Genomic DNA, 72089 nt, shown 5'->3' on the forward strand with positions numbered 1-72089 from the left:
ATACTATTAGACAAAACATGCTATGAGCACACATTTTCAGAGAAAATTTTGATTGTTCACACCTAAGGATAGGTAGAAGGCGAGGTCATTAAAATCCATTCCTTGCAGTCCATGAAATTACATGGGTTGGTAAGGCTAAAATTATATCGAAACTACACACATTTTTTCCCCTTGCACATCATACTCCATTTGGCTCTTTGTAACTTTGTATGAAAAGAAAATGGGAATTGAATTACTCCTCTTTTTGCAGATCGTTTCATTTAGATGGGTTGGTGAGGCTGCAAATATATAGAAACTTCCCATGATAGTCTGCAATCTGGCCACATTTGTGTGACTGATGGAATCTGATTATTGTTATGGTCTGGATGTTATTTTCAGGGTCCTGTTTCTGACAAGAGGGAGGACCCAGATAGCTCTTCTAGTGGCTCTTATTACAAACATGAGCTTGGACCCAGATAGTTCTTCTAGATGCCTGGACTGAAGGAATGTGTGAACTTTCCGATTCAATAGCTATACATAGTGTTTGAATAGCGTGTTTTTTATATGCAATGACTACTATTCAACTATGTTTAATGAAAGTGATTCCCTATAATGTGCAAAACTACACAAGCACAGTGAGTACAACCGAATATAGCATAATAAAAAAAAAATGTGCATTGTTCAGAAAATAGTTAAAATATCATGAATTATGCACAAGATCCACAAAAGAAGCACACTGCTTCCAAGTGATGGGTCTCACAATGCCTGCCCTAAGTGTGGGCACTTTATGTCGATGCCTCCAAGGCCTTCTAATATGAACCACTTATAAAATATTATTACAAAGCCATAAGGAGTCCAGTTAGCCTTTAAAAGAGGTCTGCAAAGGGTAAATTAAGTGAGAAAAATACATGGAAAATGCCTTGATTGAAACACATCTCTTAATGGGTTTTACGTTGTGTAAGAAACGTGTGGATTTTTCCTACAAGGATCGCATGTCATGTGCGAACAGAATATTGCAGAAAGAATTAGTATTAGGAATGGCTGGCAAATGTTCCTATTTCATAGATGTTTTGAAGGTACTATAAGACTATAAGGATCTTTGAGTTGCTTGAGGTACTTCCAAATTTGCACAATATGTACCTTGTCACCGAATCTTATTAACAGGCTTAATGTGGTCTACCTTGGGTGGTTAATATGAGAGGTTGTTCTCCTCCCCATCTAGGTTGTGCCCTTATTATTGTCTCACAATCAAAAGTTAGCTTTGTTAGATTAGATTCCGCATTCACATCACATCTTCTTTGACTAGAATTTTGTGTTGTGGTGAAATTGATGAATTGCAGGTACTACTATCACAAGAAAAAGAAACCTCCTGTTAATATTATGGAGACAACCTTGACAACGAATGCCATTCCTCTTTTGCTGAATGGTTGCACCGAGATTCAACCACTACTTCAGATAATCGATGTTGGTTCCATTACCTCATTAAAAACAACATCCTCACACTTCCACATTACTCTATTTGATGGAACCCATCAACATAAGACTTTGCTACCATCCGCATATAGCCCACAGGTTGTATCTAGAGACATCCAAATTGGCTTGATAATTCTGCTTAAAAAGGTAGCTTGCACAGTGCTCCAAAACTCCTCATAAGGCCGACCATTTGAAGTTACCCTCTTTTAATTTTTCCCTTCTAAATGCTTCTTGCATTACAAGAAGGAAAATGGAATCTTCATTAATTCATTTCTCATTTGTTTACATAAGGTCCATCCGAGTGGTTGAGCTTGAAGTTGTGATGCGCTCAGCAGCATTAACGAAGGACTCATCGATGCTACTACATGCACAGGCGGGTACATCCCAATTTAGCTCTTCATCAGCTGAAGATACCTTTCCCTATGTAGTTACTCCACCAATTACGACAACAACTACAACAATTTCATTCACGACACTCAGCCCTTACCGAAAATATTGGTCAATCCAAGGTAGGGCATATGCAAAAACATCATTGAAGGCTTACAACAATGTGCAAGGCTCGGGAAAAGTTTTTGGATTTGACCTTATCAATCGTGATAAGGAAGAGATCCACCTTTCTGCATTTGCCGAACTGGCCAAATCTCTTTACAATCTAATTCAAATTGGGCAGCTCATCATTGTTTCAAATGGCACAGTGAAAGAAGCAAATCCAAACTACAACCACCTCAAGAAAAAATGGGAAATTTACCTGTTTGTTGCTTCCACTATCAATCCATGTCCCACAGATGATCCAATGTTTCCTTACCAAAGCTTTCACTTAAAGACTATTGCTGAAATAAAAAGTGCAAGTCCAAATACGAATGTGGATGTCATTGGTGTTGTTACCTCCACTTCATCTGCATCAACAATTCGACGAAAAGATGGAAGTGAAACATTAAGGAAAACACTCATATTAAAAGACAAGTCTGGTTTTAGCATTGATGTAACATTATGGGGAGACCATTGTGACTATATAGGACATAACCGTTTTGAATTCTACTCTTTCGACAACCCACCAATCCTTGAAATCAAAGGAGGTCGCGTATCTGAATTTAATGGCACCACAATAGGGACAATACCAACAAGCACTCTCACCATAAATCCACAAGTTGAAGAAACTCATCAACTACATGCATGGTTCCGTGAAACAAGTTATAGCTCTTCTTCTCCATCTTTGAGTAGAAACTATGGTGTTGCTCTTCTTCTCCATCTGGGTTTCAGTTCGAGCAACAATTACTGCTCTTCATATGGACGACTTCTACTTTCTAGCATGTCCATTAGATTTCAATGGAAAACAATGCATGAAGAAGGTTGTGGAGCATTCTAACAATCTTTGGCATTGTACAAAATGTAACAGTGACTTCCCAGAATGTGACTACCATTACAAACTTAAAATTGAGCTACATGACCACACCGGGAATCTACAGAACGTCATAGTTTTCAATGATGCAAGGAATGAGCTCATGGGAATCACGGCAAAAGACATGTTCCTTCTTTTTATCGAACCAATTGAACTGCAGGAAATTTGTGGCCGAATTTCAGGATGCCGCTTCCAACTAACACTTTCCATTAAAGCAGATTACTTCAACAGTGTTAAACACTTGCAACCAATACTAATCAATTCAGAAGAAATTCAATATGCCTCTGCATACAAGGAAGCACTCACTGACATTCAAGCAATGTCCACTTCAAAACGACCTATTGTTCGCTGCCTTTGAACTATTTTTTAGGGTCTCTTCTAACACGACTATTTGTACATAAACAAGCATTTCTGCACAACTCATTGTCTCGTATTGTTTTAAATTACACACCCATGTTATTATGATGCAAACTGTAGTTTTCACTGCAAATACTCTCTTCTAGTCATTCCAAAATATGTATGTTTGCCATTTACATTTTACAGAATATAGATATCAACATTTGTAAAGAGTTACTACATATGTTTCTCATTCGTTGTCTACATGCTATACATTGATCTCTTGCTTGCTAATATATTCATGTTATCGTTCAAACATGTCAAACAAAAAAAAATTGAAGAAGAAGGGAGAAAAATATTTTTTATCTTGCTTCACTCCTAATTGCATGTTTTTCCTTCTACCTAATCTACCTACCTTCACCGATGTTGAAATAAAAAAATTAATTTTATGTTCTAATAAAAAAATTTAAATATAAAACTTGTAATACATTCTCCAAACATGCACTACTCGTTTATGAAAAATAACAATACTTATTTGTACTTGTTTAGATATTCCAACAAACAATCAAATTGTAGCCAAAAACGGGTGGCGGCGTCTTCTTTATGCACAACAGAAGGATAGAATAAATGCACGACGTCGACTACTTTATGAAAACCACAACAACCCTACTACTTCCTCTACATCCCTTCCCACCTCAAATGCCCTCCCAACTATACAAACCAACCCATCTCACATTCATCAAATCCAATATAACCCTCCCCTTAATGAAGAACACCGTCGCTTTCGAGAAAGGATTGATGGACTTTCTACCTTGCATGTTTGCACAATATGCAAGGAATCATACCCAGGAATGAAAACAAAGCTTTTCCATGGTAAACTCTCTTGTTTTCGCTGTGCATCATCTAAATATACTAATCGTTTTTCTGAACTGAACAACATGGACCCTGGAGAACAACCCTATGTCCTTCACCAGTTAACACAGGTTGAAGAAATGCTCATTGCACATTTCAACCCCATTCTACAAGTCACTCATTCCCATGGTCGCCAATACAAATATAGTGTCCCTACAATTAGCTTCCCTCAAGACATCACCACTATTGCCAAATACTTACCCCAAATGCTCTCTGACTTAGACATCCTCATTGTGAAAAGGAAAAATCCATCTGAAAAGGCTTACGAATTCTTCATTTGAAAATCACGTGTCCTTGCAACCCTTGAATACAAACTAAAAAATGACCCTTACTACCGTGATGTTCAATTCAATTCATCTGCAATTCCTGCGCTGCCAGATCACCCTACAAACATTTCTTCTCTTCTCCATAATGTAACCACCTCCTCTTTTGAACCCCATCAAACCAAAACTGATTCTACTTATGATACTAATGTCATGCTACCTCCATTAGAAATCCAACCCTCTTCTTTCGTTCCAGTACTCCCAAATTCATGTACTGAGCTTGAGCACATTTGTAACTATTTGCACTTGACCCATTCAAATTCAACAAGCTCTATCAATTGGCCTCCAATATCTTTAACTGCTACAAATGAATACAACACCATCGACCTCTTTGCCATGGCATTCCCCACACTCTTCCCTACAGGCATTGCAATGATCATGCAACCAAGACTTACAAAATTTGAGATGCATGAATATGCTTTACACTTGTTGCACTACCATGATAACCACTTTGGCCAACACCCAAGATTCCGCTACTATCTTTATAACATTCAAATGCGCCACCGAAGCCAAGCAACTGCTAGTGTTTTCGTTAAGAAGTACATTGAGAACAACTTGCCAACAATGGTTTCAGACCTACACCAGTGTCTTCATGACTCTCCAGATTCAAGATTTCCAGAGCAAATAATGTGGTTCGGTTCAGCCCTACGAGGAATGCGGTCTTTCTGGAACAAACGACGATCTGAACAGACTGACATGATCACTCAAATAGGAAACCTGACATTCTTTTTCACTCTCAGTGTAGTTGACACTAAATGGCATGACTTGCACACAATCATGCCCACTAGTGTTCCTTCCAATTTAGTCAACCACTTCCAATGGAAAATTCAAAACATAATTAAAAACCCACATCTAACAACCCAATATATGAATTGCAGATTTATAATTTTCCTTGAAGAAATCCTGCAAAAAGGCCTCCATGCAGTCGAATACTAGTAGGTATTATTTAATATCCATTTCCCTCTACATTACTTTTATACATTGCATATATATGTATTAACCAAATGTAACCTTCATATTATATTCATATACGAATGGCAACATAGAGGATCCGCACACATTCATGGCTTCCTTTGGCTACAAAATGCACCAAACATGGACACACTTGACTGGGACAATGCATTAGAAGTTGCTAATGCACAGAAATATTTCGACCACTACATAACTGCCTGGAATCCATGTCAGGAAAAACATCGAAATATTCCTCTTCACCAATCAACAATTCATAACCCATGTCTTCTTGACACAACATCAACATTTGCGTCCAGTCAGTCTGAAGATTATACAGAGCTCGTCAACTGCGTTCAACGTCATACAAAGTGTCATGAATCTTCTTGTCTTCGCAAGAAAGACAATGTAATTAGTTGCTGATATGGAGTACCGTGGGAGTTGAAGTCCACTTCTTCACTTTTCATTGATGATAAAGGTCATAAAACCTACATCCCTGCTTGCAATGATGAAAGATTGAATATTCACAATGTTGATCTACTCTTTATTTGGAGAGCAAATGTTGATAGCCAGCCAGTCCTTTCTCACCATGCTGTGTTGAACTATATTTCAAAGTATGCAGCAAAAGCAGAAACAAGATCTGAGAGCTACCGTCAAATGATATCAAGGCTATCACAAAGTACCATTCCAGAAGAACCTATTTTTGCTGTCATCCGAAAACTCCTTACAAAAACCATTACAGATAGAGACATTGGTGCACAAGAAATATGCCATATGTTACAAAAGCTACCTCTCTCTCTCTACAGCCATACATTTTGTTCTTTGAATGTCAACAGGGCTGTTTTCAAACGTGTTTCACAAGATACTGAGAATCCTGGTTCGACAACAAACTTTATCGTTGCATATATGAACAAGCTTGCCTCATTAGAATCACTGCCCCTCCTTGAAGCTACTCGCTCATGGTCATATTCTGCCCAGCGGAGAAGAAGCCAATGGAAACACATATTCCCCCCAATGATTGTACATGTCTTGCCCCGTTACAATGTCATTCCTTCCTCTGATGATCCTTCTTATGCCACCTTTTGCTGGAGTGAATTACTATTGTATTTCCCCTTCCGAACCCTCCCCGATGATATTGGTTCAATTGATGCAGAAATCATTGCACACTGGGAACAAAAAAAAGGTACATATACACCATGGCATGTCCATCGAGAAACTTAAAACCCACAAACCCCACCTACTGAAGATCAAACTATCCTGCACACCCCTCCTGATTCCATGTAGATGAATGAATGGAAAATCCTCTCTCAGCTGCAGCTAGGTTACAATATTGCAATTGATGACCTCGACATGATTGGCTACCATGACTTCGATGTCAACCACAATTGGTCACAAAATACTATCCCTCCCCCCTGTAATAAATTGCCATAAATTTCATTGAATTCAACTGCTCAACCATTCAAAACCAACATCATTCTTTTTCCAACCTTCCCATGATCACACATTATCTCCTACCCAAAACATAGCTTTTACCACAATTTTTTCACACTTCAAAACCCCTTCGCCAAAACCCCCACGCAAAATCATCATAAAAGGAATAGCTGGCACAGGGAAATCCAATTTGATTAAATTCCTGCACCAAGCATTTGTGGAAAACTCATCAGCAAAAAAAAACCCTTTGTTGTTACTTGCACCAACTGGCATTGGAGCTTTCAACATAAATTCCCTCACAATTCACTCTGCCCTTCGTATCCCTATCCAAACAATGCATCCTCTCGAAGGCCAACCACTCCTACAACTGCAAGAGAAACTCCATCATGTAGAGTACATTCTCATTGATGAAATGAGCTTCATTGGTCCAAAAATTCTTTCTCGCATTGAAGATCGTCTAAGAGAGGCATTCCCTCTTCACCAGAATGCACCATTTGGTAATCGCTCAATTATCCTTGTCGGAGATTTAGGCCAGCTACCACCTGTAAAATACATTCCCTTATATGTTGGGACATCATGTGGCGCTACACTTTGCCACAGCTTTGACATATTCATAACACTATCAACTGTTTTCTGTCAACAAGGAGCTAGCCCGTCCTAGGTTGCTTTCCAACAAATACTTACAAATCTCAGGAATGGAATAGCTACACTTTAGGATTGGCAACACCTAATGTCAAGAACAAGTTCGTCTCTTACACATGAAGAGAAATGCACATTTGACGAATCCATGCACCTATATGCAACAAACAACTCAATTGTCTTGCATAATAAGAAAATGCTTAAAAAATTGAACATCCCAGTCATGCTTTGCTCTGTAGAACAACAAAGGCAGAAAACTCCTGCTACAACAGAAGATGATCATCTGCCTGCAAAAGTGCTCCTATGTAATGAACAAAAATTTATTCTCACCAGCAACTTATGGGTACATTCAGGCCTCGTCAATGGCGCACTTGGGAAGGTCATCTCAATATTTTATTCAATTGGCTCAAAGCCCCCAGAATTACCATCCTTCATGGTTGTCGACTTTAGACAATACAAAGGAACACCATGGGACATTTCACACCCAACATATGTACCCATTTCTCCCATCACAAGGTGTACACGCCGTCAGATACCACTTCAAATGGCATGGGCTTTAACGATACACAAGTCACAAGGAATGACATTAGACAAAGCAACAGTAGACATCGGCACCAAAGAATGCCAAGGGCTAACGTTCACTGCAATTTCAAGAGTGCGGTCATTGGTAGACATACACATCAATCCAGCATTCCCATTCTCACGCATTGCACAAATGCACAAGAATCCATATCTTAAGCGTAGACAGCAAGAGGAATCATTGCTCGAATCAAAATCTATTCAGGATAATACACTTTAGCCAATCCTACAACCCGTCTTCCAGAATTACCCACATGGTAAACACCACTCACTACATAACCAAATTTCACAAACATTTTCTTGCTATTACATTTACTTTCATATGATTTTATACTCGTTTGGAAACGTTTATTTTATTTTAAATATTCGACAAATTGTCAAACATATCCATTGTCACTTACAATGTTTCCTTTTTGGATGGCAATAGGTATGGATACAGGCTACCTACGAATGTTGTATGAGTTTTGCCAAGAAATTTAGTAACAAGAACTTACATTACAAGATATGCAGACAAGGATCTTGCCCCAACAATCATTGCCGCTTTACCGTTTGCGCCCAACCATTGAGTTGTTAAAGAAAATAAGAAAAATTCTTAAGATAACAATTCACATCCATGAAAGGGATGCACACAGGAAAATGTGGCATCAATTGCAGGAACAACTTGCACGGTTTGGCACCACAATAAACACTAATTGGTGTTGCCGATGCCATGGCCCATCATGCATATATGATTAGCTGTTCATTTTCAATTACATCTACAAGTGATAGAATGCTTTTATTGTACATATGTTTAGGAGCCAACGAATAATTTCATTGTATATATGTTTATTTATAACCTACCAAACACAACTCTATGTGTATACCATATGTTAAAGTGGAATGCAATGGTCATGCTCCTAATGTTCAGTTCTCTCATCAATGGTAAAAGTTTCACTTGCTTTAATACAACTTTTATGCCTTAAAAGACATGTTCTTGGTGCTCTATTGAAGGTTTTATATGGTATTGGTACCCTTCTGCTTATTGTCATGCTTTCCTGTAAAATGTCTTCTTGATCTTTTTTATGTTCTGCAGACTTACCTAATAATTTCTTCCATTTACTACTAGAACAATGGTACTATATAAAGCTAAAGCTAAGCTACTCTATTTCCAAGTCAAAAAAAACATTATTAGCATATAAACATTATATGTAGACCAATTTCCTGGCTGCCTGCTTAGTCTGAAAATCCCAATTCAGTGGGGATGCAGATCTTAGTCGAAAAAAACAAAATGTAAATCAGGTCCTAGGACAGAACCTTGATGCATCCTGGGGCACTATGTACATTATCTGTATCTTCATATAGGTACAAAGGATTGCATTTGCACCATTTTCAAATTGCTTTATATTTTAGACCCGGTGCCATCTGAGAAATGGACCAAGCTGAGTATCATGATGTATATTTTGTATAACTACCATACATTTGGGGTGGGACTAGCTCTCTTTCCCAAGGGTAATAATCAAATTGTAAATCTCTCCTTCTAGAAAGTTTAAAGACCTGGTTGCCCTTGTGTTGCACACAAATAGGGCGCTCCTCGGATAATTTAATTACCTGAACCAACAGAATTCACAGAAATGCCAGTGTGAATCAATTATATATGTTCTTTCGAAAATATATTGATTTAATAATGCAAATGAGTGCTTGGTTTATCTCATCTTTGGCATACATTTCAAACAAAATAAGTGGCTACACGCTAATGCTTCGGCTCCACAACGGCGCCTACACATAGATTTATGGGTAGAAGTTTCAGATTTTGTTGTCTGTTGTTAGAATTCAGATAAATCATTGAAATAACAATGTAAAAAAGTGAATATTCTTAGTACCCAGGCATATAGAACAAGTAAGTTCCTTATCGATAACAGATGTTGATGATGCTTGTGTTAAAGATTTGGAGATAGTGGGCATGTTCCCCACTGTTTTCTTTGAAGTATATAATACCATTTTAATACCATTGAATCCATTAAGATTTGAAAATAGCAAGGAAAAAAAATCACTAATCATTACCTTTTTATAATAATCACCAAAACAAAACAAACTAGCTTTTATTCAACTACTTCCAGGGACCCATTATTGACAGCTTGTTTTCTAAGTAAAATCTTTGTCATGTTCTTTATTTTATGGAACTGCAGACTGTGGATGATTGTCTCTACCTTTCTTCATCATCATTGTCCTTCTTAGGCTCATCTTCGTTATTCACCAGTACCTCAAGCAGGCACCCAAAATTGTTGAACCATTTTAGTTTATATTTGTATTAATCATAATACCTCTGGCGTAGCTTGTGTCAAACCGTTACTCTTGTTTCCAATGATCCATAACGAATTACAAATTAGAGATCCTAAACAAAGATATTCAATTGGTACAAATGATGTGCAGGCATTGCAAAGTTCCATCTTCCAAATGGTTGTTTGATTATTTTTCCAAACAAAAGTATCTTATTCACTGCAGTGCCACCTTCATAAGAGCATATAAATAATTCCAATTTGCAATCACAAAGGATGATCCAATTTTATGTTGCCTTCCCATGTCATGACTGGCTACTTCATCATCCCCAAGAATATTTAGCTGATGGCAATGCATGTCAATGTGCTCTAGAAATCTTTTCTGTGGAACAAATATGCATACATAGTTTTTAGAATAGATCAAGAACCTACTATAGAACAATACCCTACTTTTACGTTTAATCATTTTAGTTTACACACGCATTAATCATAATAACTATGGTGTAGCTTGTGTCAACCTCTTATACTTGTTTCCATCTTGCAAATTGCTATTTGATTATTTAATCCAAACAGAAGTATCTTATGAACTGCAATGTACATCTTCACAAAAGCACATACAACAAATCATAGCTTTAGGTATGACATCTTTACTGTGTGCATATGGATGCCTAAGTATTTTCAGTTGAAAAGAAAAGCTACATACTGATTCTCCATGGCTTAACAAAGATGTTTCTTCAAATGTATCTAGCTTAGGGAAACCTAATATTTGAAAACTACTTAACTAAAATCTTTCCCTCACCTCTGGTGTATTTGAAAACTACTTAACTAAAATCTTTCCCTCCCTCGCCTCTGGTGAAACTGTCATTGAAATTTGTTGTTCAATATTGGAAAACTAAGAGGCATTGCTTGGTTATTTAAACCACAAGGAGAACTGACACATATGGTGGAAATGCGGATCAAAGTGGAAGAATGATACACTGCCTTGCAAATTCTTTCAGCATTAACTACTTGTGTGCTGATTAATTCTTTAAAGTTTCTTTAGTTTTTCAGCTCAGAGTTCATGTTTGCTCTGTTTTACCAATTTTTTTAGCTTTGGGCTTTTGAAAAGTTGCACCTCAGGATCTATGTTTGCTCATCACCTGTTACAACCGATATCTACCTCTAAGCCACAGGCCAAAGTGGCCCATCATTTCCTTTGCTACGTTAATATAAGCTGGGGTTCTGATGATTGTAATAACTTTTGTTTCTCTTCTGTGGGAAATTTTGTGCAGGAGTTCAAACGGTGTATATAAATAGAAAGATGCATAAAGTGACAGTCACGGGATATATGAAGCCAAAAAAGGTACTGAAGAAAGTGAAACGCATTGGGAAGCGTGCAAAACTGTGGCCATACGTGCCATACAGCTCGATTACCCAGCCTTTCTCTACTTAGAATTATGACAAGAAAGCCCCTGCTGGGTTTGTGAGGAAAGAGAGCTTCAACACTAGTTCTGTATCCAACCACCAAGATGATCACTACGCTACTAACATGTTTAGTGACAAATTTCTACTATTCTCTTGTAATATATAGGCCCCCACAGCTCCTCATAGATGAGAATATTTGCAGGATGTTAATATTGTTGTAAGTTTGTAGTAGATGTGGAATGACTAACTTTTGTGCTGCTTCTCATCTTCAACAAAAAGAGTTTCTGTGGTGAATGAAGGGTGTACATCCTGTAAGAAAAATCCATGTCCTACCTTGTGAAGTAGCTCTCCACTGTGATAGTGATCTTTGTAATGTCTTTGGTAAATCCTTTAGAGTGCTATTTCATTCTGTAATATGATGGGATTTACTCTACAAGATTAGGGGATTCCAGATTCCATGTCATGCCTTGTGCATCAACTCTCCACTTATGTTTATTTTCTCTGTAATGACCCTAGTAAATCCTATAGAATGAGATTTCATTTTGTAATATGATGGGATTTCACTCTACAAGATTAGTTTCAGTTTTACTTGTATTGTGGTAAATGAAATTTCTCAGTTTTACTTGTAATAGGATGAGATTTCATTCTGTAATATAATGGGATTTCCCTTTGCAATATTAGCTACTAAATTTTACTTGTATGGAAAGATTACTACTTTCTTTTTTCAATATTTTATTTTAATTTTATTCATTCCAGTCTATTATATTATATTTTATTACAATTTTGTTCATTTCAGTCTATGATATTTTATTCAATTCTATCACATTGTTTTTCGAAATTATAAAAGTAAAGGCAGCTTCCTGTTTTTTGAAGTTAGAAATTATAAAAGCGAGGCAGCTTCCCTTCTCTGCCATTAAAGGTATCTTTTGATGCAGAGTAAATATACCATTTTTAAATATTAAAAATTCAAAAATATTATTTAAATGCTCGATCCACAAGTGTCATCTAGCATGGATCCACATTAATAAAGTGGATATAGTTAAGACAGGTATATGGTATATGATTTCATATTGATAGAGTATTTCCAATTAATAGAGGAGTACAATTTGAATTTAAACTGGGTTTTTTTCCATTTTCAAATAGGTATGTAGATACAGAACAATATGCATAGAGATACAACATTCTTTTATAATAAAGTAAATTTAATTGGAACAACTTTTACTTGGGGATTTTATATTTTTTAATCTTTTATCACATAATATCATAATTATAATCATGAAAAATTAATTCAATTTCAACCTTTACTTTCTCACCCACCACATACGGCCCATAATGATTATATATTTTCAATCTCAACCTCTCCTCAGCAACTTTTTACATATGTCCAAAACTGTTCGTCAACTTTTTGCATAGGTAAAAACAAGGTTTGACATGATCAAATCAACTTCAACTTTCTTTCAATGTTATGCTTATTCTTAAAATGCCTTTACTATTAAGATGTCCAATTTTCAATTTGCAAATTGGGTTGTTTTGGTCATTCCTATGAATCTTATATTTTATCATTTCAATTATATTATTATTAATTATTATTTAGTAAACAAGGAGGGCCAATAAAATCCAGCCCTTAGGATTTTATCAACTGTTGATTTCCAATATAGATGTCCTCCATAGTCCCCTGCATGGAATTCTTTCATGACATTGTTAGTTTCATTCATGGTTAAACAATTAAGCAATACGCCTTCATGATTTTTCCAAAATAATGCACCATCTACAACACAAAACTTTGAAGCCTTCATTTTTAAAAATCTTTTTTGGTCCTGGACAATCCTAGGGGAGCAAACAGGTTTAACAATACAAAGCATATATCAGCATACCATGGGGATTGCAAAAAGGTTTCACTGATCTGTGGAGTCGCCAGCTCCTGTTCATTGTCCAGCTGGTTAATGTCTAAGGCTTGAAAGTTTGTTTCGGACATCAGTTTGGCTAAACCTTGTCCCTTTATGAGCTTGGTTGGTTTTATTTCTATGTCATACTCAAGGATGTTAGCAATCCACTTGCCTCTTTTGCCTTCTAATCCCTCTTGAGTTAATATGTCTTTTACAACAACATTTGGCACATAAGCAATCACATGTGAATATAAAATATAAACTCTGAAGTCTTTGATTGCTTTAACAAGGGCATAGGCCTGCTTCTCCATGATTTGGTACTTCAAAGGGGCATCTCTTAAGGCTCAGCTGAAAAATGCAATTGGCTTTTCATTTCCTTGATCATCCTTTTGCAAAATGACAGTAGCTATGGTGTGTTCAGATGCAAATGAAAATATGATAAAATCCTTATCAAATTGAGGACTTGTGAGGACTGGGGCTTGGGTTAAGGCAGCTTTGATATTCTCAAAGGCTTGCTTGGTTTCAAGAGACCATTTTACCTTAGCATCCTTTTTTAACATGTTGCTTAACAGTATTATCAGCTCGGCTAGATTTGGGATAAATCTCCTTAGGAAATTGATCTTTCCAAGGAATGCTTGCAACTCTTTTATGTTTCTTGGATATGGGATTTGAAGGATGGCTTGAATTCTTTCCAGATCAATCCTAATGCCATCTTTTGAAATGATATGGCCTAGTAATTTTCCTTCTTCAAGGCCAAATAAAGACTTCTTGGGGTTCAAGGAAATTCCATATTTCCTACATGTTAAGAACACTTGTCTCAAATGTTTTAGGTGCTCTTGATCAGATTTGGAGAAAGGAGTAAGGTCATCAAGATAGACAACCAGGAAATCATGGATTTCTTTGGTGAAGGCAATGTCCATTGCCCTTTGAAAGGTAGCACCAGCGTTTTTAAGTTCAAAAGGCATCTTCACATATTTAAATGTTCCCCACGATGTTGTAAAGGTTGTCTTGTCTTGGTCATCCGGGTGAACAAGTATTTGATTGAAACCTAAAAATCCATCTAGCAAAGAGATCTTAGATGACCCCACTACTCTTTGTAGGATGTGGTCCATTTTTGGTAAGGGGTAATGGTCTTTAAGGGAGACTTGGTTTAAATTTCTCAAATCTACACAAAGTCTAATCTCACCTGTTTTATTTCTTGTGGGAATAAGATTTGATAGCCACTCAGAAAATCTGATGGGTGCTATTATGCCAGCCTCAAACATTCTTTTCACTTCCTTTTTAATCAAAGGGAGAAGCGCAGGTTTGATTCTCCTTAGTTTCTGCTTGAAGGGCTTTTGATTTGGTTTTATAGGGATGGTATGTTGAATAACTGAGGTGTCATAGGACTTCAAGTCCTCATAACTCCATGCAAATACATCTTGGAACTCTTTGAACAGGTCCACATACTTTGGTTTTTGATCAGGTGGAAAATTTGGAAAATTTAATCATTTTGGGCTTCTCTGCTGTCCCAATGTTGTATTCTTCTATGGCAGCATTTAAGGGCTGCATTTTAGGCTTTTGGGGGACATCATTAGCATCAAACATGTCTTCTAATGGAGTGAGGCCAGCGGGCAGAAAGTTGTCCTTTAAATCAATGATCTCGGCCTCTGCTTTGGCTATTTCCTCCAAATGCATCTGTTTCAGCTCTTCCATGTTTGCTTTGTCAAAAAAAGTTGGGTTTAGCAATTGTTTGGTTGTTACAGCTGTTACAACCTACTGATTTTCGTCTGTTTGCTGTAAGGAATCATCCATGGCATCCATGTCAATGTTTAGGCCTGAAAATTCATGCTGTAAGGTAAGAAAATTGTTGATTTGAGCATCATCCTCAAACACTTGCCAATCTTTGATATTGTTAGGGACAGCAGGCCTGTGCTTTATCTCAGTAGTAAAGTGGTGATTAGGCTCAATGGGCAACTTGCAAGTGCTAGTAAAAGTAGCTAGACTATGAGCATGTATGTTATGGCTTCTAGAAATTTTGGCAAGCTTGGTTTTAGTGAAGGAGTTGAGTATTTCTGTAGCAGCAAACCTATAGGCTCTCAGCCTATTGTCATTTGTGACAAAGTTGCCTTTTATTTGTTGGATGATGAGGTCGGAGTCACCTAGAATGGAAACTTTTGCAGCTCCTAGAATTTTGAGCAGTTTAAGGCCTAAAAGGAGAGCCTCGTATTATGCCATGTTGTTGGTACATTTGAAGTTTAGTCTGTAAGCATGACCCTCTGCGTGGTTGTTATGTGTATTGTGAATCCATACACCTGCCCCTGCTCCTAACTTGTTAACAGAGCCATCAAACTCTAAATACCATGTGATTTCTTGCTTATGGTTAGTATTAAGAGTTTCAGCCATTTTAGGTTTGGGCAGATTTGAAATTTCTGTTTGGGGAGGTTCTTCTAGTATGGTGGTTGCATTGGTCAGTTTGACAGTTTCATAAGTATGGGCAACTGATTCTTCATTGATGCACGTTTCTTGTTCCGAAAGCAAAGGCTTCTCATCAGTGGGTGGGCAGCTATCATCATTGATCAATATGAAGGAATCCATATCAGAATGGATTGCATAGATTGGGAAGTTTTGTGGCTTATCCTCACTACTTACCATATATTTCATGAGTGTTTCTCTATATAGTCTCTTTGGTTGTCCAAAGACAGCTATAGTGGCATAAGAGAGGTCTAATTGGAGAGATCCTTGGAGTTTTTCTCCCCAAGATCTTGATAATAGCATGCCATACTTTGGTGGAATGTCAGCAACCACCACATCCATGAGGATTGTCTTGTTTGGGTATTGGACTAAGGAGACACATAAGTCCTTGATTAAGCCTAAACACTTGACCTGACTTGAGTCAAAGGAGAATAGATCTTTGTAGGGTCTTGTGACATCAAGGTTTGGATTCTCCATAAATTCTTTGGGCATAAGATTGTGTGATGCTCCTGAATCGAACATAGCATTGTGCAAGACTTTATCATGTATGTGCAAGCTTACATAAAAGGACATAACAGTTCCATATGTTGATTTTCCATTAACTTCTGGACCGAAAAGCAGCTCAGGTGTATCATCTAAAACATTGACATCATCCTTGGTCTCTGGCATTTGAAGTGATCTTTGGATTTGTTGCCTATATACATCATGCTTAGCAATTTTAGATAGAGGGATGGATATTTTAAGTTTACCTATTTCTGCCTCTAAATCAAATGTTTTCTCTGATTGGGTTTTAGTGTTGTGATAGGCAGGCTTTCCATGGGAGTATCAGCGATTCGCTCTTGTTCTTCATCGATTTCTTGAACTATTTCTGATTTGGAAAGGCTTTTAAGAGTGCTGTTTATGTTTTTCTTTCGGGGAAAAGATACAAAAGGCTGATTCTCAGAGGGCTGAACATCTGTGATATCCTCTATGGTCACTACTTTTGGATTTGGGACTGTTTTATCGGCATTTTCTATGAGGGCAACCTTTTCTTTGATCTTCGTAGGCTGCTTTGATTCCTTCTGTTCGATGTCCTCGGGCACATCAATTGTTCTAGTTCTTAGTTTATACTGTTTGTGGACCTCATACACAGCTGAATCATAACCTTATTTAAAGTTAAAAGAATCACCAGACTGAGTCTGAAATTGATTAAAGTGATGCTCATCTTGGTCTTATTGGGTTAGAAAAATTTGTTGCTCACCCTTCAAATCCATCAAGTTCATATGAGTTTCTTCTGTCTGCTCGCTAGATGTGGATGATTCTGTATAGTTTTCTTGGAAAGGAGGCCTTATATCCTGGTCTGGGCTAGACCTACCAACGTTTGTGTTCTGAGTTTTCCTAAAATTTGGGTTCCTTATGGTATTGGGCTGTTGTCCTTCCCATGTAGATTTCCTTTCAACGCGTTCCACTCTATCTCCCAGCCTGTGGATGCCACTGATAATAGCATCCAGCTTCTGGTCTAAGGCTAAGGGTTCTTCCTTAAAGGTGGTTCTTCTCTCAGTTCTAGCTCTGTTTCTTTTAGAAATTAAATTTGCCTCCACACTAACAGCAACATTTTGCATGTCTGCAAGGCTTTGAGGGGCTCTTTCCCTTAATTGATAAGCCATATCAGTATCAAAACCATCGGGGAATTTATACAAAGCAAGATCAGGTGGAGGCCTGAGGTTCTGTGGTATTGCATTATAAATATTGTTAAATCTTGCACAATAGTCTAAGACAACCTCTTGAGGGCCTCTTTTGATGGTGTCATATTCAGATAATATGTGCAAGGGATCTTTCTTTTTCTCCCATCTGTTAAGAAATGTTTGGTAAAGGGCCTCTGGGTTAGCTATGGAATTTGCAGCAAGGCTTCTAAACCAGGGCCTTATATCTCATGTTAAACATTGGACAAAAATCTTCATTCTTACACTGTCATCATCTATCTTGTAGTTCTCAAAATAGTCTTGCATCTTCTTGGTATGTTGCAGGGCTGTGTAAGAACCAGTACCATCAAAATATGTCATTTTAGTTTGATAATCCTGAGGCATAGCCCCTGGATTTGCTGGCAACTGCAACGGTGCATATCTATTCGCCATATTCACAGGGATAAGTGGAGCAGCAGGGATAAACGGAATGACTGGAACAACGGTAATAATAGTGGTAATGGGAGTATTCGCAGTGAATGGAGGTGTGGAAAAGGTGCTTGGAGAGGTGGATGATGAACAAGGGGAAGTAGGGGTTGAACTAAATAAAATTTTGACAGGGGTTGGAACACAGCTTGGTAGGACTGTTTCAGGACTAGAATCAGCAAAATCTTCTCTTCGCTCTAGCTTCATGAGGTTCCTTGGGATTATATTGGGATTTTCAAAAGCAGCTGGGGGATTTGGGTTTGGATTTGACCTTGTATAACGTGAATTCCTTTTGGGAGCCAGCTTCTAACTTGTTTTTTGGGGATTTTTCTAAGAAAAATGGGTTAGAAAGAAACTTTTGAAGGTCAGATTCTTCCCCAGTGGAGCTTTGCAACTTGATTTGTGAAATTATCTGAAGATTGTCCCCAGTGGAGTCACCATTATGTTAACACTCAGGTTGTCCCTAAAGCTCCTTAAAGGGATACGACCGAGGTAACCACAAACCAATCTTTGGACTGCAGGTTCTAGCCCACCTGCAATCAGAGAGGGCTCTCTCTTTGTAATTTAGCTTTGTTTTGGGTTGATTTTAGGCTAGTTATGGTGTACAAGGGTTTTGTTTTGATTTTGGTGGGAAGGAGATGTTTTCAAGCAGAGTTGGGATGCATACTGTGAGAAGTTCAAACCATTGGGCATGGAGTCATGGATTAGGGCTTGCTATTGCGTTTTCTTGGTCACAAGAGGAATATAGAGCAGGATAGCTACACATAGGACAATATCAGGCTGGAATAAAGATGGAATGAAGGTCAGAAATGAAAGGCAACTAAGAATCTTTCATTAGCTAACATAGAGGGAAGGTGGATGAAATTTTGTCTAGGAGCAGTAAAGAATTCCTAAAAAACAGTCATATATGAAAGAAACAGGGTAAATATGATCATTTAAGTATGCATATTCATAACCATTTCTGAGGAAAACATATAGAAATAACAAGAACTGAGCATAAGGTGCAGTCAAGCAAAACCTAAGCTATTCTTTTTTCTTGCTATTTAGATGGTAACACAATTGTGCATGAACATAATAAAACTGTAAACAGAGGTAGAAAAACTTATTGAGCCATGTAGTAGCACAAGAATTCCACAGTCACTCTTTAACCATTAATAACACAACAGTCATTTCTTCATCCAAAGCATTCCAGCAGTCTTTGATTACAGAGCTTCTCAAAAATACAGTGCAAGTCCAGCATGAGGAATATCAACCAACCAACCCTTTCAACAATGAATTAGGGTGGTTTATATAGGGAGAATATCTAAAAAATATCTATTACAGCAGACCTAAAACAGGTCTGAGGGAAATAACTTCTTTAACCTAATTTTTTCCTGAAATTAATGCAGGAAAATATCTTTGAGCTGCGCTGGAGGCAGTGGTATCAAAATGAGTTAATATGGTGTCCTTTTGGCTCTATGCTATTCATCTAGCCATAACTGTGCATTGGGCTTTGATCCCCTGCTCTCGAGTGACTTTGAGGTCTTTAACCTAATTTTGTTCTGAAATTAATGCAGGAAAATATCTTTGAGCTGCGCTGGAGGCAGCGGTATCAAAATGAGTTAATATGGTGTCCTTTTGGCTCTGTGCTGTTCATCTAGCCATAACTGTGCATTGGGCTTTGATCCCCTGCTCTCGAGTGACTTTGATGTGCATTAACTGTGATCTGAGAGCCTTAGATGGCTTCACCGTTTTCTTTGACTTTGCTTTGGGGGTCTTTAATGTTCACCTGCTTTGGTGTTGCCGATCTGATACTCTTTGTTGCTTCAATGATACTCTTTTAATTTAATCTGGGCTTCGTCTTTCCTCTGATACTCTTGAATTTGTCAAATCGCCCCTTTTCTGAACCTTCATGAGGAAATCCTGACAAACTGTACATTTTCGGGCCTGCTGGTAGCCTAGCCTTCTCGCCCTTTTTTCGGTGATGATGTTAGCGTGACGTGAACATGACGTAGGCATGACGTCAGCAGTGGGTCCCGGTATGGCGGTGATGTGGCAGGGTGACGTGGCGCTGATGTGGTGCTATCGTCAGGGGCGGAGAGACAAAAGGCGGTTTGTGGTTTCATCGGACTGCCTTCTGTACGAGGGCGGTAAATGTCAGAGGAGCTCTAATGCAATCAAGGGCGCACACGCGTCCTTCTGTACAATGGAAAAACTGCCATGCCATCGGACGCTAACTGCCGAGTGACGGGGCGGCTCCGAAATCACCGAGAGCCGTCGGATCTGGGAGGGCGGATCGGAGGGCTGACGGAGCGCGGAGCTGGCGGCAGGTTTGTGCGCGGGGCCCGCTGGAATATTCGAATATTTATACAATGCTGCGGGGGTTTAGACTTTGGGTTTGTGGGTCTTATACATGGTTTGTGCGCCGGGGGTAAAGTTTAATCAAAATATTTCAACCAAACCCAAAAATGTGAGCGCGCAGGGTAACATATGTAAGGTTTATGGGTAGAGGGGTGAGGAAAGAGGTTATTAACCTTAACCAAATGTTAAGTTAATCCCAGGGTTAGGACGCAGAAGGCTAATGCTAAGCCCCAAATGAACTAAGCATTTCCCCAAACAGATATTTATAGGGCTATAGTGCTAGGGGATGGGAATATGTACATAGGGGAGCTATTTAGTGCTTTTAGTAAGGGAAGTGGAGATAGATAGCGATTTACATAATAATGTTTTTGGAAGTTAATATGAGTTTGTGAGGTGAAGTGTAGGGGGCTAAGTTTTTGAACTGAAAATTAGGCATAGGAAGTGAATGGACTGTGGAGAAATGATTTTTACACAAGAAATGTGGCTTCTTCTCACTGAAGAAAGTCAAAGCTTGACTTAGTATTCTACAAAAAATGAAGTGGTAACAGGACTGGTTGGGCAGATCCCAAAGTCCTCAAGGGGATGTTAGTGAGTGATTTGGGGAGTGAGAGGAAGGGGGAGTTAGACATGCCTCACTTGAGCTCCTCCAAAGGAAAAGGTGCCTCATAATTGTGATCTGAATAGATATAACATTTAAAAAACATGAAATGGATCACATAGCTTGATTCTGCAACCAAAAAACAACTTACCCAGCCTACTTACCTAGCATTTTTTCTTCTTTTTGCATGGGTGCACTTGGACTTGCAGACCCTGATTATCATTTTTTCTTTTGACTGCCCTCCTATCTAAACGTACCTTTATATCTTCCAAGGGCCCAAATTAAGCAGTTGGGCTCCTTTATTTCTCTACCTAGCTACTGATCTGCCAATATTAAACAGTTTGCACAAATATTCATTCTCTATATTCTAAAACAAGCAATTGAAACCTAGGGAAGCCAAGATTAAGCTGTTTGGCTTTCCTTTAACTGAAAAATTCTTCAAAAATGGAATAACTTCATCAAAATTGGAATACAACAGTGGCATTTGGACAGGCACACTTTCATGGCCTCTTCTTTGGCCTCTTTTTGGAAATATGGAACCTTGCAGCATGAAAAGATGACATATTTGGCACTTTCAATTGTCAATCATGAAATATTAACACATATTGCAATAGGAGGCTAACACACCTCTGTACCAAGACATTGGTGGTCTTGTCCGGTTTTACTCATGAGCTGAAGGCTACCCATAGAACAGTCCCAAATCTTGGAATGAAATCCATAACACCTTTCATGAGCATGAGTTTGACCACCTTTGTACCAAGACATTGGTGGTCTTGTCCAATTTTACTCATGAGCTAAAGGCTACCCATAGAACAGTCCCAAATCTTGGAATGTGCAGGGGAGGGAAATCCATAACACCTTTATTGAGCATGAGTTTGACCTCCACCACCATCATCATCATCCACCACAAAAATGGCTCTAGTTTCTGCTGTCCCGTTGGATTATAGACTGTGTCTGTGCAGAATGTTGTCTGGTTTTAGTCATGAGCTGAAGGTTACCCATAGAACAGTCCCAAATCTTGGAATGTGCGGGGAGGGAAATCCATAACACCTTTCATGAGCATGAGTTTGACCACCTCTGTTTCTAATGAGGATGGGGTACCAAGACGCATAGGTGGTCATCGTTCCAACCTTTGGGACGACGGTTCCATAGACTCTCTCTCCACTTCCTATGAGGTGCTTATCTACCTTCATCTGAATTTGTTTTTCGGTGTATTCCTTTCCTCGTTCACAATTAATTTTCTGCTCCAATTTAGTGTATACGGTTCAAGCACATTCTTACCGTGAACGTGCTGATAGACTTATTGCGGAAGTAAAAGATATGTTCAATTCAATGTCAGTGGAGGATGGAGAACTAAATAGTCCCTCAATGACCTACATCAACACCTCTGGATGGTCGATAGCGTTGAACAATTGGGGATTGATAGGTATTTCAAAAATGTGATAAAATGTGCGCTGGATCATGTTTACAGGTCAGTCCCCCTTGTTGGAAATTTCTATTAATTTCAAACACAAAGAAATTCGATTTCATTAAAAAAATTGTTACATAACAGTCTTCCTCTTCAGAGGGATTACAACAGGAACGCTTCAATTCCAGAAACTAATTTCACTATCTCAGCACTGCTGTGCGTTTCAGAAATTATAAAACTCTCACTATGTTTTTTACACTGCTGTGTCTGCGTTTTTATAGTGCATTACATTTTCTTCTTTTTACAGTGCGGGAAGGGGTCATAACTTATCTACCAACCGCGTTAACTTCGCTGATGGGATCTTTTGTTGTATTTCTTGAGTCGGCTGTGTGGAAACCCATAACTGATAAATGTTGCGTCCAGCTCTATTGTAAGAAACCCATAATCTCTTTAATGCACCTGCACATGGCGCATCCTTCTTGTTCTCGGCCATGCTATTTATTAAATGTTGTAGCTGAGCATTCAATGTGTAGGAGCTGGATCTGATCTTCCTCCTTTGGGAACACAAATAGGTAAATGGCGAAAAGACAACAATGGCAGTGGTGTGAATAAGCTAGAACAAATAATGGTCGTTGGATCAAAATGTATGGATGGCTGGGATCGTTTGCAGGTGAAGATGCGATCTGCGATGGCACAAGTCGCATCGCAACAGCGATCTGCGATCTGCGATGGATCGCATCGCAAGATCGCAATCAGCCCAAATCAGAGTTGCAACACAAGGCAGCATGGGTAAGGATGCGATTTGCGATAAGATCACATCGCAGGTGGAAAACTGACTTTTTTGCAGACGCTGTTGCTGTTCAACTGTTTTACTGTAGTTGAAATTACATTCCAACACTCCCCTTTAATTTCAACTATTGGGTTTTTCTGCATACCCAGGCATTTCCTAAAATGATCAAAACTTTTCTTTCCCAATGGTTTTGTCAAGATGTCAGCTAACTGATCCTCTGTTCTGTAGTGCTGCAAAACAATCTCTCCATTGTTAACCAATTCACGTATGAAGTGAAATTTGGTGTCTATGTGCTTTGTCCTTTTATGAAAAACAAAGTTTTTAGACAATGCTATTGTCGAGCTATTGTCACAGTAAATGGTTGTGCCCTTTTCTTGTTCATGACACAAATCTCTGAGAACTCTTCTCAGCCATATTGCTTGGCATGCTGCTGCTGTTTCTGCCACATACTCTACCTCTGCTGTTGACAAAGACACAACTGGTTGCTTCTTGGAATCCCATGAGATGGCTCCCGATCCCATATGAAACACATATCCCGATGTGCTTTTCCTATCATCAACACTTCCAGCCCAATCACTATCAGTGTAACCTATCAACATGAAACTTTCAGAAGAGGAGTATAAAATACCAAACCCCTTCGTTCCATTCACATACCTTAGAATCCTCTTGGCTGCCTGCCAATGAGTCTCTTTCAGTCTTTCCATAAATCTGGAGATTAAACTCACAGCGTGCATAATGTCCGGCCTAGTTGCAGTCAAGTACATAAGGCTGCCAACTATGCTCTTGTACAATTTTGGATCAAAATCCTTGCTGCTGTCTTCTTTGGTCAATTTCAACCCCATTACAGTTGGAGTCACAGCTGCCTTGTTGTTCTGCATGTTAAATCTCTTCAACACTGCTTCTACATATTTAACTTGAGAAATGAAAACACCATTTTCACTTCGGTCTACTTCAATTCCAAGAAAATATCTTAAGAAGCCCAAGTCAGTCATTTCAAATTCACTTTTTATGACTGCTTTAAAATCAGCAATGAGAGAAGCACCATTGCTAGTAAAAATCAAATCATCTACATATAAAACAACAATAATAATCTTACTGTCATTCTCCTTTGTGTAGAGTGTGGGTTCACCATCACACTTATCAAACCCATTCTTAATCAGATAAGCATCTATTTTGTTGTACCATGCTCTTGGAGCTTGCTTCAGCCCATAAAGAGCCTTCTTCAGTTTGCAGACTTTATGCTCTTGGCCTTCAACTTCATAGCCTGGAGGTTGTTCAACATAAACCTCTTCTTTTAACACTCCATTCAGGAATGCAGATTTAACATCCATCTGATAAATCTTCCATTTGTGTTGTGCCGCAATAGACAACACTGTTCTGACTGTTTCCATCCTTGCTACTGGTGCAAAGGTTTCATCATAGTCTTTGCCTTGTTGCTGCTTGTAGCCTTTCACAACAAGTCTTGCTTTGTGCCTGTCAATCTTGCCTTCAGCATTGCTTTTGCTCTTATAGACCCACTTAACTCTAATGGAATCTTTGCCTTCAGGGAGGTCCACTAACTCCCATGTTTTACTCTTCTCAATTGCACCAATTTCTTCATTCATTGCTTCAATCCATTTATCTTCATTTACAGCATCTTCAAAATGAACTGGGTCATCAACATGACAATACAAAGCGAATAATGAATTCAGACTAGTATTGTTACGTACCTCTCCTTGTTCATGAATCTCATTCAGATTTCTGAATCTTGGTCTTCTTGGTGTGCTTGGAGTTCCATCTGAGCTTGAGGGTATTTCTGATCCCTATGATATGCTTGGAGAAGCACTTCCTTGACTTCTCAAGGCTGTTCGAATTCCAACTTGTGGTGTGGTTTTTTGTACTTGCTGTGGTGGAGGAGGAGCCACCAAGGAAGGATTATTTGCTGTTGTCCCTTCTTCTTCTTCTTCGTGAGACACAATTGTCTTCACATTCACTGTCTTCTCTAAGCTTCCATCCCAGGCTTCATCTTCAATGAACTACACATCTCTACTTTCTATCAATTTCTTGGTGGATGGATTATAGAGTTTGTATGCTTTTGACTCATCACAATAGCAAATAAAGACACACTTCTCCCCCTTATTGTCAAGCTTCTTCCTTAGCTGATTCGGTACATGTGCGTATGCTACACAACCAAATACTATCATGTGAGTGACAGTTTGCTTTTGACCACTCCACGCTTCTTCTGGTATTTTGTTCATGACAGCTTTAGTTGGGCATCTATTCAAGATGTAAACTGCGCAAGTGACAGCTTCTGCCCAATACTCATGCGGCACGTGTTTTGCCTTCAGCATACTTCTGACCATGTCAAGGATGGTCCTATTCTTCCTTTCGGAAACGCCGTTTTTCTGAGGTGTATACCTCGCGGTGAACTGCTTTTGTATGCCATTCTCTCTGCAAAAACGCAGAAAGTCTTTAGAGATGTACTCTCCTCCTCTATCTGTTCTAAGCACTTTGATATAATTCCCACACTGCTTCTCAACAAGAGTTTTGAAGTGGCGGAATTTTCCAAACACTTCACTCTTCTGTTTCAGCATATACACCCATGTCTTTCTGGCGTAATCATCAATGAAAGTTAAAACATATTTATTTCTGGCAAATGATGGTATTTGCATCGGTCCACACACATCAGAGTGAACAATTTCCAAGGGTGCTTTTGCCCTTATACTCTTTCCTTCTAGAAAGCTTTCTTTGTGTTGCTTGCCCAAGATGCAGCCTTCACAAAGGCTGTCCGGTTTGTCGATCAATGGCAATCCCTTTACCATTCCCTTTCTATGCAACAGATTCAATCCTTCGAAATTGAGATGTCCAAATCTCAAGTGCCACAACCAATTCTCATCTTTCACTTGTTCCTGAAAGACTTCTTGTGTTACAGCTGCAATAGTTCTTGCTTCCTTCAAATCAGCCCTGAGTTTGAGAGGAAACATTCTATTGCTGGTCATCTCCACCTGTGCAATGATCTTCTTACTTGGAGGTATGTCTCTGATTGTACACATATCATCTTTGAAGAACACATTGTAACCTTTGTTAATGAGTTGTCCAATGCTCAAAAGATTACATTTCAGACCAGCTACATAGTATACCGCTGGCACAATCATCTGTTCTCCATTTGTTTCTCGGATACTGACTCTGCCCTTACCCTTGACAGATATCTTACTATGAGTTCCTGTTGTTACCTCAGATTTCACGTTTTCATCCAGATTGGCAAACATTTCAATATTTCCAGTCACGTGATTACTACAACCTGAGTCTAAGAACCAAAAATCTTCTTGTTTTTCTTGTGCAATGTTACATGTTAACAGCACAATCTTTGGATTCTTATCTTCTTCATTTGCAAAATTAGCATTCTGCCTACTATTCATGTTATTTTGTTTTTTTCTACATTCATTGGAATAATGCCCATATTTTTTACAATAATGACATTGGACTTGGGATTTTTCATACCTTTGTCCATGAGCTTGGTGTTTGCTTGAACCTTTATCTTGGTTCTGATTGCAGCTCCTTCCGCTTGTGCTTGCAAGATTATTTCTGCCTTTGTTTTGGCTTCTTCCACGACCTCTGTTATTTGCTCTGCCTCGACCTTTTCCTTGGCCAAAAGACATCTGAGTCTTGAATGCTTGCTCAAAAGAGGAATCTATTCCTCTACTCAGTCTGTGTTCATGAGACATAAGAGAAGCACTCAGTTCATCTACTTTGAACTGTGAGAGATCCTTTGTTTCTTCTATTGCTACCACAATAACTTCAAACCTTGAGGGTAAACATCTCAAGATCTTCTCTACAATCCTTCTTTCTTCAAGAATCTCACCATGAGATCTTATCTGGGTTATCAACCCAATAACTTGACTGAAGAATGAATCTATTGTAATAGATTCCTTCATGCTGAGTGTTTCAAAGTCTCTCCTCAACATCTGCAACTTTGCAGTCTTCACCTTCTCCATGCCTTGATAGGTAGTTTTAAGAATATCCCATGCCTCCTTGGATTTTGTTGCTGCTACAATCCGTGGAAAAACACTTTCATGTACTGATTGGAAGAGAAAAAAGAGGTATTTTGCATCCTTCTTCCTGTCGCTTTTCAACTGGTCTCTTTCTATTACTGTCTATTGAAATTTGGTACCGGAGGACAGGTGGTTCCCTTAGGCTTTGATCTTTGGCCTAGGGAAAAGTGTCCAAAAGAATTTAATTTTTTCTCCTAAAGTGACTTTATAATTTTATAAAGTTAAATCTAATTTAAAAGTGACTTTAAGTGATAAAGTTACTAAATCTAATTTTAAAGTGACTTTTACAAAGTCAATGAAAAATTAGAAAGGAAATGTGACTTTGGAAATAAATGACTAAGTGGGTCTTTATTAAAGTGGGGTGAATTAAAAAATAAAAAGTGAGATTTAAATGAGCATTTAATCTCAGCCTTAGATCTCAATCTATTTCAGCCATTGGATTTAGGGATCACTCAAAAGTCACTTGGATCACCCAAAAGTCACTTGGGGTTAGATTAAAGGAGGAAAATGAGGAAAAGGTCATTCATTCTTTCATGAGCAGATTGAGAGAAGGAGAGCAAGAGAGCAAGGGAGATTTCTGGACAGTGAGCTGCGGAGTTTCAGCAACGGAGTTTCAGCAGAGTGGAGTTTCAGCATCGGAGTTTCAACAAGTCTGTACAACAGAGTTTCAGCAGGGTGGAGTTTCAACAAGGCGGAGTTTCAGCAAGGCTGAGTTAAGTTGTAAAAGTTTGCTTGCTGATTTTTGCTGAATATTTCTCTTACTGTAAAAAGGCATTTTCCAGAAATAAAGAAAAGCTCTCAAACTGGTTTTCCCCAAGAGTTGTAGGGGGTTTTTCTAGTGTCACATTGACCAAAAATCTCAGTATTTAAATGTGTTTTAATGGCTGTTTATTACTGCTGATTTTTATTTATGCAATTTCCGGCATTCTATAAAATTTCCAGAATTTGTGTTTTCAGCAATTTTTTTTTTCCATCTTGTTAAATGTATGGTTATGGGAAAGAGCATTTAACTATATGGGAGAAATAAGGAGAAACTGAAAACCAGGGTGGGAAATGAGAAATTTCTACATGGTATCAGAGCTTCAGTGCTGAAGGACAGTTTGGGACAGCAAAAGGAAAAATTACAGCTGCTGATTTTTCACTCAAAAAATTCCAGCAAGCTGATTTTTTCATAAACAGCAGTTTTATCTTTACTACAACAGTGCTATTTTTCAGTTTTAGGACAGTAGGATGTCATTGGGATTGAGGGTGGAGGATAGGCTGGATGGGCATACAAATTACAGCGTTTGGAAGGAGAAAATGCAGAGTATCTTTGAGGAGGCAGAAGTCTGGGATATCATGGTGCATACCACACAGAACCCTGTTGTTGTGCCTACTGATGCTACTCAGTTGACAGCTTATAATAAAAAGAACAACAGGGGTAAGAGGCTGCTTCTAGACGGAATCAAAGACCATTGCATTCCTCATGTGAGAGGAAAGAGCAATGCCCATGAGATGTGGACCGCATTGTCCAATCTCTACCAGAGTACCAATGAGAACCGGAAGATGGTCCTGAAGGAGAAGCTGAAGAACATTAATAAGGGTAATGATAGTGCAACTGGATATCTCACAAAGATTACTAATGTGAGAGATGAGTTGGCAGCGATTGGAGAGGCCATTCCACCCACCGAGTTGGTGTGGATTGCAGTGAATGGCCTCCCCCGTTCATGGTTGAACTTTGCTGATAGGATTTGTGCACGTGAGACCCTTCCCACATGGGAGAGGTTTTGGGATGATTACATTCAGACAGAAATCAGAAAAGGTCAGCTTGGGGCAGCCAAGCCAGTTGAGCAGGATGAGGATGTAGCACTGGTCGCAGGAGGCAAGAAAGGCAAAGGGAAGAAGCAGGCTTCCACAAGCAGTGGTGGGGGCAAAGGCAAAGGTAAAGGTAAACAGGGGAACACACAGAAGGACTATTCTAGGGTGAAGTGTTGGAATTGTCAAAAGATGGGACACTATGCAATTGTGTGTTCGGAGAAGAAGAAGAAGAAGGGGAAGAACCAGGATGTGGCAGCTTCAGCAGAGATTGAGGACTTTGCAGGTCGTTTTGACCGGGATTTTGCGTTCACTACGTGTGAGTCCTCTAGTGCAGGATCACCTGCCACACAGGTTCAGAGGGAGCATGATTTTCCCTCGATTAGCAGAGCATCTTCAGGTATGTGGTATGTGGACAGTAGGGTTTCACGTCACATGACAGGAGTCCGTGAGTACTTCTCAGAGCTTTCAGAGAGTGGCACTGATATAGAGGTAGTACTCGGTGATGACAGAGTTGTTAGAGTAGTTGGGGTGGGGACACTGACATTTCAGAGGGAGTCCAAACCTCCCTTGAAAGTGTCAGATGTTCTTTATGTGCCAGGGATGAGGAAGAACCTCATATCCATCTCAGCTTTGGAGGACAAAGGATATGAAGTACTGTTCAGGGGAGGACAGGTGTTGATGTATCCCAAGGGAACTCCAGCTGATTCAGCTAGAGTGATAGGTGTACACCATGCAAAGGTGTACAAGTTTTCATTTCAGCCCCTTTTGGCATTGAGTAGTAGTACCGACAGCAGAGGTAGCAGTTCTGAGCTATGTGAGATTTTGCACCGCATGATGGGACATATGTATCATGGAGCCTTGAGGACATTGTGGGATATCACTACAGGTGTGCCAGATTTCAGTACTGATCACTTTCATACTTGCAAAGGTTGTGCGATGGGCAATTTTGCCAAATCCCCTTTTCCCAGCAGTGACAGCAGAGCGACTGGGATACTTGATTTGATTCATTCTGATGTGAGCGGTCAGATGTCTCATGTTTCCTTGAGTGGATATGAGTCTATGTTTTATTCATTGATGATCACTCCAACAGGACCTGGATTTATTTTTTGAAGACCAAGAGTGAGGTCTTCAAGTGGTTTCAGGAGTTCAGAGCTCTTGTGGAGACACAGACAGGTCGAAATATCAAGTCCCTGAGGTCGGACAATGGAGGAGAGTACACCCTTGGAGAGTTTGTTGACTATTTTGCAGAGGCAGGCATTAGGATGGAGTTCACTGTTCCTTACAACCCCCAACAGAATGGGGTTGCAGAGAGGAAGAAAAGATCCATCATAGGGGCTACCAAAGCCATGTTACATGATCAGGGGTTGCCATTGTTCTTGTGGGCAGAGGCCTGCAACACAACTATTTACTTGCAGAACAGGAGTTTGCATCATGCCTTGGGGCACATGACTCCGGAGGAGGATTTCTCTGGGAAGAAGCCTGATATTGGTCATCTTCATATCTTTGGATGCATGACATACTCCTATATACCCAATGAGAAGAGGACCAAACTAGAGCCCATCGCAGAGAAGGGTATCTTTGTGGGCTACAATGAGACCTCAAAGGCCTTTCGGATTTACATTCCTGCACAGAGGAGAGTTGTTGTCAGATGGGATGTGAAGTTCGAGGAGGACAAGGGCTTTAGGAGGTCACGAGAGTTAGAGTATCTGGATCAGCCAGACCCTCAGCAGCAGTTGAGTCAGTTGCAGGGATCCAGTGGGCAGGGATTAGGAGGATCAAGAGGTACATCTATGAGGATGTCAGGTCCGTCAGTGAGCAGTGGCTCACCGAGCCAGAGGGGTGGTGCTTCGGGCAGTATGCAGAGCAGTTCACTAGGGAGTCCACTGATGGACAGTTCACACGGTACCTCAGCTTCTACAAGTTCAGGTGCAGGCAGGAGCACAACAGACAGACAGTCAGGAGTTCAGGCTCCTAATGATGATGATGAGGAGGAGTTTCATTCTCCGGTGGGAGAAGTGCGCTCAGGGAAGAGGAAGCCCAAGTGGCTTCAGGAAACCTTGAGAGATGCCTCATCTGTTGCTGAGCCGAAGAGGCCGGTCAGAGAGAGTAGATCACCTGAGAGGTTTTGTAGCTATATGGCGATGGTTACCAGCATCCTTGACTCTGAGCCTTCTAGCTATGAGGAGGCAGCTAGCCAACAGCTCTGGAGAGAGGCCATGTAGGAGGAGTATTCTTCTATCATGAAGAATGATGTTTGGGAGGTGGTGCTGAGGCCTGAGGGCAAATCCGTGGTTACTTCCAGATGGCTTTACAAGGTAAAGAATGCTGCAGATGGCAGCATTTAGAAATTCAAAGCAAGGTTTGTGGCTAGAGGGTTTTCCCAGGTAGAGGGAGTTGATTATGAGAAGATCTTCGCTCCCATGGCTCGATATACTTCGATCCGCTCCATTATATCAATAGCAGCAGAGATGGGTTGGAAGATCCACCAGATGGATGTGAAGACTGCATTTCTCAATGGCTTCATACAGGAGGAGGTGTACATTGAGCAACCACAGGGCTTTGAGGTGCATTGGAAGAAGTCCCATGTGTGCAGACTGAAGAAGGCCCTTTATGGCCTGAAGCAAGCTCCCAAAGCTTGGTACTCCAGGATAGATACATATTTGCAGGGGATGGGTTTCACAAAGAGTGAGGCAGATCCGAACCTTTACTTTATTGTGATTGGTGAGGAGCCTCTCATTCTGGTGCTGTATGTGGATGACTCGGTCATTACAGGTGCAGAGAGACTCATAGAGCACTGCAAGAGAGATCTTGCGACGGAGTTTGAGATGAAGGACATCGGCTTGATGCATTACTTTTTGGGTTTGGAGGTGTGGCAGGAGGAGGGGCATTTCTTCCTGGTGCAAGGGAAGTATATTGTGGACATCTTTAGCAGATTCCACATGGAGGATTGTAGACCCATGTCGACACCGATGATCACCAACTGGAAGAAGCTTCATGCTTCAGATTCCGAGTTGGTGGATCCCACATTGTACAGGCAGTTGATTGGTTCCTTGATGTTTTTGGTCAACACTAGACCAGATATTTGTTTTGCAGTCAACACGATGAGTCAGTTTATGTGTGAGCCTAGGAAGGTTCACTGGGTGGCTGCAAAACACATTTTGTAGTACTTGCAGGGGACAGTGGATTATGGTCTGGACTACAGGCAGGGAGATGGAGTGAGATTGGCAGGATACACTGACTCTGATTGGGCAGGTTGTGCTTCTGATAGGAAGAGCACTTCAAGGTGCTGTTTTGGGTTGGGTTCAGCAGTAGTGTCATGGTTCAGCCGGAAGCAGCAGTCAGTAGCACTGATTTTAGCGGAAGCAGAGTATATGGCAGCCAGTCTAGCTAGTTGTGAGGCTATCTCGCTTCGCAAGATGTTGTTTGGCTTATTTGGTCAGCCGTTGAGACCTTCAGTGATTTACTGTGATAATCAAAGTTGCATTAAACTCACGGAGAATCCAGTGTTTCATGACAGGTCAAAGCATATCGGAATCAGATATCATTTCATCAGAGACTATGTTCAGAAGGGAGCTTTGAAGCTTGAATATATTTCCACTGATGAGCAGGTTGTATATATTCTTACCAAAGCCTTACCACGGGGCAAGCATGTCTACTTCAGAGACAAGATGGGTGTGGTGAGGAACACCTTCCTCGGTAAGAGGGAGTGTTGAAATTTGGTACCAGAGGACAGGTGGTTCCCTTAGGCTTTGATCTTTGGCCTAGGGAAAAGTGTCCAAAAGAATTTAATTTTTTCTCCTAAAGTGACTTTATAATTTTATAAAGTTAAATCTAATTTAAAAGTGACTTTAATTGATAAAGTTACTAAGTCTAATTTTAAAGTTACTTTTATAAAGTCAATGAAAAATTAGAAAGGAAAAGTGACTTTGGAAATAAATGACTAAGTGGGTCTTTATTAAAGTGGGGTGAATTAAAAAATAAAAAGTGAAATTTAAATGAGCATTTAATCTTAGCCTTAGATCTCAATCTATTTCAGCCATTGGATTTAGGGATCACCCAAAAGTCACTTGGATCACCGAAAAGTCACTTGGGGTTAGATTAAAGGAGGAAAAGGAGGAAAAGGTCATTCATTCTTTCATGAGAAGATTGAGAGAAGGAGAGCAAGGGAGATTTCTGGACAGTGAGCTGCGGAGTTTCAGCAGAGCGGAGTTTCAGCAGTGGAGTTTCAGCAGGGCGGAGTTTCAGCAAGTCTGTACAGCGGAGTTTTAGCAGGGCGGAGTTTCAGCAAGGCTGAGTTAAGTTGTAAAAGTTTGCTTGCTGATTTTCGCTGAATATTTCTCTTACTGTAAAAAGACATTTTCCAGAAATAAAGAAGAGCTCTCAAACTGATTTTCCCCAAGAGTTGTAGGGGGTTTTTCCAGGGTCACATTGACCAAAAATCTCAGTGTTTAAATGTGTTTTAATGGCTGTTCATTACTGCTGATTTTTATTTCTACAATCCAACATTCTGTAAAATTTCCAGAATTTGTGTTTTCAGCAAATTTATTTTTTCCAGCTTGTTAAATGTATGGTTATGGGAAAGGGCATTTAACTATATGGGAGAAATAAGGAGAAACTGAAAACCGGGGTGGGAAATGAGAAATTTCTACACTGTCAAAGCAGCCAACGCTGTTGTATTTGCAGGTTCAGCATAGCCAGTTTCAACCAGCTCCCATATTCCTTGAGAAGCAAACAATGTTTTCATTGTTATGGACCAATAACTGTGATTTTTCCCATTAAACTGTGGCAGTTGGGAATTTGTCAAACCAGTTCCAGCATCTGCCATCTTAACCTGTAAAAGTAAAGAGTATAATTAAAAACAAGAAAAAAACTTTCTTTGCTGGAGAAAATCTGCTCAATAAGCTTCTTACAGCTCCTACAGTGAAAAAACAAACTCTGTTTTTGACTCACTGAGTGCCTAGACCAGCTCTGATACCATGTTGGAAATTTCTGTTAATTTCAAACATAAAGAAATTCAATTTCATTAAAAAAACTATTACATAATAGTCTTCCTCTTCAGAGGGATTACAACATGAACGCTTCAGTTCTAGAAACTAATTTCACTATCTCAGCACTGTTGTGCGTTTCAGAAATTACAAAACTCTCACTATGTTTTTTACACTACTGTGTCTGCGTTTTTTATAGTGCATTACATTTTCTTCTTTTTACAATGCGGGAAGGGGTCATAACTTATCTACCAACCGTGTTAACTTCACTGATGGGATCTTTTGCTGTATTTCTTGAGTCAGTTGTGTGGAAACCCATAACTGATAAATGCTGCGGCTAGCTCTGTTGTAAGAAACCCATAATCTCTTTAATGCACCTGCACGTGGCGCATCATTCTTGTTATTGAACATGCTATTTATGAAACGCTGTAGTTGAGCATTCAATTTGCAGGAGCTGGATCTGATCTTCCTCCTTTGGGAACACAAATAGGTAAATAGTGAAAAGACAGCAATGGCAGTGGCGTGAATAAGCCAGAACAAATAATGGCCGTTGGATCAAAATGTATGGATGGCTGGGATCGTTTGCAGGTGAAGATGCGATCTGCGATGGCACAGGTCGCATCGCAACATTGCGGATGGTTTAATGCGTGCTGGAGAAAAAAAATGCGATCTGCGATGGATCACATCGCAAGATCACAATCGGCCCAAATCAGAGTTGCAATACAAGGCAGCGTGGGTAAGGATGTGATTTGCGATAAGATCGCATCGCAGGCGGAAAACTGACTGTTTTGCAGACGCTATTGCTGTTCAACTGTTTTGCTGTAGTTGAAAGTACATTCCAACACCCCTACCCTTATTGTCACGCCCCTACACCTGCGGTAGTCTTCCAACCGCTTATAGCAAGGTGCGGCACCACCGAACACTTTTTTTTCACCAATACTTATGTTCATGGACTACGCCTACTTTCACTTTAACATTACTTAGCTTGTGTTTCACAACCAAGTAAACATACATTTATCCTTTATACCAATGAAGCCCATACTCATTCATTATCCATAGCAATTATAACAAGAACAACAATTGCAACAGTATAAAGGGGAGGGGCAACTCCCCGTAATGTGAGTCTGCCCGAATCAATATATTATATAATCATCATTTTTACAATGTACAGACTAAGTCCTTGGGAAACCCCAAATTTACACTTAGCCAAATTTTCACAACTTCGGCAAACTCGGTTTCCTGGCTCGTCGGCACCTCCGCACGGTTGCCGCACGACTCTCCAACCTGTCGTTCACCTCGTCGCACGTCTTTCCCGGTTCGCTCTTCGTTTGGTCGCAAACGCCCAAACCGTGTATCCCTGCCCACATCCAGTCCTGCTTGCCAACTCTTGACAAACGCCCAAATCGTGTGCACAACACATAGTACCACCTGCCCAACTCAACGACCTCCAATTCCAACCTCTGTCTCACCTTCGTGCGCACTTGCTGGTGAGCCCCAGTATTGTAGCAATAATGCTACAACTCCTGGAGCTTCCTTCTCTAATTTTATCAACCCGGTAGTTCGTAACAAACTTGGAAGCGACGGTGTTGTATGCACAAGTACTAGCTCTTGTCGCAACTGTCACTTGGTCAGCTGGCACAAGTCCGCTAGGGCTCAAGCCAACTTCTATATGTTCTCAGAAGAAGCTTTCTAAATGATGAACAAAGGCTATCTCAAAGGAAATTAACCTACTTTGCAAGAATGAATTGAAAGCCAACCAAACATGGAAACCCTAGTAAACCCTAATCTGACTAGCTTAATCCTTATGATGCAATGGTGGGAATGCAACTTCTAGAAATGATGCCATTACTTCTAGTGAGATGAGATGCATGAATTTAAACTACTTCCATTGAAGAGAACACATTTTTGTATTTTTGCTCAAGTGGGTGGAGTTATTATGATTGTGCTTCTTACTGGGTCTTGACTGTGCAGGGGTAGTTCAAGGGGAGGAAGGCTTGGGAAAGGTCAGGAGGACTCTGAGAGGTTCCAGGGGATCCCTCACATCATTCCACAGATGTCCACAACGTTCAGGTGCTTGGCAACCGTGTTTGCAGGCTTCTACAGGATGTCTGCAGGGGATCCTACAGGAAACTCGGGATTTCTACAGGAAGTCTGCTAACTTCTACAAGATGTTTTGCAGGCGGAGTTTTGGGTGATGGAGGAGTGAAGGAGATGTATGGGTGGATAGGTAAGATTAAAGAGGAGCTTGTGATGGCCTATGGACAGAGAGATGATATGGAGAGAGAGTGGATAGGGCTAGTTGGTCGATAGAAGGGTAGAGGCAATGGAAGGCCGAAAAGTTGAGGCAACGTGGATAATAGAAGGGTTGGGAGGCAAATGAGCTAAATAGAGGATGAGTAGGTGGCTTAGGCACGGTTCAGAAGGATAAGAACACGATGAAGTGGTGCTGCACAGTGTAAATGAAACAAATCACCCTTATCTTGCATGGAAACGAAAGTTCACCAACCTATTCTAACTGTTTTATTAGGAATCAAAGAGCAGCAATGTAAGTTGAAGGGAATTCGTGCATGATGCTGAACCAAAGAGTCATTACTCAAGATATAATCGCATGGAAAATTCTTCAATCGAAAACATTACATCAATACTTGCATGCATATGTTAAAACAATGTTTTTGACAGTTGGCACGGTCTACACTTCCGGTCCCCAAACAGAGGTGAAAGTGAGCATGCATTCAACCTTTTTGAACTCAACGTAACTTCAATCTCCCTACGCTAATTCTGAACTACTGAAACAAGTGCATTCATGAAACTAACCTACATAACCAAACTGAAACAGTCAACTCAGCAAACTGTATTTTTCAAGTGCATGTAAAGGAAAGAAATGCAATGATAAAAGAAAGACAAGTAACAATACAAAAAGAAGGAGGTCTATTGCTCTCAGGTTGGGCCCTAACCTGAGAGCTATAGCTCCCCTAAGAACTCAGAATCGAATCCAAATCTGCTTGCCTTTTATTAAAAGACCATAATCATGAGTCTAACAACATGCCAAAATTGGCTTACAAAGAGCAAAAACAGAGCTACAGCTCGTAATCCAAAATCTACAACAAAAGTTCAAGAGTCTCATCGAAAGCTACAACCTCAATATTTATACATGATGAGGGCCAAGCTGGCCTCCTCAATTAGTGGAGCTTGGCTGTCCAACTAAGAGTAAACTATTGTTCCTGTAGAATCTGTTGGCTGCCTTCTAGCTCGGTGGTGATAGCTGTTGGAGCTCGGAGTTGGGGTGGAGATCACGAGGAAGGTCATTCAAGGCTGTGGACAACCTCCCTATAAACCCGCAATGCCACCTTGGATGTCTCCTTGTCTTCATTTGCGTGGTCTTTGCTCCATTTAATTTAAAAAAACCTGAAATCATCATGTATTAGCCACATAGGCATAATGACTGCCCTTCTTCCTACAAATAACACGAATATACTAAGAAATGATGCATAAGTGATAAAAAATGAAGGGTTGAACAAGGTAAGTAGGCCAAATGAGCCCAAATTGTTACCAAAATTTGGGGCTCATCATCACCCCCCAGCTAAAATATTTGCTCATCCTTGAGCAACTAGTCCAACTCTTCATCATTCATTGCCTATACTGCTACCCTTACATCCCAAGCCTCTGTAGTAGTGTCCTCCTTGCTGATATGAAACCCAGCCCTTTTGTTTACCTCTTCCCACTGTTCATTATCATTTGTCTCTGTGCTGCCTTCCATCAAGCCTAGCAGCAGTGGTGGGCTGAGTTTAAGGCCAATCCAGCTGGCCTGGAGGTTTTGCATGGATTTCTTATAGAAGGCTACCCGTACCAGAGCTTCCCTCATCCGAGTTGGGGTATGGTACTCTTGGATTTTCAGACTGTGTACCAATGTATTCCATCTGCGTGTGCATGCTTGGACAGCGTTGTCTCCTAACAATCTCTCCATGTCCTCAAAATGAGCTATGGCTTGGGCCTGTTGATCCATATATCTCAATGAAGCTTGAGGGTCAGTGGACAAATGTTGGTGTGCCGTGATTAGTGCAACTGGATCCCCTGGTTCTGGTCTGATGAGCAATGGCTCGTTCAGCTCTCGGTTCATGATTGCTTTGGCTTCTGCTGCTCTTTTGTCCTCATGGTTCAGCCATGAGGCAAATGCCAATAATTGCATATCTCCCAAGGCCGTATTGGGATCCCATGAAACTACATTAGGCAGGGCCAGATTATGGAGGTAGAACTCCGCTAATTTGGCCCTATCCTCTGATGAGCTAGTACTGCAAACTTCAGTGAATTGCTGCGGGTCTTGGAGCTGAGAGATACCTCTTTGCGCCAAGGTATTGATCTGAAATTGCAGCCATTGGTCTTTCAAGTACAAGCCATAGGATTTGGCTGGTTGTCTGCATTGGATAGCATCCATGGCCCAGCTGGCCATGCAGGCCAATTGTGCTTCTTTCTGCTGCAGCTGTTCTCTGAGAGCTTGCACCTCAATTTGTGCTTGCTATTCTGCTTCCTGTAGAAGTGTGGTTGACTCCTCAAGACCGGTGTTCAGTTCCTTTTTGCCTTGCTGTTCCTCTGTGGTGTCCTTGGAGGATGTACCTATCCCTGCCCTCAGCTCCTGTAGCTGCAATCTCAGCTTCTGGTTTTCTTCCTGTAGAAACACGCGTTGGCAATTTGCCACGTGTTTTGCCATGGACAATTCACTTTTGGCCTCCTTGAGCTGCTCCTGTAAGGGACCTATGTCCGCCACCCCCTTTGACTTGGCTATTTTCATCCACGTATGTGTACGGACTCTTTCTTCCTCTAATGCAAAAAACAGTGGCACAGTAAATTTCTGAGGTATAATTTTGCCAGCCTCTAAAAAGTTGTAATATGAACCCAGACTTGGCTGAGGGCTGGGTTCTGGTATATGCTCTTTCTCCACTTCCTTTGGTGGCTCTACTTCACCCTCCCTTGGTGGTGATAAGGGTGCTTCTCCTTCCATTTTCTCAGTTTCTTTAAGCCTAGCTAAGGTTTCCTGTAGAGCATCTTCAGCATCCTGTAGCCGAGCTTTTTCAGTCAATTGGTCTAACTTTCCTTGCCACGTAGTTTTCTTTGGGCTTCCCCTCTCATAGGTGACTGACATCCTCGAGGGGGACCTTTCCTTGGGCGAAGTAGGGGCATCTTCAATGATGATCGGGCTGTTGGACGGAGGCTATAGCTTGCCCGTCTTTATTCTCAGACTTCTTCGAACTTTAAAGTATAGAGGGGTCTCCCTCTTTTTCTTCTCCTTTGGCTTAAGAGGTGTGCTGAGGCCGGCCATCACAGATGCTGCCTCCCTTTCACGAATGTCAGCTTTCTTCTCCTTGGGTTTCACTTTTTCAGGGCTTCCTGTAGAAGACCCTGTTTTAGTCAATTTCGGGCTTCCTGTAGAAGACCCTTTTTCAATAATTTTCGGGCTTCCTGTAGAAGTCGGTTTTGGCTTTCCTGTAGAAACAGGTGCCGCCGCCTTGGTTTGCTTTGCTGCATGGGTTTTTCTTTTTGACTTAGTTGCGGTCGCTGTCGAGGCACTCTTGCTGATGTGGACCTTCTCAGCCTTGTCCACTCTGCCTTGCAACCTTTTCTCTCTTGCTGTCAAGATGGGTGTGTCATCTTTCTCCTTGTCATCCTTTTTCTCTTGTTCCTTCTCTTGCTTTTTCTTCTGCTCTGTGGTTGGGGTCTTTTGGCCTTTTTCTTTCTTTACTATGGCCACTGACTCTTTCTCCTCACTGTTAGAAGAACCGAGCTCTTCGGTTAGCATCTTTATATCCCCATCCTTTGTCAAATTCCTGAAGGCTTCCCATGATAGAGGAACCTTGTATGTGTGGAGCGCATCCTCCACGAGGAGTTTGATGAGTCCATGGTGGGCTACCTGGTCTGGTATGCCTTCTTTCAACTTGGTTGCACACTCAATCAGAGACTGTAGTAGAAAGTGAGGGAGACTGAGTTTGTTTTCTACAGGTAGATCCATCTGGTGCCGTAATTCAGTGAGTAACCGAAAGTGGTACCCGTATACAATGCTAAAACGGCCTTCGCAGGTGATGTACTTCATAATTTGCAGGCTCACTTCATTCCATGGTGGCAGTAAACTGGTTCTACGAACCCCATTTTTGTCTTCTGAGAATTCCTCCTCTGGTGGAAAGAATTCTTTCTTAGCTTGTTGGCTCAATTTCCTTTCTTCTTTATCCCATGGTAATCCCATTGGGAGCTCCGTAACTCGGCTGATGAAGTGTGGGGTGAGTTTGAGGCTCAGACCCCTGAAGGTAACAGTGGCCAACGTTTTAGATTTCGGCCTCAGAGCTTGCAAAAACCCTTCTGCCACTTCGTCGTCATAGCCCTGCAATTTGTCACAGAAGGATATCCATTGTGCTCGTGTGAAGAGCTCCACCACCTCAGGATTTTCTCTTAACTTCTCTGAATCAGTGGGCTCCCTTCTCATGAACCCACCTGGCATGGTGAAAAACTGCTGCGTTAGCTGGAGGTGGCAAATGCGGAAGGAATTTGGTCTACTGGGACAGAGCGTAGGATTACGCCTCTGTCATGCACATAATTCACACAGCTTATCCCCTGAGAACCTTTAACACAGCCAACTACACTGACATCCTGTAGGACGACAGTTCATGCACGGCAAACAACAATTGCAACAATTTTCTACGACCAGACTGTAGACGATGATTCTGCCACCTTCAAAAACCAATTGCATGGAGAGTTCAGGCTTACCTTTTTAATCCGCCACCTTTTGACGTGAGGAACCCGACTTCCTGTAGAAACAACTTTCCTGTAGGAGCAGCGCGCGATTTCTGGGGGATACTGCAGTGGGTCTGCGCTCTTGGTGTTGCTTTACAAGCGTTCTGATGGCCAAAGACTCGGAGTATCGAATTGCAGAGGGATCCGGATGATCACTCGAGTCTCAAACGGTGAATGATAAATGCATGCGGTGGCAATCTAGCCGATTAGATTTGAATCGGCGGAATCCGTGGTGCGGGGGTGAGCTGTCCCTGCCGGACCGTTGGGCGACGTCACACCATCATTCTTCTGCAAGTTCCCTTACTGCCGCATCATTCCCCGCAGATCCTCCGCCGCCATTCTCGTTAGAACTCGTTTCTCCTCGAGTGGACGGTTGTCACGTGTCCACTGCCCTTTTTTTCCACGGCCACCATTCACACATCCGGCTCGACCAGCTGACTGGTCGACGTGGCCAATCGATTGACCATACAACCGCTCAACCCATCCATTTCACACTTGCAAACATTTTCAAAGTAAAATTCATGCAATTCTTCGGAAGAAAGGGTCAAGACACTTACCTGTGCGGCCGCAACACGATTGTTCAGGCTCTTGGACGACGATGAGTGGATTTATTTGTTGCTGGTGGATTTGCACAGGCCCGGAGGTTCGTATTCACAGGTCGCTGACGATGGATTTGATGCTTCAGCTGCATGCGCCCGCGTTTTCATTGTATATGGTGTGCACTCTAGCGGGCTTAACTGTTACGGGACTCCTGCAGGATGTCCTGTAACAGTTTCTTCCTCCTCGGGTGCATGCTGAACGACGAAGGCAATGGCCCCACAATCACGCTCGCAGAGCTCATGGATGGCTGGGATGGATATGGTATGACATCTCAGCGTTTTTTTTCATCTCAAAAATTGCTTTTCTCTTGATAACTCAATGATCTGCTTTGATGGTGCAGGTAACTTCATTGCATGTCGACAGGGATGGTAGAAAGAGGTGACAGCAATGTATAAGGGTGACAACAGTAGCTTGCATGCGTCCAAACCGATCCTTGGTCGTTAGATCTCCTCATAAAATGAATTCTGGGCCATCTCGAACTTCTACAGGAAGTTTCCTGTAGAAATACAGAACTTCCTGTAGAAAGGTTGCATTTCCTGTAGAAAGTCTGCACCTTCCTGTAGAAAGTCTGCATCTTCCTGTAGAAAGTCTGCATCTTCCTGTAGAAGACTCAAGCCGTGATGAAATTGTGCACATACCTTGGAGGAAATGAGTATTCTTGGAGGAGGTGCTGGTGAGGTCTCCTGGCAGCATGATAAGGATCTTTGGCTTTGCATTAAGAGTCCTCCTCACCTTCATAGAACACCTGCAACCTGCATGCATTTTCACATTATAAACTTGTTGTCCCTATCTTTTTGCTTATTGTCTTCTTTTCTCTTTTCTCTTTTCTTTTTGTCTCTTTTTTTTTTTTTTTTTTGAAAAATAGCAGGGGCGCCTCAATGAGGTTTTCACCCTTGCCATCTGCCTTAAGCGCCTCAGAGAGGTTTTCACTCAAGGATCTTTTTCAAATCTCTTTTTTTTTTTTTTTTGAAAGACAATAGGGGTGCCTCAATGAGGTTTTCACCCCTACCACCTACCTTGGGAGCCTCAGAAAGGTTTTCACCCAAGGATCTTTATTATTTTATTATTTTTTTTTTTTTTTTTTTTTTTAGATCTTTCAGGGTATGCCCAAAGCAGGGCAGAACCCTTCTCTATGACCAACACTGATTTCTCCATAGTTTTGATGAACTCTTGTCTTGAGAGAGGCTTCCTGTAGATCTTCAAGCGATGCCCATTGACAAGCATGGGGATGGCTTCCTCATCAATGGTTCGAATAAGAACAGATCCATTGTCATGGCATTTTTCCACTGCATATGGTCCTAGCCATCTGGTTCTCAGCTTCCCCTTCAAATCTTTGTACCTGGAGTCATACAACAAGGCCCAATCTCCCGGCTGGAATTGCTTGTCATGGAGGTGTTGGTCATGCCACACCTTTCTCTGAAGTTGAACCACTTCTGAATGAAGGAGGGCCTGCATCCGGTGCTCGTCCAGTCCATTCAGCTGCAATAACCTTTCTTGTTGTGCATGGCTGAGATCTAGATCTAGCTGAGCTGCCATCCTCAAAGTGTTGTACTCAAACTCAATGGACAGCAAAGCTTTCTTCTTGTAGACCAGCTCATAAGGTGTGAAGCCGGTGGTGGTCTTCCAGGTGGTGTTGTAGGCCCATGTGGCCTCAACCAGGCGATCTGCCCAATCTTTCCTACTGCTGCTCACCACCTTAGTCAAAATCCCTTCCAATGCTCTGTTGGTGACTTCCACTTGCCCATTTGCCTGTGGATGATAGGGGGTGGAAGTCCTATGCTTGATCTTGTGGTGAGCTAGCAGGTCTTCAATCAAGTTGGATGTGAACTGGCTCCCTTGATCGGTGACCAGCTCTCTTGGGTAGCCAAATTTGTAGAAGATGTTTTCTCTTAAGAACTCGGCCACCTTCTCTTCTGTTGCTGCCTTGATTGCTTTAGTCTCTGCCCACTTTGTCAGGTAGTCAGTGCACACAATGGTGTAGGACCTTTGCCTCGAAGGAGGGTTGATTGGACCCACAAAATCCATACCCCACTTCTCAAATGGCTCAAGAGTCACTTGAGGTTGGAGAGGCATCTCATCCCTTGGAGTCGGTTTCCCCATTCTTTGGCATCGGTCACATTGGATGATATATCTTCTGACATCTTGATGAAGTGTGGGCCAATAGTAGCCTGCCTGCAGGATTTTGAAGGCAGTCCTCTTTGCTGCAAAATGTCCTCCACAAGGCCCATCATGAGAGGTGAGGAGGATATCAAAGACTTCCTCCTCCCTTACACAACTCCTTAAGATCTGATCAGGGCCAAGCTTGAACAGATTGCCCCCGATCCAAGTAAATGAGGCACTTTTTCTGATGATTCTGCTCTTCTCTCTTGAAGATAGGTGCGGAGGGAACTGTGCTGAAACAAGGTAGTTTGCTATATCAGCAAACCATGGAGAGAGTACTGAGATAGCAAACAGATGTTCATCGGGCATCTGGTCATCCACTGTTCCATCCTCATCTGCAGACAAATCCAATCTAGATAAAAAGTCAGCAACAACATTTTCTTTACCTGGTTTGTCAACAATGGTCAAATCAAACTGCTGCAACAAAAGTAACCATCTAATAATACGGGCATTCACATCTGGTTTATTCATTAAATATCTAATTGCAGCATGATCCGTATGTACAAAGGTTTGATAGCTAGTAATATAATGTCGGAACTTGTTCAATGCATGGACCACAGCCAAGAATTCTTTCTCGGTTACAGTGTAATTCAGTTCGGCTTTGGACAAGTTTTTGCTAACAAAGTAAATGGCATATGGAAGTTTTTGTTCAACTTGTCCTAAAGCTGCCCCTATGGCTTTGTTTGAGGCATCAGTGTGGATGTGGAAAGGTAGGACCCAGATTGGACCTCTCAGGATTGGGGCTGACACCAACTTGTCCTTTAATTCATTCAAAGCCCTCTGACAATCGTCAGTCCATTTAAACTCCACATCTTTTGCCAACAGACCAAACAATGGCGAGGCTAGCTTGCTGAAGTCTTTAATGAATCTCCGGTAATACCCTGCTAATCCTAAGAAACTCCGGACATCCCTTACCTTTTGGGGAGGTGGAACCTTCTTGATGAGAGCAATTTTGTTAGGATCCACTTGTAACCCTTGGCAAGAAATGGTATGGCCTAGCACAGTCCCTTCAGTCATCAGGAATTCACATTTTTCAGGACTAAGGGACAAGTTCATCTCAATGCATTTGGTTAGGACCTTTCCTAGATTGGACAATGCTTCCTGGAAGTTGGACCCATAAGGAGTGAAGTCATCCATATAGATTTCCACCGCATCATGGACCAGCTCCGAGAAGATGCTCAAGACAGCTCTCTGGAAGGTAGCAGGAGCATTGCATAGCCCAAAGGGAAGAACTCGGTAGGCAAAGGTACCCCAAGGACAAGTGAAGGTGGTCTTATCTTGGTCTTCCGGGCTGATTTGGATTTGGTTGTACCCGCTAAACCCATCCAGGAAAGAGAAGAACTTCTTTCCTGCCAGTCCATCCAACACTTGATCTATGAAAGGTAGAGGGAAATGGTCTTTCTTGGTAGCTTTGTTCAGTTCTCGGTAGTCCACACAGATTCTCCACTTCCCATTTTTCTTGGGAACCAACACCAGAGGGGACACCCATTCACTATCTGAGATGGGGTAAATGAATCCGGCATCCAACAGTTTTTGCAATTCTTCCTTGACAATGTCCTTAAGGGCTGGATTCATTCTCCTCTGAGGTTGCCTAACCGGTTTACAATCCTCTTTGATGTATATGTGATGGGTACAGACCAAGGGATGGACTCCTTTCATCTCCTTATAGCTCCAAGCAAAAGCATCTAGATGGCTGGCCAACAGGCTACACAACTCCTTTTCCTGGGAAGGAGATAGGTAGGAGCTGATCTTTAACGTTCTCTCAGGGCCGAACTCCACATTCTTGACTCTGGGAGTGACAGGGTTGGTGGCACAAAGGTCCACTAAGGTGCTGGCTTGGGCGTCCTCCACCAATTTCTCTAAGGATAGTGCACTGGAAGGTGGATTCTGGATCAAAGTCTCAATCAAGTCATCCTCGGTTGGGGGGTCTCTTCTAGTGGTATCTAGGGTGCACAAAGGTGTTGAGTACACCTCATCCTCTTCTCCTTCCTCCAACCACAGTGGTAAGTCATGCTCTAAGGAGGGTTGGGCAGGAGGATATAGGACTAGCTGCTTGGACATAGGACCGTTTTTGATGGTCATGTTTCCTGCACGGCAACTGATGTAAGCATCTGCAGTGGCTAACCAAGGCCTTCCCAAAATAAGAGGATATCCAGTAAGCTTTGCCTTGGGTTGCAGAACCAAGAAATCTGCAGGGTATTCCCAAGAGTCGACCGAGACCAAGACATCCTCCACAATCCCTTCGGGAGTCACAGTGGAGCGATCTGCTAGTTGCAGTACTGTCGAGGTCTTCCTCAAGGAACCCTGAAGATTGAGTTTGAGCATGGTATCCCTGGTCATCACATTAATGGCAGCCCCGAGATCAATCAAGGTGTGAGGTATGATGGTGCCATTGATGTGGACATCTACTACAGGACTCCCAGGATCTAGGTACTTTGGGCAGATGACTTGTCCTAACATAAGGTCAGACAGTTGTCCTAAGACATTGATAGTTGAAGCATCTCTCTTTCGCCTGCCTGGGTGTTTGAAACACTTTTCCTTAACCAGTTTGTTGTATATTGGCACATCCTTGATGGCTTGGAGAAGTGGTATTTTCACACACAACTGCTTGAGCTCTCCCAGAAGCTCATCCTCCTCTGGGTTGGGTTGTGTGGTGGCTGTTAGTCTCTCAGGAAAGGGTGGAATAGCCTTTGGTTCACTTTCATGTTTGTCCTCCTCGTCCTCTGGGGGAGGAGGTTGGCGATCTGGAAGAGTCTTTCCAGATCGAAGATTGATCTCCTGGATCTCCACAGCATAGGTAGGGCATGATGTTTCCCTAGTGTATACCTGCTGGGCCTGTCTATTGTTGGGGTTCGGGTGAGTAGGCATTTGAGGTTGCCTTGGAGGAGCAGGAGGTAATGGTTTAGGTTGAACTGGTGGTGGAGGCAAAATGGCGGGAGGAGTGTTGTACTGGGGCCTCCACCCCGACTGAGGTGCATTCCACTGAGGCTGTGGCTGGGCATGTGAATGATATGAATGAGTAGTAGGTTGAGTAGGGTACTGAGGTGGATAAGACCATGGAGGAGGCATAGACCAGGAAGGATGAGCAGGGGGTCCCCAGGATGACATAGGAGTCGATTGGTTGGGGCTGTAATAAGCTTGAGGTGCCCCTTGCATCCCCTGCTGGTAAGGTTTAGGTCCTTGTGGCCTTCTTTGGTTGAGGAAATAGAGAGGTTCAGTGGGAGCTTCTGTCCCTTGGTACATAGCTTTAAACCTAGGTAAGGTTGGACATTGATTTGTGGGATGGTCCTCCTCACAAACGAAGCACACTTCAACCGAATGCAATGGGCATTCGTTCTTAGGGTGTCTCCTTGTACATCTAGGGCAGAAGATAGCCAAGGCCCTCTCAGCTTCATCTTTCTTCTGCTGGATCCTGAATGTGTCCAGTTGCATGGCGATGGTCTATCTCACCTCACTCTTAAGATCTTCTAATTGATTTGCAAACTCATGCTTGGAGAAAGGAATACCAGTTGAGAGAGGATTTCCTCTACCTCGTTTCCGGGCTGCCCTAGAGTGGTTTCTGAACACAGTCCTGATGTCCTCATAAGGCAGCTGGTAAATATCTCCCCCAGCTAACATGTGAAGGGTATCTAAAAGGTCTTCAGGGACTCCTCGGAGCAGGACCAACTTGAGGGATTCAGGGTCAAGTGTGCACCTGGCCTGCTTATAGCTAAGTTGGAACCTCTCCTCATAATCCTCTAAGGACTCATCATTTCCCATGGTCATCCGAAAGATTTCTCCCTTGGTTTCCTTGGACCTACAGTAGTCCCGGTACTTGGTATTGAAAGCTTGCTGCATCTGAGCCCAAGTGGTGATACTATTCCCAGGTAAGCCCATGAACCAGCGTAATGCTGCATCCTTAAGAGTGGAAGGGAAGAGTTTCAGCTTCTGCTCATCTTCAGTATAGTCATAGGTTCTACAAAGGACAACAAACTCAAACAGGAAGGTATCAGGATCTTCAGTAGTCAGTCCATGGAAGTGAGGCAGAGCGGAGGGACTAATGTTTTTCATTTTCATATCTCCATTGGTTTCTCGGATGGGGAAGGCACCTTCTATTCTCTCATCTTCTCCTCTATTGTCAGCCATAGCTTCATATGGGATGGTCTCTAATTCTTCTTCTGCTATAGGATCTTCGTATATCTCAGGAGGTTCACCTATAGGTTCTTCTGGATCACTATCACCGAAGAAGAGAGAAGGGTGACTCAGTGATGTGGTGGGGGTGTTGGGTAGGAATTTGCCTGCTTTATCTCGATTCCTACGAGGCATGAAATGGAAAGACTTTTTGATTGCTTTTGATTTTTTTCTCTGGTACCTGCAAAACTGAAACAGATTGATCTACAACTAACTATCTTGCAGAAATAAAAATGCAGAATTGAAATGAAAGCAGGAAAGGACTAATCTACTTTGCTCAAATGGAATTGCAGGAATGGAAATGCTAGTCTACGCTTGCAGAATTGAAAGGCTAATCTATGCTTGCAAAATTGAAATTGCGGAATTGAAATGCTAATCTATGAAAGCAGGAAATGTCTATGCTACTTTTGCAGAATGGAAATGAAATAAACTACTTAGCAGAAGGCGAGAGTAAGAAAGATAGAAGAAAAGCAACAATTACTAATACTCTGACGCTTCCCCGGCAACGGCGCCAAAAAGATGGTGAGCCCCAGTATTGTAGCAATAATGCTACAACTCCTGGAGCTTCCTTCTCTAATTTTATCAACCCGGTAGTTCGTAACAAACTTGGAAGCGACGGTGCTGTATGCACAAGTACTAGCTCTTGTCGCAGCTGTCACTTGGTCAGCTGGCACAAGTCCGCTAGGGCTCAAGCCAACTTCTATATGTTCTCAGAAGAAGCTTTCTAAATGATGAACGAAGGCTATCTCAAAGGAAATTAACCTACTTTGCAAGAATGAACTGAAAGCCAACCAAACATGGAAACCCTAGTAAACCCTAATCTGACTAGCTTAATCCTTATGATGCAATGGTGGGAATGCAACTTCTAGAAATGATGCCATTACTTCTAGTGAGATGAGATGCATGAATTTAAACTACTTCCATTGAAGAGAACACGTTTTTGTATTTTTGCTCAAGTGGGTGGAGTTATTATGATTGTGCTTCTTACTGGGTCTTGACTGTGCAGGGGTAGTTCAAGGGGAGGAAGGCTTGGGAAAGGTCAGGAGGACTCTGAGAGGTTCCAGGGGATCCCTCACATCATTCCACAGAAGTCCACAACGTTCAGGTGCTTGGCAACCGTGTTTGCAGGCTTCTACAGGATGTCTGCAGGGGATCCTACAGGAAACTCGGGATTTCTACAAGAAGTCTGCTAACTTCTACAGGATGTTCTGCAGGTGGAGTTTTGGGTGATGGAGGAGTGAAGGAGCTGTATGGGTGGATAGGTAAGATGAAAGAGGAGCTTGTGATGGCCTATGGACAGAGAGATGAGATGGAGAGAGAGTGGATAGGGCTGGTTGGTCGATAGAAGGGTAGAGGCAATGGAAGGCCGAAAAGTTGAGGCAACGTGGATAATAGAAGGGTTGGGAGGCAAATGAGCTGAACAGAGGATGAGTAGGTGGCTTAGGCACGGTTCAGAAGGATAAGAACACGATGAAGTGGTGCTGCGCAATGTAAATGAAACAAATCACCCTTATCTTGCATGTAAACGAAAGTTCACCAACCTATTCTAACTGTTTTATTAGAATCAAAGAGTAGCAATGTAAGTTGAAGGGAATTCGTGCATGATGCTGAACCAAAGAGTCATTACTCAAGATATAATCGCATGGACAATTCTTCAATCGAAAACATTACATCAATACTTGCATGCATATGTTAAAACAGTGTTTTTGGCAGTTGGCACGGTCTACACTTCCGGTCCCCAAACAGAGGTGAAAGTGAGCATGCATTCAACCTTTTTGAACTCAACGTAACTTCAATCTCCCTACGCTAATTCTGAACTACTAAAACAACTGCATTCATGAAACTAACCTACATAACCAAACCGAAACAGTCAACTCAGCAAACTGTATTTTTCAAGTGCATGTAAAGGAAAGAAATGCAATGATAAAAGAAAGACAAGTAACAATACAAAAAGAAGGAGGTCTATTGCTCTCAGGTTGGGCCATAACCTGAGAGCTATAGCTCCCCTAAGAACTCAGAATCGAATCCAAATCTGCCTGCCTTTTATTAAAAGATCATAATCATGAGTCTAACAACATGCCAAAATTGGCTTACAAAGAGCAAAAACAGAGCTACAGCTCGTAATCCAAAATCTACAACAAAAGTTCAAGAGTCTCATCGAAGGCTACAGCCTCAATATTTATACATGATGAGGGCCAAGCTGGCCTCCTCAATTAGTGGAGCTTGGCTGTCCAACTAAGAGTAAACTGTTGTTCCTGTAGAATCCGTTGGCTGCCTTCTAGCTCGGTGGTGATAGCTGTTGGAGCTCGGAGTTGGGGTGGAGATCACGAGGAAGGTCATTCAAGGCTGTGGACAACCTCCCTATAAACCCGCAATGCCACCTTGGCTGTCTCCTTGTCTTCATTTGCATGGTCTTTGCTCCATTTAATGTCAAAAAACCTGAAATCATCATGTATTAACCACATAGGCATAATGACTGCCCTTCTTCCTACAAATAACACGAATATACTAAGAAATGATGCATAAGTGATAAAAAATGAAGGGTTGAGCAAGGTAAGTAGGCCAAATGAGCCCAAATTGTTACCAAAATTTGGGGCTCACGACTTGCACGGTGGGCGGGCGCTCACCCGAGTCGCCAAGACACCCACGCCAAGTCGCCGCACAAACGCCTCCACACAATCACCTCGGGCACGCCTTGCCCAACGGGTCCACCTCTCCACCAAGAGTTCTTCACCAAGTGTGACACACTAGAGGAGCGCATGAGCTATGCGCTCATCCTCTCAAAACTATGCACAAGTGAACCTACTCCAAGATAGAAGTAAGAAGTGTGAAGTTCGTTGTTGAAATGAACTCCATCACACGCACATATATAGACTCCATCGCATGTGGGTGGCCTGCCCAGCCGACCGCCCACCATCGCACATACACACCGTTGAATGTTTGTTTTTAAGTTGGCCTTACCCACCATGGTATGTCAGCCAACCCTTCATCGCAAAGCTCCAACCATGTGTATAAACCATTGTTCATCCATCGCATTGTTTTCCAAGTGTCGCAGGTTTCATCGCAAGGAGCTTGTAGAAACGTCGCATTTTATCCGCACGCCCGGTTCATCGCACCCACCCGTCGCACGATAGCACGTCCGTCGCGCGCCCGTGCATTGTCACCCGGCGCCCAACCGCACCGCAGCTCCGAGGACCTTACATCCTCCTCCACCTGAAATCGTTGTCGTCCTCGACAACATACCATCCTGGTAGCCATCCACCAAGATCATCCATGATGTCAACTCCTCCACATACTGCAACTATCACTGCATCATATGTAGAACCACTGTCTCCACCATGTCTCGCCTCGGCAACCATCTGTCACCAAGACCACCATACCAAGGTATACACCTCATCGGTATGCCATCCATCAGAGATCATCTCAATCCATGATCATCGACCCCTCTGCCACAATCTCCATTGCAACATCTCGTGTCGACCTCATCATGTGTCACCATGTGAACTGCTGCCATGATACTCCAACACAATGCTAACACATCTCTGCACATTGAGCTCCCTCATGTTTGAACTAGTCGGATGGCCAGTCCAACTGTCACGCTCAATCATGAGAATGCACATCCTCATGCCACCATCAGTTGTTTCTCAAGACATCCTGCCACATCCTCAACTCGATCAAGAATCCATCTCCATATAAGTGTAAGCCATGCTCAGGTCCATGAAGTAGTCCTCATCTCATCTGCAACATGCTGCCCAAAGTAGTTGAGTCTCGGCTCAACCCATGCTCAAGTGTAGTCACCAAAGCATCCTCATCATCGTAACTCCATCACTCCAAAGTGTCTCATATCGATCATCCACATCAAGTCACTCTTCCAAGCCATGCCCATACATGTACTTTGAAAGTATGCATCCCATACTGCATCAAAGTCTCTGACCTCAGCTCCTCAATGCATCAAATCCTCTAAGTCCACCATGTATGAAGTCCCTAAAAGTCACAACAATCTCATGTCATCATGAGCTCCATAATCTGCTCACAAATCCAACCAAGTCCATGGTCTTGTTGCACAAGAGTTTACAACCTCTCCATCAACTCATAAGTAATAAGTCTACATGTCACACTAGCGATTCCATCTGCACAACATCCCTGCTTTGGCACTCCTCATTAGATGCCCATATTACACCTCTATAAGTGCTCCCATATAATGTCCCTGCATAAGACTGCCAAGCTCCATGTCTCCAACCTAATGTCCATGAATAACTTGCCCATGTAGTCCAACCAAGTAGACTCATCACAACAATCGGTCATCCTCATCCAAGTCTTCAATCTTCGGTTTAGTGAACTCGGTCACCCAACCATATCATCATCATCATACCTCAAGTGTGTGCCCTCCTCAATATGTCCACGAGTCATGCCAAGCACTTAGCCAACCCTCCATATGGCTAAAGCATGACCCAATCATCCGCAACGATCATCATGTTCCTCCCTTGTCACGGGCCTTTGTACCTTCTACCATAAGGTCACAAACAACCCCAACAAGTCCTGCAACAATCGACAATCCTTGCCCTTCATCATCATCATGAGGCTCTTCCTCATTCATCCATGTCCACAAACTGCACGATCCTGGTCCAACTTGATCAATCTCAAGTTCATCTTCCATCGTTGTCATGTCTGCAACATCTTCAAACATCACGACTTCCTCTTCCTTGATGGCACAATCTGCAACTTCACCTTGCTCCATTTCCCAACCAAGTTGAAGAAGTTCGTCTTCAACATTCTTTTCCAAGACTGCAAGCTCCTCTCGAATCTGGGGATTCTCTTCTTTCAGCCTCTTCAACCTGTATAAGGTAAGCAAGAGCTTCCCTTCGCATTCTTCCAAACTTGCCATTCCTTGTCGTTCAGCTTGGTCAAGCACTAAGCTTCACCTCTGCTAAACCTGTTTCACCATTCACCAGCTTCACCAAGTTCCCTGCAACCATGAACCGGCCCTTGTTCCACTTGTATGTGAAACTAGCTTCCTTCACCTGCAAGTACCTGCTTCCATTGTCACTTCGTCACGAGCAACCTTACTCACCAGCTCCAACCAAGCTCTGATACCAACTATCACGCCCCTACACCTACGGTAGTCTTCCAGCCGCTTATAGCGAGGTGTGGCACCACCGAACACTTTCTTTTCACCAATACTTATGTTCGTGAACTATGCCTACTTTCACTTTAACATTACTTAGCTTGTGTTTCGAAACCAAGTAAACATACATTTATCCTTTATAGCAATGAAGCCCATACTCATTCATTATCCATAGCAATTGTAACAAGAACAACAATTGCAACGGTATAAAGGGGAGGGGCAACTCCCTGTAATGTGAGTCTGCCCGAATCAATATATTATATAATCATCATTTTTACAATGTACAGACTAAGTCCTTGGGAAACCCAAATTTACACTTAGCCAAATTTTCACAACTTCGGCAAACTCGGTTGCCTGGCTCGTCGGCACCTCCGCACGGTCGCCGCACGACTCTCCAACCCGTCGTTCACCTCGTCGCACGTCTTCGCCGGTTCGCTCTTCGTTTGGTCGCAAACGCCCAAACCGTGTATCCCTGCCCACACGCAGTCCCGCTTGCCAACTCTTGACAAACGCCCAAATCGTGTGCACAACACGTAGTACCGCCTGCCCAACTCAACGACCTCCAGTTCCAACCTCCGTCTCACCTTCGTGCGCACTTGCACGGTGGGCGGGCGCTCACCCGAGTCGCCAAGACACCCACGCCAAGTCGCCGCACAAACGCCTCCGCACAATCACCTCGGGCACGCCTTGCCCAACGCGTCCACCTCTCCACCAAGAGTTCTTCACCAAGTGCGACACACTAGAGGAGCGCATGAGCTATGCGCTCATCCTCCTCAAAACTGCGCACAAGTGAACCTACTCCAAGATAGAAGTAAGAAGTGCGAAGTTCGTTGTTGAAATGAACTCCATCGCACGCACATATATAGACTCCATCGCATGTGGGTGGGCTGCCCAGCCGACCGCCCACCATCGCACATACACACCCTTGAATATTTGTTTTTAAGTCGGCCTTACCCACCATGGTATGTCGGCCAACCCTTCATTGCAAACCTCCAACCGTGTGTATAAACCATTGTTCATCCATCGCATTGTTTTCCAAATGTCGCAGGTTTCGTCACAAGGAGCTCGCAGAAACGTCGCATTTTCTCCGCACGCCCAGTTCGTCGCACCTGCCCATCGCACCATCTCACGTACGTCGCGCACCCGTGCACAGTCACCCGGCGCCCAACTGCACCACAGCTCCGAGGACCTTACACTTATCATCATATTTAATCAATGCTTTATATATCAAATACACACGATTGTAACAAGAAAATTATCTAGCCCGCAGTTATTGGAGCGAAAAAGGCATTGGACCTGGGAGAGAAAGTGGCGTGACTGATCTCAACTCAACTGCCTTGGGTTTTCGAAGTCTCCGACCACACGGATATACTGCGTCTTCAGGTATAACGACGTTTTATTCATTAATTACTTTTTGAACTTTTCATTATAATTGCCACTTACGTTTAGACATTGGCTGAGGGTACTTTATAAGTTTATACCAGATGTTTTGGAAAACTTCATAAATGAGAAGGGGCAGTTTACCCACTCTGCCATTCAAATAGAGGGAGAGATAAGAGGCATACTAAATTTATTTCGTGCATCTCTCATTGCCTTTCCCGGAAAAAAAGTCATGGAAGGGGCTGAAATCTTCTCTACAGCGTGTTTAAACTTTTAAAGGTCGCCCTACAAAAGATTTCGGTCTGTGGTCTTTCACAAGAGGTAAGGCAGTAATACAAATACCAGATTCGCTAATTAGCATTTTATTTCATTATTTTTTGGGAACCGTGTTTTATAAGTTCAAATTTTTGTATAGCAGGTAGAGTATCTTCTGGAATATGGTTGGAACACAAATCTGCCAAGAATGGAAACAAGAATGTACATGGACGTATTCGGAAAGGACACTAAATTTGAGTAGGCTTGTCAATTTTATTTCCATTTCTTGAAGACTACAATGTTTTTGTTTTAATTTTTGTGTAGTTGAAAACTTGAATGCATAAATACTACTCGAATATGTTGAGAGAAATTCAAAATCTTGTCATAAAGTCCGAACCGACGATGGATGGTTCGAAATATACGTTAATATTTTATTACATACATGAACAAACAAAGCTGGGCCAGGCCAGGCCATATGACGTTTGTTTGTCTTCGTCGAAATCCTTCTTTTCATAAGTTAGTATCGATGTAAAATTTCAAATTGATTCCTGCCGCAATTTTTTTGTTTAGGACGCCATATATGATGACAGAAAAACTCTTACAAATTGCAAAAGTGGAATTCAACATCTTTCACTCCATACAAAGGACAGTTACAATCGCTCTCGAGGTGATGAGCTGTCATTGCATATTGTCTCCAAATTAAAAATGTGAAGTTTATAGATGGTGGAAAGATTATGGGTTCCCTCAACTAACATTCACACGGCATCGTCGTTGAAACTGTGACTTTGTAACCACACCTAAAACATACAATAAGTTCCTAAGTTTAGGGTTTTGCTACCTAAACCTGGAGGTTTCCTATGGCTCTCAGGTTCTTTTCGGTCAGCTAATAAAACGTGCATATCATCATAATCCTATGGTGTAGGTGGTGGAATTGATTGGGAGCGTGGAAATATACCATATTACATTATAAAATAGGTGGCTTTATCTTATAAAATATTTGCGTGCGTTCACGTCAATCTATTTTATTGGTTATATAAGATATCACTTCGATAGAGTGTAAGATAATTAATCAGGCAGAAGGGATAACACTAAAAGCACGTAAGTGCTAGCATCAGATTTGAAGTTGGAAGGCGAATTTATTGTCAGAAATTGATTAAACGTGAAAAAAAGACATGATATATGGGCCATTGTACACACCAGCGAGACATGATATTTGGGCAATTGTACACACCAGCGATTATGATGACTTGGGAGGTGTTTCACCACTAGTGATTATGATGACTTGGAGGCTTCTTCGCTGGTAAGTGCACTCAATCCTTTTTATTAATTTATGTCTTTTCTAAGATTATGCTTTAAGTTTTTTAATTGTGTAGTGTTTATGAGTTCTTTGCTCTTTTAATACTCATAAGTGAGATCAAGTTTTGCAAAGCAAAGGATTTTCACTCTTAAGAATGAAAGGGTCATATTTAGATAAAAATCAGATTTGAATTAAAAAGGAGTTACAGCTCACAGGTGAGTACCGCATTTGGAGATTGCACTCATACAAAGAGAAATCTCTCCGTACACTCTACTATTCATCAAATGAATGATTACATTATTAAGTACATCACTAGAAATGAGGTAGTTGCAAACAAACTCCTAAACGAAACAAATCCTAAACTAAGGAGATACGTTGCAAATTATGTAACCATTTCTCCATTAATACAAAATAATATTAATTATTTTCAACTCCCCCCCTTAATGGAGAAAGGATTATCCTGAACTCCTAGCATCCCTCTCAACAATTCAAACTTTACACGCCCAAGAGGCTTAGTAAAAATATCAGCCATGTTATCATAAGTTTTACAATATTCCACACATATTTCTTTTGACTGTATTTTCTCTCGAACAAAGTGAAACTAAGTATCGATATGCTTGGTATTTTTATGAAAGACTGGATTGTATGCAAGCTTGATGGTACTATGGTTGTCGGTTTTGATAATAGTTGATTTTTTCTGCTCTTCTCCTGCATTGTTGAGAAGTCTTCTCAACCAGATAGCTTCACATGTAGCTGCACACAATGCTTGGTACTCAGCTTCACATGAAGATAGAGCTACAGTGTGCTGCTTTTTGATGCTCCATGCTATGACTCTGGATCCAATGCTGAATGCGTAACCTATGATAGATCTTCGATCATCCAAGTTACCTGGCCAATCAAAATCTGAAAAACCTGCTAGAATAACATCATAAGTGTCATAATTACTAGTACCACTAAGATACCTCAACGCACTTTTTGCTGCGACCCAGTGACTTTCGAGTGGTTTTGACATGAACTGGCTCAACACACTAACAGAATATGCCAAATCTGGTCTAGTTGTAGTTAGATATATCAAACTACCAACTAGCTGTCTGTACATGGTAGCATCCACTTGTTTAGTACCGTCGTCACAGCTCAACTTTAAGTTCTACTGTAATGGTGTTGTTGTTGATCTGAACTGCTCCATTCTGAACCTTTCCAACAAGCTTCTGGCATACTTCCCTTGAGTAAAAAAAGTTTGTCCAGAGTCTCTCCATACCTCCAATCCCAAACAATAATGAAGGTTTCCGAGATCTTTCATCTCAAACACTTGTGACATCTGCTGTTTGATTTCTTTGATCAGATTGTTAGCATTCCCTGTTATGATCATATCATCTACATACAAAGAAATAAAATAATTTGCCTCTATTTATTAAACTTGGTATACAGATTTGGATCATTCAAGCTTCTATGGAAGCCATGCTGAACAAAAAATGAGTCAATTTTCTCATACCACGACCTGGGTGTCTGTTTTAAACCATAAAGTGCCTTTTTCAATTTACACACAAGATGTTCCCATCCCTTTTTCACAAAAACTTTAGGCTGTACTAAATAAATTTCTTCTTTCAAGTCACCATTCAAGAATGCAGACTTGACATCTAGCTGGTGTAGCTGCCATTTGTGTTTTGTTGCTAAGGAAATTAGCATTCTAATGGTGTTTAATTTGGCTACAGGAGCAAAGGTGTCATCGAAATCTATTCCCTCTTTCTGTGATTAACCCTTTGCTACCAGTCTAGCTTTAAATTTCTCTATACTCCCATTTGCATTTATTTTTGGTTTATACAGCCATTAACATCCTATGGGGGTTTTACCTTCAGGCAATTCAACCAAATCCCAAGTATGGTTTCTGTTTATTGAATCTATTTCTTCATACATTGTAGCCTTCCATGCATTAGATTTACTTTCTTCCTCATAATTTGCAGGTTCTACAATGTTTAAAATCTTTGACATTAATGCATAGCCTTTCAATTTAGATGATAATCGAGTCTTCCTACCTGATCTCCTTGGTAGGGGACTTACCTCAATTTCAACCTTTTCTGAGCTTGCATCTTCATTGATTACATTGTCTGTTACTTCTTCTTCTTATTTCTCCTCCTGCTCTTCATCTTCCTCACTGTTTTCTTCTAATAGCAATGGAATGTCCCAATCACTGTTAGAGTCATTCTTTCCTTTTTCAACCTGTTCATGAAATATGACATCTCTGCTTGCAAAAACCTTGTGAGTCACAGGATTAAATAACTTATATGCCTTGAACTCAGTGCCATATCCAACAAATATACATTTCAGGGCTTTAGGATCTAACTTCTTCCTATCTGCCTTAGGTATATGAGCATAAGCTTTTGACCCAAATATTCTTAAGTGACTCACTACTGGTTTGAATCCAAACAATGCTTCAAAAGGGTTTTTGAAGCCTAGACATATAGTAGGACTCCTATTCTTTAAATACATAGCAGTGTTAATAGCTTCTGCCCAAAGACCATTTGATAGACCCTTACCTTGAAGCATGCTCCTTGCGCACTCCACAAAAGTCCTGTTCTTTTGTTCTGCCATTCCATTCTGTTGTGGAGTGTGAGGAATTGTAAACTGTTGCACAATCCCATGATGCTAGTAGAAATCCATGAACTCTCCCAACCAGTATTCTCCCCCTTGATCTGAGCGGAGAATTTTTATCATTTTTCCTGTCTAGTTTTCTACCATGGATTTAAACTCTTTAAAATACTGAAAAGCTTGACTCTTTTTACTCAGAAAGTATACCCATGAAAATCTAGTGCAATCATCTGTAAATAAGAGAAAGTAATATACTCCTCCTAATGACCTGGTTTGCATGGGTCCACAGATGTCTGTATGCACCAGTTCTAAAATATCTCTTTCCTTTCTTTTAACATGCAAAGGGAACTCTTCTCTATGTATTTACCCTAATGCACATCCATCACAATCCAGCTTAACATTATGGAAAACACGGATTCCATCGACCATACCTTTTCTCTGAAGTAGGATGAGGTCTTGCAGATTAAGATGGCCGAATCTCCGATGCCAGAGATTTTCGGCTGTCGATCTTGCTGCAACCATTGCTTGTTGTGGCATACTCTTCACATCTAGTCTGTATAGGTTCCCCACGCGCACTCCTGTTGCAACTGTTTCCATCTGGATATCCTTAATGACATAGTTAGTCTTAAAGAATTGAACTTGCATGTCTTCATCCTTAATCATTGAGATAACGACCAAATTTTTCTTAATTCCTGGAACATACAATACATTTTTAAGGTGTCTAATGTCACCGCTAGGTAACTTTACAGGAATGTCACCATGTCCTTTGATCTCATATCCACTATCATCTACTAAATATATTTTCGACCCACATGAAGTTTCTTCAAGAAATTCAAACTAGTCCTTCTTACTAGTCATATGTGAGGATGTGCCCGAGTCAACATACCATATGTCGTCCTCATCTCCTTTTGAAGCTGAAAGGGCACGATCGACTACAAATAGTCGAAGTTCGTGGCTATGATCCTCCTCTTCATTAACGAAGTAACCCTTATGTTTTCTCTGTTTGTTTCTTCCTTCGTCTACCTGCCTCTTATAACAATCTTTAATCTCATGTCCAGGTTTCCCACAGTAAAAACATTTCTTGATGGGAAAGTTATTAGCAAACATACCTTTAAATGGTCTCTTTTGAAATGTGTTGGCTCCTTTCTACTGCTGCTGCTGCGGTTGCTCATGCTGCTTCCCTTTAAACTGTCTCCTTTTTGCCATCAGAGCAAGGTCATTGCTCTGAGATTTCAAATTTTTTCATCGCTCTTCTTCTTGTATCAGAATCCCTGTCAGCTCTTCAAATGAAGGGGCTTTCTCCCTTGCTGACAGCCCTGTGATAAATGTCTGGTAATCATCAATCATTCCATTCAATGTGATCGTGTCCAGATTTGAATCAGAAACTTTCTCTCCGATATCTCCCAATCTGTCCTTCAGGTCTTTGACTCTCACAATGAATCCAGTAGCCGATTCATTCTCCTCCATCTTTAATGCAAACAGCTTGCCTTTGAGTGACAAGACACCGTTTGAATTCTGTGTCTGGTATAGGTTTTTAATGGTCGTCCAAATGTCAGCGACTGATTTACAGTCTCTAATATGTGGGATAACATTGTCCTTGACGGACATCTTCAATATGACCTTTGCTTTTGTCTCCCTTTTATCCGAATCTTGTTCTTGTGTGGCTGATCCCGATCTCAGCTCATTTCCTGTCACGATCGACCACACATTTGCACTTTCAAGTAAAGTCTGCATCTTGAATTTCCGGTTGTTGAAATTTGATCCATCGAGTTTGCCAGACTCGTGGAGATATGATTCTAAACTGTTATTCATATTGACTTATACCAGATCCGAACCTCTGTTTTGCTAAAAAAAATTGTACCTTCAATGCACCACCACCGGGCAAGTCCGATCTGCTGCCACCGAACAGATCCGGAACTCCAATGTGCCACCACTGGGCAAATCCGATCTGCTGCCACCGAATAGATCTGGAACTCCAATGCACCACCATCGGGCAAGTCTGATCTGCTGCCACCGAGTAGATCAGGAACTTCAACGTGCCACCACTGGGCAAATCTGATTTGCTACGACCGAGTAGATCAGGAACTCCAATATGCCACCACCGGGCTACTCCAATCTGCTGCCACCGAAGAGATCCGGAAATTCAAAGTGCCACCACCGGGCAACTTCGATCTACAAACAATTGCACATTTTTCAAAGAGAAAGAGGTTGGCACTCTTTCGACAATGAAATGTCCACGCCAAAAATAAAGTCGACGCATCTCCCAAATTGGCGCGACTAATCCTTGATTTTCCGCGCCAATTGTACTTTCTGGCGCGCTGGCATGCTTATCACCCTCAAAATCGTGCCAACTGGCGTGTCTGTTCCTTAAAAAATCACGCCAGCTCTTCCTTCCACACAAAAATGGCGCGACTGTTCTCGACGAAACCGTGCCAACACTTTCTTGCGCTCAGAGATGATCAGTCATCTCAGACCTGTTTTCATGTGTTACTGTAGTCCACCTGATTCTACAAATGCCGCCACTACAGTTCTGTAATCAATGATGCATCCTAAAAAAAAATAAGCCTATCCCTACTCTGTGCTCTGATACCAAGATAAAAATTAGATTTGAATTAAAAAGAAGGAGTTACAACTCACAGGTGAGTACTGCACCTAGAGACTGCACTCATACAAAGAGAAATCTCTCTGTACACTCTACTATTCATCAAATGAATGATTACATTATTAAGTACATCACTAGAAATCAGGTAGTTGCAAACAAACTCCTAAACTATAGGAACAAATCCTAAACTAAGGAGATACGTTACAACTTATGTAACCATTTCTCCATTAATACAAAATAATAAAAATTATTCTCAACTCATTTTGTTTGAAAGATCACATTTTGTTTGAGGTTCTTTTGCATTTGTTTAATCATCGAAAAGAAAGTGTGCAGATGGGATGTTATTGTTGAATGTATTTTTAGTTTCAAGAGTTAAATAGCAAAAGGTGTTGGGCAATATAGGGCAGGGAGAAAGCAAAACAAAAGGGAAATGCTTGAGTTGACAAAGCCTCTTTCTTTATTTACTTAAAGCATACTTTTCATGTTATTGGAGGTGCTTATGAAGTGGAAAAATTGTAATATCACTAATGCATAGAGGAAGCTCAAAGACAAAGATAGGGGTTAAAGAAAAGAAGAAGGAATTAATATAAGACCAAATCTTTGAGGAGATATAGTGATGGGCTTACCAGGCAATTTATTCCCATTATAAAGAAATAAATCTTTTTAAGGTAGTTGAAAACTAATTGTTGGTTATTAATATATCTACTCAAGATGTGGAGAGGATACATTCAAGAAGACATCTTACACATTATCCAAAGCATTGAATGAAATGTTGAGATAGTGTATAAAGGGGGTTTTGTGTTGGTTTCTTAGTAGCATTGGTAATAGAGGCAATAGGTATTGGATGTTGGAGTTGATGGCACCATATCCAACCATATCATTCCTTCTGTTGAAGGCCATACCTTAGAAATAGAGTCGGAGTGAGACAAAACTATAGATAAGGCCAAGGATAAGCACTAGAAGAAGTAGCTCCAACCCCACATTTTGATGCCATGGTTAATGCATTAATATATTTTCTCTATTAATGTTTAGTTGTGACTTTAAGAACATATGGGCTAATATGTTTTTTGTGAACTTTTTGTAAAATAAGTTGTGTATTTTATTGTGTTCATAATGTGAAATAAGCGTCTTTGCAGAAAAAAATGTGATGAATAATAGCTTATTAAACCATGTTAAAATCAACTATAACCATAGTTACCAAGTTCTAATTTGATTCAATATGAAAAAAATAGATTGCTTAAAATTCAATATGGAAAAAAAATTGGCGAATAGACATCTACTAATATTAAATATATTATTTTCAATATTTTAAAATTTTAAAATATACAATATAATATTGAAAATCTAAAAAAACTCATATTGTTTTCAAATAGCATTGATCCAATCAAAATAAATTCTATATTGTAACAATTAACGACAATATTTATTATTCGAGGTAATACAAACTTTAAACATTATAATTTAATATTTACTGAAATCTTGAACGACAAAAAATTATCAAAAAAATCCATCAAATTTTTCCCTTAAATATTTTTATTTAAATTTAATAAATATATCACACATATATTTATGCTATATTACTTATTCTACATAATCTATTTATCATTTCAATTAATATTTAAATTTAATGAATATATTACACATATATTTATGTTATATTAATTATTCTACATAGTCTATCTATTTATCAGTTCAGTTAACCTTTTATAAATTTATTAACAACCTTGCTAAAAATATGCTTCCTAAAATCTCATCTATTAAAAAACCAACCAGCTTTACCATTCATTAAGACTTAACCTGCCATCTCACGGGTCTTGGAAACTTGCTCTGCTGTCCATCAAATCTAAGTTCATTAATGGAAAGTTGTATGCGATTTTAACGGTTAGCAGATGGGCTAAGTGGAAAACTGTCGTTATTTCCCGTAAATTGAATCGGCCGTGTGGAAAACTGTTGTGCTCTCTTGCAAACTGAACACTGAGCATGCCGTACTGAACTGCCAATTAGAATTGGGTAACTATGACTAACCTCATAAAATTTAATCTAATGAATTATATTATTTTCAGTGATCTTTATACCATAAATTTACAAATAAAATATATATCTATATATATTTTGTTATGAAAGTATAACGAATTATTATGTAGGAAGAAATGGATTATCATGTAATCCATCTAGTGGATAAACATTTTTTTTTAATATTGTTGAAAGATAGTGTTTAGTTAAAACTATAATTGCTTAAGCCACATTTAAATCTTTGAACCAAAATTTGAAACAATAAAGAATTATGAAACCAAAATTCGAAACCATGTTTAAAAAATTATGAAACCAAAATGTGAAACAATGTTTAAAGAGATATTTCATATTGATTTTCTAGTTAGATTGGTAATAGATAGAAAAGTAGCCTAAGTATAAGTACAAGATGATGGCACTGATAGTACTTTATCCAACTCTTCTTGCCTCAAGATTAAGCCCAGCCCTCAAAACATAATGCCAAAGATAAATAGGTGAGCGATTTATGTAAGACTTTAGGTGAGGAATTTATGTAAGAATTTCAGAAAATATATATATATATATATTTATGTAATAAAATTGCTCTTTACGATTGGAATTCTTATCTTAAAAAGCTTTATGAATCTCCTAATGTCACGGATAATTTGGAAACCCTGCTCACAACGAAAGAAGTTTTCTCTTTAGAAGACATTAAGTTTGGGGTTAATCGCCTCGCGAACGGGAAAGCTAAGGACATTGAAGGTTACCAGGCAGAAATCTTAAAAATTGGAGGCCCTGTCCTCATCCCCCACATCCACAACCTTTTCAATCAAGCTGTTAAGCAAGGGTTCCCTAAACCTTGGACTGAGAGCCTCATTATCCCTATTTTTAAAAGTGGAGATACAAATAACCCCTCTAATTATCGAACAATTATGATCAGCCCTCTCTTAGCCAAATTATATGGTAGTATTCTGGAAAAAAAGTTAAGCATATGGCTTGAAAGTGAAGATAAGCGGGCTAAAGGCCAAGCAGGTTTCAGAAGGCATCACTCAACAACAGACCACCTTGTTATGCTAAGGATCATTGCGGAGGAATGTCGTAATGATAAATCCAATTTATTCTGCTGCTTTGTAGACTTTAGAAAGGCTTTCGATACGGTTCCTAGATACAACCTTTGGAATAGGTTAGAAGAGCTAAAGGTTCCTCTTGAGTTAAGAGCCGCTGCTATAAGGCTATACGAGAATGTAATTGCCAAGATAAAGAACAATGAGGGGTGGTCAAAAGATATTAAGTGTAACATCAGAGTTAAACAAGGTTGCCCCCTCTCCCCTACTCTATTTGGCATTTACATCGATAAGCTCGAAGGTTATTTAGAAGAAGCAGGATGTGGTGGCACAATCTTAGCTGGGATAGTCATTATCCTTCTTCTCTATGCTGACGATATTGTTCTTCTGGCAAGGTGCCCTTCTGATCTTGATAAGCAACTCAAGCTTCTTAAGGACTTCTGCTCTACCATGGGTATGACTGTTAACACAGACAAAACAAAAGTTATGATTATCAAATCTAAAAAGGACACTTGCGCTAATTTTACGTATGACAATAATAAATTGGAGGAAGTGTATTCTTACAAGTACCTAGGAATTGATATCCATCACAAGCTCAACTGGAACCATAGCATTGAGAAAAGGATCAATGGGGGATGGAAAGCTTATTTTGGTCTTGAAAATAATTGTAAAACAACAAACCTCGTAATGTGGGATAAAAAGAAGTTCCTCTTTGAAACTTTAGTCACTCCTGTTATCTTATATGGTTGTGAAGTTTGGGGCTGCAGCATCTCCAGAGAATCATGGAGGAAGATTGAGCAAATCCAGAAGCGTTTTATAACTTATAACCTGAAAATTAAAAGTAATACACCCTATCCTATTCTCCTTATAGAAGCGGGTCTTTCTTCTATTGAGAGCCTAGCTATGCTGAGGTTTCTGATGTACAAGCACAAGCTCAATAACATAGACAATCATAGACTTCCTAAGCTAGCTTTAAATTCCAGCCAAAATCACCTAAGGCTTAACCGAGGATGGCATAAGGACACAAGGGCCTGGTTAAACTATTGGGAGATCAATGAGAATGATGCTTTGCAAAACATAAATAACATTAAAGATATTGTTACTTCTAAGTTCAAAGAAAAATTGTGGTGTGAGAAAGATTTAGCGTCTAAAAGAAAATTAAGTTATTATAAGAAGGTCATCAACCCCACCCTTGAAGATCAAAAGTATCTCTCTATTCTAACTAGCTCAAAAACGAAAATTAATATAGCAAAGATTAGAACGAGTTCTCATGAGCTCCATAGTGAGACTGGCCGCTGGGTAGTTCCTAAAACGCCATGGATGGAAAGGATCTGCCATATTTGTGAGAATAAGAGCATCGAGGATGAAAACCACTTCCTCTTAGAGTGCCCTGCATACAACCACATTAGATCTCAATTTCACAACCTTTGTTACAATACTGACATTTCTAGCCTTTTACAATGCCAAAATTATAGTGAGCTCGGGAGGCTTCTCTCCAAGCTTTTTGAGCATCGGAATAACATCTTAAATCAAAATAAATAATTTGTCTTTTTAGGTCCGATAGATCATTATTTGGTCTCAGTGGACGTTAACAACCATCATCATCATCATCATCATATATATATATATATACAATTTTCTTTGGGATTTTTTCTCGGATAAATATTAAAATGATGCATGAATTAGTTTTTTTAAAATAGTCAGTTATAAATAAATAAATTATAAGACAATGTTAAAATTAACTATAATATGAAAAAAAAAATTAAATGAATTTGATCTCCTTTATTAATATTTATATTATAAAATTTAAATTTAAAAATAAAATTATATATAAAAGTTTAATAAATTATGACATATAAAGTAATGGAATTTTTTAACCAATTTCATTCTTTTATCATTCTTTTATCGCAAATAAAAAAAATTAAATTGTAAAAAGCTATTGGTTAGTTAATACTATAATTGCTCAAGTGAAAACACATACGGTCCAATAAGACATTCTACACATCGTTTAGATATTTGAAAACTAGTCTTTTATATTTGTTTTTCATTTACATAAATAATAGAAAGAAGATAACCGTAAGTACAAGATGATGGAATTGATAGAACCCGATCCAAACACATCATTATCATCGTAACAAAATTTAAAGTGTAATACAGTGATATGGGGTTTAGCAGTGAGTTTTGCTGGGTGATATCCACGAGATGAGGGTTCAAATCCTATTGAGTATATATTGACCTGTTGTGTCTTGGCTAGAAGAGTAGGCGACCCCATAGAGGACGTCTCGGCTCTTGTTGAGGCATAAGTTACCTTCTATTGTGCGGCTTGCAGGTTGTTGCACGTAGCCTAAGTTTATAGTGGCAGCCAGTCAGATTTGATCTTGAACTCTTGCACGTAGCCTAAGTTTATAGTGGCAGCCAGTCAGATTTGATCTTGAACTCTCACCAGTTACCGATTATCCTAGATTCGAAAAAACAAAATTTAAAGTGGAACAAAACTATGGAGAAGTCATTATTAACAATGAAGGTCAACCATAGTAACAAAATTTATAGTGCGACAAAATTATAGAGAACAACGAGGATAAGTATGGGTGAGGTGCCTCACAAATCCTAAAAGGCTAGTGAATCTCTTTATAGTTTTCTCTAATAATTCATAAGTGCATTAATAATTCATAAGTGAATAAATATTAAACTAGAAAATATTGGTTTCCTTAGAATACATATTATATATTTTAAGTAAATTTTATATTTTACTTGCATTATAATGTGAAATACATATATATTTTATATTTTATTATCTTTATAATATGAAATAGATATATATTTTTAATGTTTTAAAAAATATATTAAATGATCATTTATAAAAATAATGTGAAAATCAATTTTAATATAGCAAGAAATAATTGATATGTTAGATATTATTTTGAGATTCAACTGCGTTTAGTAAGTCATTCATTGATGACCATTTTCATGAGAGGTAATGGTAAGTGTCTAATTTCTCACGATTTTTGAATAGTTCACTTAGCACTCATTGCATCTGGTGCTACTCAGAGGGGTGAAGAAGTGGGATCGAAACTTGTGAAATGAATCACATAGTGTCAGTCATCACTTCATTTATGACCATTTCCATGAGAGGTAGTTGTAAGTGACTAATTTCTCATGAGTTTTGAATAGTTCACTTAGCACTCATTGCATCGAGTGATGCTCACGGGGTGATGAAGTGGGATTGAAAATAGTGAAATGAATCACATAGCATCAATCATCACTTCCGTCGCTTACACCCGGTAACCAGGACTTCCCAGGAGGTCACCCATCCCAGAGCACCTCTGGCTCAAGGCTCAAGGGCGCTTAACTGTGGAGTTTTCTCCACAATCAAGCCCACTTACCTTTCTACCCATTTGCAAAACCTTAGCAAGTATTGTGCCTCATGAACCATTCAAGTAGAGTTCCCTTCACTCTTTTGAATTTAAGTATTGAGTGGTTTTCGTAGTGCATTATATTAGATATCATTTTTGGATTCAACTGCTTTAAGTAAGTCATTCATCTATGACCATTTCTATGAGAGGTAGTAGTAACTAACTAATTTCTCATGATTTTTTATTAGTTCACTTAGCACTCATTGCATCGGGTGATGAGAAGAAACTTTAATTTGACCATTTCCACGAGAGGTAGTAGTAACTAACAAATTTCTCATGATTTTTGAATAATTCACTTAGCACTCATTGCATCGGGTGTTGAGAAGAAACTTTAATTTGTTTTAAAATATTGTTAATAGATTATAAAAAGAATGGAAATAAAAATATTAATTTACATATTACATTGTATTTAAAGTGTAAGATATATATATCTATATGAAAATTTAAGTAGATCTAGTTAGGGTATATACAAGTAATCATTTATAAAGTATTGTTTTGTTTTTAGGTAATATGAGTTTTAAGATGAATTATATGTTTATTGTTTGAGTATCTGTGATTTAAAGGTATTTAAACCATCAAAACCATTTGTTACTTGGCCTACACAATTTTAATATGGGTAAATTTTACTTTTTCACCATGGAATGCCTTAACAGAACACCTTAAAGATATTTATCCTACTCTTGGTAGACGGTTTATATTGATATTTTTATTATAAATTTATAACTAAAATTCAGAACAATTAATATTTTGAAAATTTCAAATAACAATATAATGAATTGTCACAATGAAGGAAATGAAGAATGAATACGCTAATTGTATATTGTATTTTTCTTATAAATGTAATGAAATATAATATGAAAATATAAGAAGAAATAATTGATTTTTTTTTAATTAATGTGAGAAAAACAATTATTAATATATATACGTTTTGATTAAAAAAAATTATATAATTTTTTGGATTTAGAATAAATCCTGATAATTTGATTTGTTAAAGTATTTTGTTGTGAAAATGTCAATGATTGGAAACCATGTAGGCAAAAATATAGCCATGCTAAAGACTGATATCATATTCTAAGCATACCAATCATCTTAAAACTCATAAATATAGATATAGATATATAATGATATAAAACTTATTGTTAAAATATAAAAAATTATTATAGGAAAACATGGGAAAACTAAAAAAATAAACAATTTTTTAAACATTATTAGTTATAACATGAAAAGTAATAATTAAATGAATTATAATATAGTATTTTGTTTAAAAAAATATTATTGGTTATAACATGAAAAGTAATAGTCCAAGAGATTTTGAATAGACATTGATCAAGTGTTTTGTTAGGACACTTTCTTGATGTAAAATCATTAGACATAAATTTATAAACAAAACATGTAAAATAATAAAACAAACTGAAAAATAAAAAAAATAATAATTAAATGAATTATCACATTTTATAGAAAATATATTTTTAAAAATTTCCTTTGAAATATTATAATATAAACAATCCCCAAAAAAATAAAAATAATAATGTCTTATTTTTAAGTGTGATCCTTTATAACCTAAAAAGTCTTATTTAAATGCAATATAACAATTTATATAAAAAATTATTTTAATAAATTAATTTTAAAATATTATAACATATAAAATAATGTTAAAGTAGTTAAGTATATTAAAATAGAAAAGCTTATTTGTTTAAAAGAATGACCATTTGAATTTATTCAGATGATTTTCATGGTACAGTATGGAAATTATGCTTAAATTATTAATAATAATTTAATAAATATTTCTAGAAGATTTTTTTTATCATTTTTGTATTGAAATTTTATAAGGAAGAAAATATATATATTTGTATATTAAAATTTTATAGGGAAGAGAGTATATATATATGTGTGTATGGTTTTTGGTTTTTAATAGATCTCATATTAAAATTCTTGGGTTGTTGAAATATTTCTGGGATCATTTGTATAGTAAAATATTGTAGTTTGGAACTTTTTATAATAGAGAATTGAGAAAGAATAATTTTTTTTTTTACATCAATATTAAAGAAATGTTGCAATATTTCAGCTCTAATGTAATTTTAAATATTAACTATTTTGTATTTCTAAATATATATTTACATTTTCATATTTATCTATATAATTATGAAATTATTATGAATTGTCAAATAACAAATGGCATCATGTGAATATATATTTACGTTTACACATTTAGGTAATACAATGACTAAATTACTATGTAAATTATTAGATAAAAAATAGTTTATAAAATTAATTGTAACTGCAGATCCATTAATTTTAAAAAGGGAAAAATGACACGAAATATCATGTATCAACCATATTTACTAATATAATTACTAGTATAGCTCGATTAAAAATATTAATGTGCTTGATATAGCCAAAGTTTCCATTTGTATCTACCACTGATAAATATATAACAAAAAAACTATTGCAACAAAATATTATTATTAACTTTGATTTTAGATAACCCTTAGGAATCACATGTCTTGATAAAAAATGGAAGTGTTAATGTTACTTTAGTGTATTTTTTACTTTTAATTAAATTTATTGTTATTGAGGTTTTAACAAAATTATGGACAACAAGCTTATCCTAAGAGGTAAGAAAGGAAGTACACATTTTTGTGGTGGCCTCACTTTTTAGCATCCTTTATTTAATGAATACACTAGTTTATTGGATGTTCTGATATTAGGATCATCTGAATCTCGGGCCCTTGGAGGAATGATGCCCGTTGTTAGGGTCCTATAAGTATAGTAGTCCTCAATTTTCAATAAGTTTTTCATCCCATTGGGATATTGTAAAAAATTATTTTTCATTTTAAATTTATTTAGCTCAAATGAAACTAAAAAAAGATAGAAAAATAGGAAAAATAGAAAAAAGAAAAAGAAAATAAAAGGGGATGGAAAAATATGTATGAAATAAAAGAATAAAAAAGAAAAAAAAAAAAAATAAGACCCCTATGGCGTGCTAGTCAAAATGTCGCTTTCAATTTACAAATAAAGTCTGATTTAAATTATTTTTATCATAATTTTGGGCTATACATTTTATTAGTGTTTGATACGACATTTTGTCGCTTGTGAATAATTATTGGAATGAATGAATGGTCACAACGACTCATGCCTAGATCAACGGCGGGAGAAGGATTTCAGCAACCCCCCCCCTAATTATCGACAATTAATGGAGGGGGTGGGGAGTTTCGAAAATAAGTTTGCGCCAATACCGCCACGACTGACATGTCAGCTTCACAATGTTTTTGGGGGGTCCATCCCAAAACCGATTACCGCTCCTATCCCATCCCCCAAAAACCACTACCTCCTCATATTTTCCACCCATCGCTTCCGCCTGTCACCTCCGCTCATTCGTTCACGTAACTTGTCCTCCCTTCTTGCCTCCATGTCATCCCTCCACCTCATCCCGTCTCCATGTCATCACCCCTCCACCTCATCCAACCGTTGAATGTTCAAATTACCTGCCAATTGAGTGTTGTTCTTTAATTTCTCTCGCCAATTAACCATTTTCAAATTGATTGCTCCCACTTCTAAAAAAAGTAATAATTATGTTATGATTCCCCACCAAATCCGTTACAAAACCATGCCAGAAGCCTGCAAATTATTTCCCTTCCATGCTTTTTTAGTTTATGCGGGTTAAGCTTGAGCTAGTCAAAGTTATCAAGCATTGTTCATCAGCAATCTCTCTGCACAATTCTACCAATTAAGCACTATGGTAATCCCGTTCTTTCCTGCTCATATTTAATTGCAAATGCCATAGAAGAAAGGAAAGGGAACGATAACCGAGGAAGACCGCATGACTCCCCTATCCCAGACCTTGATAAAACTCCTCTATTTGACACCCAATACAAAATTGTCGAGATTGATTGTGAGTTCAACCTATACGAACTCCACAATTGGGAAAAACAAAAATTCATTGATCACAATGATGACTTAAGTATCTGGGAGTCCTTTCTCCCTCATTTTATCTTCCATCAAACCCATTTCTCCCATGATTTTTCCACCTGGTGTCAACTCAGATACCTTCCTAGAAAGGAAGCAATGATTGCCCAAAATGATGAAATTATCTTTTCCATTTCTCCTGATATTATTTACCAAGCTTTGCAAATAAATCCCCAAGCCTCCATGCATCTATTTTCCACTGAATCATTAATGGAATTATATAAAAATCTTAGATTTCCCCAAAGATCCCATATCTTTGAATGTTTTCTCCCTGGAAATGTTGAATTTCCCATAAACAATCCCCCATACCCTGTGTCCATTTTCCCAGAGATGTCAAAACAAGTAATTTCCAAAGTGACTCACTACGGTATTATATAGATCAGTGGGTTGATGAAGTAGTTTTAGGATTCTTTTCAGTATTCACATTTGGGCATAATATTTTAGTTTTATTTAATTAGTGTCAATTTTTGTCTGATGCCATCCATGATCAATTTATGAAATTTAAAGTTGAGGGTGTGTTTAAATATCATTCAGTGTTAGTTTACTTCATGCTATATTACTAGAATGACATATTCAAGTTTTAGTTGCAAA

The 72089-nt window shown here is 39.9% G+C and overlaps 1 pseudogene; it reads left to right on the plus strand.

The window, feature by feature from the left end:
• Window positions 1-22015: 22015 nt before the first annotated feature.
• On the plus strand, window positions 22016-55356 carry LOC149145812 ((+)-alpha pinene synthase 1, chloroplastic-like; annotated as a pseudogene).
• The last annotated feature ends 16733 nt before the right edge of the window (window positions 55357-72089 follow it).

Source organism: Pinus tabuliformis, chromosome X (assembly GCF_031772625.1).
Source record: "Pinus tabuliformis cultivar Carrire ecotype Pingquan chromosome X, CPIR1, whole genome shotgun sequence".
Lineage (NCBI taxonomy): Eukaryota > Viridiplantae > Streptophyta > Pinopsida > Pinales > Pinaceae > Pinus > Pinus tabuliformis.